The sequence below is a fragment of the Chenopodium album genome, chromosome 12 (assembly GCF_948465745.1).
Source record: "Chenopodium album chromosome 12, dcCheAlbu1.1, whole genome shotgun sequence".
In the NCBI taxonomy this organism is placed as follows: Eukaryota; Viridiplantae; Streptophyta; class Magnoliopsida; order Caryophyllales; family Amaranthaceae; genus Chenopodium; species Chenopodium album.
Window position 1 is genome coordinate 10,681,157 of NC_137845.1, and position 69,965 is coordinate 10,751,121.

Consider the following 69,965-nt stretch of genomic DNA (forward strand, 5'->3'; position numbering starts at 1 on the left):
AACTGAAGTGAACTGAACTCAGCTGAACTGAATTGAACTGAACTGAACTAAACTGAACTAAACTGAACTGAACTCAGCTGAACTGAACTGAACTGAAATGAATATTTTATAAGAGAAGGAAATTAGGAGCTGAACTGAACTGAACTGAACTGAACTGAACTGAACTGAACTGAGCTGAACTGAGCTGAACTGAACTGAACTGAACTGAACTGAACTGAATTGAGCTGAACTGAACTGAACTCAGCTGAACTGAACTGAATTTTAACGTAAGAGAACAGGCCCTACTTCTATAGCCTCTAAATATCTAATCTCTATGTTTCCAAATTTATTATGTTGCAAAATTTAGTACTCGTACTTTGTATTATTAATTACTAGCTTAGGCCCCGTGCCATGCACGATAAGTCTAATTTTTGTTTAAAAAAAAAAATTATATCTAACAAACAAAACTGATGATTTACAGAATTTTCTTTAATATTGATAACATAAATCAATTTTATTACGGAATATTACTCCGTACTTTTTTGGCAAAATGTAACATTACTATCAGATAATTAAAAAGGAGTTGGAATAATATTTTAAGTAAATGTGTATGGAAGAATTATGAACACCAAACAAAAAGAAAATATTTTTGTCATAATAATAATATAAAAGATTTGAAATGAAATTGTAATAGTTGTATCAAATATTCACAAAAAAAAAAAAAAGGAGTTTCGGAGGACAAAAACAGCACCAGAATATGACACATGTCACTCCCGGTTCTGTTTTAGTATTAAATTATTGAATTATTGATAATTAATTATTGATTCATCATGCATGTTTCATACTGTAAGGAGACGAGACTAGTAAGAATTTAAGTATAGGAAATTGTAAGAGATTTGAGATATTAAAAATTTAAGAAAATATAACTATCGTGTTATATTTTACATATATGTTTCATGGTATGATTTAATAAATAAATATTGAAATTGACTACAATATCTTTACTTTGTACTCCATAATATATAAATAGATGTTTTATTCAACTTTAAACAAGCTTTATATCGTGTCTTTAACCATAAATTTATCACTACTATATAATTCGATTTTGGTTATATTTAGAGGTTTTTACATCAATAAAAAGAATTAAGGGCCTGTTCACTTCAGCTTATTTTCAATTCAGTTCAGCTCTAATCAGTTCAGCTTCAATCAGTTCAGTTCACTTCAGCTCCAATCAGTTCAGTTAAGTCTAGCTCCTAATTTCCTTCTCTCATTAAATATTCATTTCAGCTCTATTTAGTTCGATTCAGTTCAACTCCAATCAATTCAGTTTGGCTCAACTTAGTTCAGTTCAATTCAGTAAATATGAATAGGCCTTAAGTCATGTTCTTGAACTATTAGGGAAGTTTATTTATTAATTTATTTTATTTTATATATATATATATATCTTGAATTAAGTCATACTCTTGAACTATTAGGGAAGTATCCTTATAATATTACATCTAGACAATAATTTTTTTTTTTTAATGATTGTCTTATTTTTAACTTCAATAAAGGTATATTATATATTTAATATATTTTTACTTATTTAAACTTACACAAAAGTTTATTAACATCGGGTTTACAATATCAATATTGTAAATCAGCTTCTTTGGACTCGCACGTGAGCACCTTCTTCCTATCTTTTTCATTTTCTGAATCCTCATCTTCTTTGAGTGCTTTCTTCTTTCACTTTCTCTCTCCACTCTTACTTCCTCTTCTCTTCTTTTTTGCTGCAGTTCATTTCCTTCCATGATTTATCTCTATTGATTTTGAGATTCAAAGGTTTTTGCCTTTTATATTTATTGATTTTTGTTATTTAATGGAATTTCGCAGTTAATAAGCTTGAAGTGCATAGTCGTCGTCATCGTCATCGTCGTCACTTTGCTCGGTGAGATGGTCGGAAATGGTGGAATCGGCGAGGGTCGCTATCGGCGTTGCTAGCGAAGAAAGAATTTGAAGGTTTGTTAATGGTGGAAATGTTTAGTTTTGAGGAGAGATAAAGATACGGGATGAAAGTAGAGCCATTGGGTTAACTTTTGCATTTTGTGTTTATTTTTTTAATTTTAATACTCGTTTTTTTGTGAAAAAAAAGGGTCACTTTTGTGAAAAAAGGGTCACTTTTGTGAAAAAAAAAGAGTTACTTTTGTAAAAAAAACAGTCACTTTTGTGAAAATATGGATCACTTCTGTAATAAAAAAGGTCACGTTTGTAAAGAAAAAGGGTCACTTTTATATAGAAAAAGGGTAACTTTTTGCAAAAATGTTCGATGTACAATAAAATTATTGTAAATCGGGGGCATGCAAAAGGAAAAAAGGTTACTTTTGTTGAAAAAAAGTCACTTTTGTGAATAAAAGGGGTCACTTTTGTGAATAAAAGGGGTTACTTTTGTGGAAAAAGAGTCACTTTTGTGAAAAAAGGGGTCACTTTTATGAATAAAAGGGGTCACTTTTGTGAATAAAAAAGGTCACTTTTGTGAAAAAAATGGTTACTTTTGTAGAAGAAAAAGGGTCACTTTTATACGAAAAAGGGTCACTTTTCGCAAAATGTTCGATGTACAATAAAATTATTGTAAACCGGGGGCATGCAAAAGGGATTGTTAAACTTATCTTATCTTATTTGAACTAATTAAAACCTAACCTGAAAAATATAGGGTGATAGTGTGTTCTATTAACCTAATTTTTATTTATCTGAACTTACCTAAACTTATCTGAATTTATCTGAACTTATTAAACCTTATTAAAACTCATTTTAGTTGTAATTTGAACTTGGCAACCTTTATTAAACTTATTTTTTCTGATCGGGCTTATATGAAATTATTCAAACTTAACTAATTTTCTACACATGAACTTCCACGTAAAAGGAAAAAAAAAAACCTAACCTTATACGGAATATTTTATCCGTTTCGTAATAATTACAACACTTTCCTTTTATATATATTCTATAATAATTGCAAAATCTCCATATTTAAAAAGAATTCAAAATTACTACATTCGTTTCATATTTTTTGCAACTTTGTAATATTATTTGTGAGATATAAAATATTCCAAAGTTGCAAAAAAATATAAAACGAAGTTAGTACTCCGTATTGTATTTCTATCTCTTCCCAAATACTAACCCCACTTCATAAATATTTCTCTTTCTTATTAATTTTACTTTTTTTTATTAATAAAAAATTTATCTTTTGATCCTCACCCTATAATTTTCCGAAAACTTTGTGTATATCCTAATGTTACAATCGTTACCAAAAAGGAGAAAGGGGCAAATATAGTTAAATAAATAAATCATTACTCTTGTCTCCTTTTCATTAGAGTCAAACAAACTAAACCAAGTTCTCTCAATCTCAATACCTCTCTTAGAGAGTCTAAATAAGTCGGAGGAGTGATGGGTGACAAAAGAGCAACTCCGACGGCAGTCAAACAACTGTCGCGATGGATTCGAAGCCGATCTGTGAGACAACTTGTAACAATGGCGTCAATTGCAGCATTCATATTCTTGATTTTACTCAAACTTTTCGTCAGAAATTATACTTATTTTTATATTGCTGCTCAACTCGCTCATTCTATTGGGATTTTAGTCTTGATTTACAAACTCACCATCACCAAAACTTGTTCTGGTAATTTGCCCTTTTTATTTAATCCCAATTTATTCAATTGTTGGTGTATAATTTTATATTGTTATTGTGTAATTTGATTTGATTGATTATCAAGTTTGACTCTGTTTTATTAATGTTTTCCTGTAATTTGCATACCCCTTTTATTCAATTTAATTTATTTTCCCCTATTCGATTGTAATTTTGTTATTTGAACAATGATTGTTCTTTTATTTAATTTAATTTTTTCCCTTTCTTCAAAAAAAAAAAAAATAAATAAAAAAAAAAAAAAAATCCCCTTTTATTGTTTTGATTTTCTCGTTTGGCAATGTACGCCTTTGAATTAATAGTTTTCAATCTTATTAAAGAATTCTTAAAAATAGATTTTACTTGTATGGAAACTATAGAGTTTTATCTGGTGCTCCTTTGGTTGACAAAGGAATTTATTTCCTATAGGCATTTGTATTTCATAGGAATTAAAATCCCACATCTAATTTCCTAGGAGTTTACAAAACTTGTTTGGTTGTAATATGGGTATTTACAAATCATGGAAATTTCGAATTACCAAGGGATCTTGGTAATTAAATTCCCATGATTTTGTACTTCCCACACTTTCACTTTTTGTGGTCTACCAAATAAGTCTCCTATTTCCAAATTCATGGAAATTTTTAATTCCGCCGTTTTATGTGCAACCAAACAACACCTTGGAACAGAACACGCTGACACACAACAGAACCTCCTCACGTGCTTGTGAGCATGTTCGTATGAGAATTTTTAAATGAAAAAATAAATACCTCTAACTTTATAATGTTTTATATCTCACAAATAATATCTTAAAGTTTCAAGCAAAAGTTAACGGATGTAGTAAATAAAGTCCACTTTTTTTATTTGATACTCGTAGAAAGATTGAATATTCTTTAGGAGTATATTAAATTGATTTTTTTTTGTTTTTGTTTTTTGAGGGCATATTAAATTGAATATTAACACTAACTTTTATCTAAATTTTGTATTTTTATGGCTTTTTGCTTGAAATAAGAAAGTACATGTCTGACAAAATAGAACTTATATTTGCTTAATTATTATTTTTGGGTTTAAGTTTGTTGAAAAAATGGAAGAAAATAGGTTGTTCTTAATGCTCTCCATGTTTCTTTTTGTTAATCTTGTTTGGATAATTCCAATGCAACGGATTTGAATACACAGTCAATATCTAGAAGAAATTATAGCCGTGGTCTCGTGTGGGATCTAGTTTGATTCGTGTAAATTCACAATAATTATGCTTACGTGTACATTGAAATTGTGCAAAAAGTAAAACAGGATTAAGAGAATAGATTAAAAAAAAACATACGGAGTACTCGTATTGTGACTATATCCATTGACAGTGCAAAAGATTTGATTGAGAAAACTATTTACATAAATCATGGAGAATAGCATAATTGATGCTAATATGATATAATATCCTATCTACCTAACAATCAACCAGCAGATTACATGATTTTTGTTCATCTATTGTGATACTGAAAATTTTTTCTAACAAAAAGTCGATCCTTGGTTCATTTTTAGTCTATTGATCATACAATATGCTTGTAATTATGAATTTTAGTAATTAGTATATCCTTGTTGATCTTCACAGGCTTATCATTAAAGACTCAGGAGCTTACTGCGATATTCTTAACCATAAGGCTCGTGAGTCATTTTACGTTCACACGCGATATTTACATTGTACTTGATTGTATAACCCTGGTATCTACTCTCTGGGTTATATATATGATACGATTTAAGTTGAAGAACACCTACTTGAAAGAGCTTGACAACATGCCTTTATATTATGTGGTAAGAACCCAATTTTAGATTGTAAGTAACACATGTCCACAATATATTTAAGTCTATGAAAATCGGTGTAGATTGAGGCATCTATTTGGATTGTTATATTTTACAGAGTATGCAAAGTATAGTGACACGTTACTTTTGCTGTTTGCAGCTGGTGCCTTGTTTTATTATTGCTGTTATAGGCAATCCTGGATCTGGAATCATAGGGCTGCTATATATGTTTAGTAAGACGATTGAAGCCGTTTCAGTGCTTCCTCAGCTGCGCTTAATACAAAATGCTAAGGTGCTGTAACACTAGCTTTAATGTGATACTTAGCAAAAGTGTTAATATCTCTTTTTTATAAAGAAGCTCATTTCATGCTTGGGTAGTTTGGTTAAGTCATCTCATGCTTCATTGAGAACAGAGTCTTAGCTCGATTTAGGGGCCATCTATTGCAGTCAGTTTCCGGTAAAGCTGATGTTTGGCTTGGGAGCTGGTGAACTGGTTGGATTCAAATAAAACGATACTCCATATTAAACAAAGTGTAATAACTTACTTTCACAATGACACATACACTGATACACATGCTTAAACTTGTACCAGGAGCTACTTCATACTTGTTGATAACTTCCATTTTATTCTTCCCAGATTGTTTTTCCTCTATCTTCTTGGGAAGAATTATGTAATCACTAATCTTGGTCGAGCTGGATTTCTAAAGTCTTTTCCCTTTGTGATGCAGGTGGTTGAACCCTTTACTGCGCATTATGTCTTTGCCCTGGGTGTTGCAAGATTCTTCTCATGTGCAAACTGGATATACATGGTTAGTATACATCATACGTACTGTCTCAACTCTCAATTGTCGTCGTAATCTTTTATTTGTTTTCACAAGATTGTTTATGTACATCATGACTTTAAATTTGTATGAAAGTTTAATTAGCTGAATCCGGAGTTTCTTAACAAAGAGTGGAAGCATAGATGAAGGATTGATTGAATACACAAATGACTTTAAATCTTGTGATAGCGCCAATTTTATCATACATGATGCTCCCATGGCAGATGGCAAGTATGCTAGTATGCTAATTCTTCCTATTCTCACTTACTATTATCTTTGATCTAATCAGGATGAATCCTCACATCTGGATTTTGAGAGGAACATTAATTCAAATTTCTAAAATTTAGAGTTAGGTTGCAAACTAGTGTGCGTTACAAACGCACATCTAGATGCAGAACAGTCACTATTCTTCCTCCCACGTCCCACCTATGGCGTTCTATCATCAAGATAAATGTAGTGTTTTAGAATGAATGAAAAGATAGTTGTGTATTTGTGTATTTTTGTATTGTAATCCATGTTACAGATTTGCCTGAGATAGCTTGACTTACTGATAAATTTGCAACTACATACAGATTATTGACACCAAAGGAGCAATATTGACTGGAATAGGGAGAGGACAACTTTATCTGATTGTAATTCTTCTTGCTGAGGTGGTTCAAACTTTCATCTTGACAGATTTCTGCTATTACTACATTAAGAGGTACATCTATTTCTGAATACACTTACGTCGCTTAGCTGCTCTAATGCAATGTTACATCCAACCGCATATGTTTGTGACATTAGTAGTTCAAATTACACTAACTCCGAACATAGTGCTTTTTTTTAAGAAATTAATCTATAATCTGTTGCAGAAAAATTTTGAACCACATTGTCTTTTTACTCATTTAGACATACTTTCCTAGCTACTACAGTATGAGGTTTATAAAAATTCCTAGCAATTTTGGTTATCCTTACTTTGCATTAGCTACAAAATACAGATTCTAATATGGAAAACGTTTTACAGTGTAGTGGAGGGACAAAGCATGATGCGTCTACCTTCAATGGTCTGAGCCCAGGATAAGTTTTTGGGAGCCGCAGCCATAATTTACTTCATGAAGATGCTTAAGTTAGTGAAATGTGTAATGGACTGATATTACTCGGTGTAATAACAGTACAACGAAAGGGAAAACTCAGAAATTTGATTTAACAAATTAATGGTTTTACAACGATAGTAGTAGGTTTAGCCTACAAAGCTCCAATAGTGACTTTAGGTCACAACTCTCCTAAGAAACTACTCCAAAATTCTGCCTGCCTATTTCCTTCCCTTACCTCTCTATTTATACTAAGGACTATTAACCCTAATGAACTAATATAACTAAAATACCTATACTACCCCTACAAGTTAGTTTATTACAAAATGCTTGCCTTCTACCCATCTTTACATACCGACAAATGGGCCCTTGTATTTTATGAAGAGTGAGCATCCAATTTGTGTAAAGTACTCTACATTAGTACATGTGAAGAATTAGGGTAATTGAGGTTCAATCTCGGCTGGAAGCAGCCCTGCATATTAGAAATAAAAGTGCACTTCTGATTTATCGTTTGGTATACAGTCTACTCTGATTACTCCCCCTTGCTCTCTATAAGAATAAAGTCTATCAGATGCATTTATCCTTACATTAATCTTGATTTAAACAGGACTTGCAGGAGTATGATTGTGTATTCCTAAACTAACGAGTAACGGGTCTGCAGCGTGCAGCCCCTTAGTTCTGGTTCTTTTGTATTTGGTAAGATCGGATCAGTTTTTGACACCCATACTCGTGTTTGTTATACCCATATTTGACATAATGCCGAACACGCGTAATATGTGTTTGCTATGTGAGTTCTTTTTAGCATGACTTATAAGTAAAATCCGAGCTATTGATCCCAAAATAGCTGGTACCTGAAATTCATAAATAGTTGATTAACAAAATGTACCTAGCATTCATAAACTTTAAATTTCCACACTATGGAAATGGATAAGTTGGCGGTGTAGCAGCTTCATAACATTATTTGCAGGTAGCAGTGGTTCAAGTTCCATTAGTCAATCAACCATACCATAATTGCATCACTTACGAGTATTAAACTATCCCCCTCGTCAACATCTCATACAGTACTACATAATACTCCTGACGTTAAATTTAATGTTTGTGAATAAAAATTTTTACTTCATTTGCTTATAAATAATTAAATACTTGTTCTTGTCAAAAAAAAATAAAATAAAATTAATTAAAATTAAATACTTGCAATAATACACATCAATGTTTAAATTTAACAATAATAAATGCAATTGTATATCAATAAAAATTTCACTCATACTCATATTACAATAAGCCCCTATTATAAAATAGACTCAATAAAGTAACTCCTATAACACTAATCGAGTAATCTCTATAATACTGATCAAATAACCTCTAATATATTGACGAAGTAATCCTTATAAAATTAACGAAGTAACCAACTAATTTTTTTGAATATCTGTAAAAATTATTTCAGGTCAACAAAAATTATTTTATTTCATTAAATACAAGGTCAATTAAATAAGTCGTATAAGATGATTAGATGAATTAGGGCCTTTTTGTTTCAAAAAAAAAATTAGGGTCTTTTTGTTTCACCTAATTTCAAATAAATTCCAAAATTCAAATGATTAAATAATATTTTTTTTATGGTAATTAATTAAATGGGATTTTCTCATTTTTCATTTGGTAGCATTGTAGTTTTGGTTTTTTCATTTGATACCCAATTTTTATTACTATTCCACTCGGTACCATTGTGATTTTAACTTATTCTTTACAATAGCATCCCATTAAATAAAGTACTACCTCCGATTTTTATTAGTTGCAACTTTGGGGTATTATTTGTGAGATATAAAATATTCTAAAGTTGCAACTAAAAAAAATCGGAGGTAGTATTAGTTTTGTATGATTGTGGTCCCTATTTTTCTAATTCCGACTGCAAATTTTGATCCTGTAAGATCATAATGACCCTAACACTTGATTCGGAATTTTTTTTTGTGCTAAACAAATCGAAATATACAAAATGAGACTTTTTTTTTTACCACATAAATTGTGACATTTTTCAGCGTTTTTCTTTGCTAATTTCGACCTTAAACTTGAACCTTAGGCCGCTAAGGGCTCAAACATCCTATTAAACCTTAACTGATCAATTTTTTTTGACACCCAATTTGGAACAAAAATAAAAATTAAATACCAAATGGAAAAGTCTAAACTATAATGATATCAAATGAAAAATCCCTTAATTAATTAAATTAAATTTAGATAAAATAATTTGGTACAAAATGAGATAAACAAAACTGGTAAAATATTGAATGGAAAGGTTCGCCAACTCAGCGACCTTACTAATTTTGTAGTTAAAAGTGAAGCTCCATTAGACCATTACATTACTACAAATTTTTATCTCTCTTTCTCTTTCCTCAAAGTTCCATTTCAAGAGAGTTGAAAAAATGGGGGACAAAAGAGCGACTCCGACGGCAGTGAAGCAGCTATCGCGATGGATTCGAAGCCGATCAGTGAGACAGCTAGTAACAATGGCGTCGATTGCAGCATTCATATTCCTTGTTTTACTCAAACTTTTCGTCAAAAATTATCCTTATTATTTCTATGTTGCTGCTCAACTTGCTCACTCTATTGGTATTTTGGTCTTAATTTACAAACTCACCATCACCAAAACTTGTTCTGGTAATTCCTCTTTTCCTTTGATCATTACTATTAACTCATTTTTAGCTACAATTATTTGAGGGTTTCCTTGATTTTCAAACAAATCAATCATGAATTTGTGATTAGCTGATTATATATCTTCGAAAATGTCTTCGGAATTATGTGGACGGAAAATTTATTCAATCATTTCGATTGTATATTGTTATTTTCAATTTAAATACGAAATTGCTACTTGATAATTATATACTTTGTATGAAATTATCACTTGATAAATCTTTCTATGGTTACCAAAAGATTTACTTGGAATATCTAGATTTTCCTCAACAACTAAAAATGTTAATCTTCTTTCAAAAAAAAAAAAAAATATTACTTAACTTATCTGAACTTATTAGGCCTTATTAAAACTTATTTTAGTTGTAATTTGTACTTGGGTAACCCAGAACTTATTAAACCTGATCTGAACTTAACTGAACTAGTGAAAATAAGGTGAACAGAATATACCCTTAATCTCAAATATTTTTATTATACTATTCCTGGTTAGACGGTGATTAAATTTTAATAAGACTATAAGAGTTTGTATAAATTATTATTTCGTATTTAATACTAAATATTGGTAATTGAGTAATTGGGATAAGATATGTCATAATGGACAATGTGAAGTTATGGTTGACATGTCAATATCATACTATAAGTTGTAACACTTGTAAGTTGTATCATAAAAAATCAACAACTGGTGGCCAAGATTGCTGCCTTAGTGTCAACCGAGTACCTCGTGAAACACCTTGTCATTTTAATTATATGAGTATGAATTTCGCTGTTATACAAGTACGGAGTATTATTTTACAACCGTAAGGTGTACTGGGCATTAGGCGACAATTCTAAACGTATCCAATTTTATTTGAAATTGTTTTTTTCTTGATTAGAATGAATTCAACTTATTTGATGTTATAATTAGTTTGATAGAATGCGCCTTGGTCTAACCATGCTTATGCACAAATGTGGAACGATTAAGAGGAATAGCCTAGGAGATTTGGTGTTTTAAGTTACAGAGTATAAATTTTGATAATTTATTTTCTTCAATCATGAAAATTGACATGAAGTATGTGGAGGAAATAATCTATTTCTACTTCGTATTCAGGAAGCATTGACATATGATGTTCTATGTTTATCTAATCTAATGATTTTGTGACAAAAGGTGGTGTCCTTTGGTTTAGTCTACTAATCATACAATTATATATGCTTTCTCCTAGTAATATGTGTGTGTGTATTCTTGATGATCTGTACAGGTTTGTCATTGAAGACTCAGGAGCTAACGGCAGTATTCTTAACCATGAGAATCGCGTGCCATTTTATGCTCATACGTGATATTTATGTTGTACTTGATTGTCTAACACTTGTATCTACTCTCTGGGTGATCTATATGATACGATATAAGTTGAAGCAAACCTACATGGAAGAGCTTGACAATATGCCTTTGTATTACGTGGTAAGTGATTTTGTTACTTGTTTCACTTTTCTCAATTCTTTCTCTATGTAATCATCATCAACAATTCAACATGTACTATACATTACCACTATACTTTTAAGTACTCTGAGTTACGATGTTATTAAAAACTGATGAAAATTGATGCAGATTTCATAACTCAATAGAATGTGTAAATAAGTGAGCATCATTCAAAGGCAACTTATGCAATACTTCAACAAAAATATTCATTAGTATTATAATACTTGAACCATAACTACTCATTATGTAACAGCTTACCATATTTTCGTTGATCCAAAACTATTTTTGTTATATACAGCTGGTGCCTTCTGCTGTCGTTGCATTGATAGGCCATCCTGGATTTGGAGTGAACTTTAGCTTCAGATTCTTCTATATGTATTCTAAGACAATTGAAGCCGTTTCAGTGCTCCCTCAGTTGCGCTTAATACAAAATGCTAAGGTACTGTTAGATTAACTTCGATACATTACAAAATGTGTCATCTTTATTACATTAAGATCCATGTCTCGTATAGGATTTAGGCCATCTAGTCTAGTCTATTTCTGGTTTTGCTTGTAAACTGGTTGCACTCATGACTCTGAAAGTACCTATTCATCACACCTAGGTGCACATGCTCCGATGTGGTTATGTTATTAGCTAGAAGAGGGGTCAACCTATTTATGTCTATCTTTGAACAATCGCCACAGAGCACATTCTCCCACTGCCCCACACGTACCTAATACTTCGCAGAACCTTCAGAGCTCAATTTCAGTAAACCAGTGATACCCCTCCAAACTTCATGCATCCTTGTTCAAATTCTATCAAAAGATAGAACCTATCTATACTCTGTCTAATGTTGTCTTTGCCATATAATTTATCTACTTGCACTTGCTAATTTATTTATTGATTCCACTAATGCAATATTAACTTTTCATCGATTTCCCTTTGTGTTGCAGATGGTTGAACCATTCACTGCCCACTATGTCTTTGCCCTAGGTGTTGCTAGATTCTTTGCATGTGCAAATTGGTTGATCATGGTAAGGATATAGCATACATTACACTGTCTTAAACTCTTAATCAAGTGTCATTCTCTCATAAAAAATTTACAATCACATGTTAAAACTTGTCTAAGATCTCTCGACTAACCACCCACCTTTTCTACTACATACAGCTTGTTGACAGCAGAGGAGCAATACTGATGCAAATCGGACGAGGACATTTGTATTTACTAGTAGCTCTTCTCGCTGAAATTGTTCAAACTTTCATCTTGGCAGATTTCTGTTACTACTACGTCAAGAGGTACATCAATTTTTGAAAGTTCATATTTGTCCCTTGTTACCAAAATAACAGTATATCCAACTGTATACAATTTATCTAGTTAGTAGTTAAAATCATACTAATTATAGCGACAAGCTGATCTTTCTATATACTGTACTAAATCTATGAAAAATCCTCTTTTAACTGTGTAAACTACTTGAGACATACTTTCCTAGCTATTTGCAAATATGTCCTCCCCCCCCCCCCCCCCCCTCCCTCCTCTGTTTTCCCTTTCTTTGGTAAAAAATGCGAAATCTAACAAGAAAATGGCTTTGACAGTGTAATGGAGGGACAGAGCATTATGAGACTACCCTCAATGGTTTGAGCTGCAGCAACTTGTGCTATCGGAAGGCTGCAACGATAAACTCTCTTCATGAAGATGATCGAGTTTCTGCCCAAAGGGGAGAGTAAGACTTTACTCCCATGTTCGCCTTTCATGTGATAGCAATGTATCAATAGAAAAATAAAGACTTGTATGCTCTCAGTCTCAGATTATATTTTATTTTATTTTATTTTTCCTGCGAAAAATAAGGATTTGCTCTGTCAGCTATCAGAAATAAGGAAGTGAGCATCCAATTTGTGTAATTCATACCACATTAGCTTATGTAAACTGTGAAGTAGAATAGTTAGTGAAGTTGGGTTGGTCATTGGAACTTAAGAAGGTTCAACCTCAACTGAAAGTAGCTGTTGTATTGTTGTATACTTCGTGCTAGAAATGAAAAGGTGCCATTACTGTTTTACTGACTTTCTCCAAGGATTACACTTTACATGGTATTCATATTCATGTTACTCTCCCTTTCATTTGTATCCATGAGAAAGGGTGCCAATTTTCTTTTAGAGAGAAACTCTTCACCAAGCTTGGTGATTGAATCGTATATTTCAATAATTTTCTTCCAAAACTACCCTTCTTGAGTCCTCCGCCCACAAAAAAAGTGTTCAACTCTAAATGACACGTAGGCCTGGGCTGTGTTTCCCAAATTGGGCTCACACACCTGTCACATGGGCTTAAAAGTGGTCAGCCGGCACGAATAAAAAAGACCCCAACGCTCTGGCTGCCCCAGAGAACCAAGCCCACCAACATGACCCAATACCAAAACTTGGGTTAACATGGCTTATTAAGTCAACCTCAACTCATTATAATCTATATTTATGTAGTGGTTAACATGGCTTATGGTTGCTCTCTATTATTAAGTCAACCAATAAATCCCATTTATCTCTCCCTCTATTTTTCTCTCATTCTGATCAAATTATTACTACCAAAGAATCATAGAAGTGAGATTAATGAGTCACAAGAGGGGAGCAACTCCGACGGTGGGGAGGCAAGTGGCAAGATGGGTTCGTGGTCGAACGATGAGACAGCAAGTAAGCATGGGCACAATTGCAGCATTGGCGTTGTTGGTGTTGTTGAAAATGTTTATGAAAGGAGAAACACATTTGTTTGTTGCTTCTCGAACATCTCACGCTGTTGGCATTTTACTTTTACTTTACAAGCTCACTATCACCAAAACTTGTTCCGGTAATGTACTTCCTTTTTCTTTTCTTTTTCCTCTACTAGAAAAGGTTATAATCTTTATATTTATATGATTTCCTCTTTTAATTTGCTGGTAAGTTGTGTTATTTATTGGTTGTTATGTTAGTTGCTTGTTTGAATGCATTGCAAGAATTGATTGTAATTTGGTATGTAATTATTTGATAAATCAAGCTAAAGGTGTTGCTATCGTGATCTTTTTATGAATGAACTAATTTTATTAAACTAAGAAAATGTTGATTGTTCAAGGATTGATTCTTGTTGATTGTTTAAGAAATAATTACTACAACACTGTTAAAACATGCAAAGTAACTCTTTGATCTTTCCCTTGTCTTTCGCCATCACTCCTTATGTCATTATTTTTTTAACATATTGATTATAGACCGAGGCCACCGAGCTATATGAGCCATCTAAATACAAAGTAATAAGTATGTGTGCAATAATCGTTGATGATGATGTCATGATGATTTTCACAGGTCTATCAATGAAGACTCAAGAGCTTACAGTGATATTCTTAATCATGAAAATTATTTGCTACTTTACACTCTTGTCCAAAATTCACGTTTTACTTGATTCTATAAGTCTTGCATCTACTTTGTGGGTGATCTATATGATGCGATACAAGTTACAGAACACCTACATGCAAGAGCTTGACACCATGCCTTTGTACTATGTGGTATGAAATTTTGTTTCATGCATCTTGCAATTGTAGATCATAGCATAAATAATAATATGTATATTTGGTGTTTACAGTTGGTGCCTTGTGCCGTTGTTGCATTAATAGGCCATCCTGGATGGCAATCCGACATTGTCACCAGATTCTTGTACATGTATTTTACAACAATTGAAGCTGTTTCAGTGCTCCCTCAGCTTCTCTTAATACAAAAGGCCAAGGTATCATATATTCATTAGTTGGAGCTTTATTACCTTGCAAGTTGCAACAAGTTTGTATACCCTTTATCAGCCCTGAAAGTCAATCTCAGCACAAGCTCATTTCAGTAGCGGCATGAACATTTGGATAGTCCTCTTTGTTACACTGATGTAGTAAGAGTTACATAAGTCATGAGTTGAGTTTACTCGAATGTTAGTTGTTCAGAATCAAGTCTTTACTAAATTATAGCCAACTACTTGATGAATTAAGTGATAGAGTATAAAACATATTCTTGGGCCTCAACTATTAGCTTAAGCTTTTGGTTGAGTTGGTCCTCTAACATGGTATCAGAGCCAGCGTGACATAAAGGCACGGGTTCGAATCTCATCCACCCCCCACTTTCAAGTAGAATATTAAGCGATGGGTATGAGGAGGGCCCATGCTGCATCCACACTTCTAGTCCAAACGGGCTCTCGTGTGAGGGGGCGTGATAGAGTATAAAACATATTCATTGGTTGAGTTGGTGAAGCCCATTTCAGTAGATAAACAGTTCAGCCTGAATTCGAATTTTTATAAACTTCTTACGCAGTAGTGCAGTACAGGCATACTGATGCAGGCACAAATGTGTATCAGTAGTAGTTGCTGTTTCTTACTTTCTTGTATTTCAATTTTTTGTATCGCTTTCAGACCTTCAGTTAGTTCTTCCTAGCTGAGTGATTCTAACATGCATCCAGTAAAGAATTGTACATGATTGTGAATCCTGATTTCTCATTTGTAATTTCTTTTGTAATGCAGCTGGTTGAACCATTTACTGCTCACTATGTCTTTGCCTTGGGTGTTGCCAGATTCTTCTCATGCGCGAATTGGATATTTTCGGTTAGGATACAGCGTGCCTGCATTTTCTCTTAAACCTTTCAATTCTTTGATTGATAACCCTGTTTATTTTGTAACTGCAAACAGCTTATTAATACCAAAGGAGGATTATTAACGCAAATAGGGCAGGGACATCTTTATTTATTAGTGATTCTTCTCTCAGAAGTGGTTCAAACTTTTATCTTGGCGGACTTTTGTTACTACTATGTCAAAAGGTATACCAACTGAACTCCTAAACACTCTTATATTCATCACTTCACACGAAGTAATACCCCGTACTAAATATCTCCAACTGTATTAATTTGTCGTATTACTGGTTCAAATTAAGTGTCTGTGACGACTGTTATTTCTTGATAAAGTTGGTCTATTAATCTGATATAATGCATTTGTGTTATTCAATTCTTCGGTCAAATACATAAATTAAAAAAGAAATTTGGTTTTACAGTGTGATGGAAGGACAGCGAACGATGAGGTTACCCTCAACGGTCTGATGCTGGGATATATTTGGAACTGCTAATGTAACGTGGCTCGAGTTCTCTATGCTCTTCTCTTTGTTCCATTCATTCTGTGTATTTGACAGCAAGACATGTATGTTTTTGGCCTCAGATCTGCCAGTATAGAAGAATAGGCATCTAATCTATGTAACTTTATATACGAGCAATGCTTCTGTTATACACTTGAGTGTACCTTATGTACTTTGAAGTAAGTAAACCCGAGTTTATAAAAAAGTAACAACTATTTTCGATGAATATATAAATCCTCAATGATAAATGAAAGTCACATCTAAAAAAGTCACTATCAAATTCATTAATAAATAACAATGGAAAACAAAAAAATGTCATCCTCAACTTTGAAGCTAGGCAGACCCACACCAACAATTCACATTCAATATGTAATTGTAGTGACCCTTAACTCTCCCTTATTAATTTTTAATTATACTTTTTCTTCAATTCTTCATTTCAACTTTGGCAAATTCTAGTTGCTAACTCTTAAGTTTAGCAAGTGAAGCAACAATGGGTGACAAAAACGCAACACCGGTGGCTGTGAAGAAGATAGGAAGATGGGTTCGAAGTCGATCGGTGCGAGAGCAAGTGACCATGGGCGTCGTTGCTGCATTTGTGTTGCTTGTTTTGATCAAAGTTTTTGTTAAAAGCCAAACTTATTTGTTCGTTGCAACTCAAGTTGCTCATTCTGCTGGAATCTTACTCTTAATTTACAAGCTTACTATCACAAAGACTTGTTCTGGTACGTAATCTTTTCTTTAATTTACCTCTTTTTATGTTGATAAGCCTCATTTGGTTTGCAAGTTTCCTTTAGGCATCATAGATTCATAGCTAATGTCATAGGCTATGCCACCCGAAAGTCGGGACGGTACGGCTACTCTACAGTAACCGTACCATCCATGGGTCACTAACTCACTACAAGGGTTGCTTATATGTACAGGTAGATAATATCATGAAAACCGAACATATAAAATATAAAATAGAACATATAAAATATAACATTGTGATAAGAACGTGTAATATGATTATTCGTCATTACTTATTGCAATTAATTATAACTTATTATCATATTTTATGCTTTGTTGTAGCTTTTTTAATACTATACATAAGCACTTGTATACTTTTTATGCACTTCTTAAAGAAAGAGTAATCAGGGAAGAAGATGAAAATTACAGTACTTTAATTTATTTCTTTTCTTACTCTTCCTTATGTTTATTAATTGGATTATTCACTTTTCTGACCAAACTAATTTTAACCTTATGTTTTTTTTTTTTTTTTTTTTTTTTTTTACTAATATATCATTAATTTAGTACCTCGTATGTTGGTAAATTCGTTAAATATATTTATATAATTATGAATATGAAATTATTAATGGTTTAAGCTGAATAGTAGAGACCATGGAAAAAATGATGCAACTTTCTTTTTTTTTTTTTTGGGTGTGTGTTTTGGCTTTTAATTAATTGGTAGAGTTCTGAAGAAGATAAGGATCCAGATAAGACAAGTGAAGTTGATATCGTTTATTTAATCAAATAATAATGGTAAAGATAATCAAGATTGGCCCCATCTCATTTGTCACGATTGATAGCAAACTAAACACTCGTGAAACACATGTTTGGAGGATAATATTGTGGGTCACATACATGATTATAGTTTTTTTTTTTTTTTTTTTAAGTAGTTACATGATTATAGTATAATTTACGGACTACACAATATTTGGTAGAATTGAATCTATTCAATAAATGAAATAAATAAACTTATCGCACTACATGTTGATGAAAGGGTAAGGTAATGAGACTAATTTGTGCATGACTATAAAAAGTCAAAAAGTACATGACTATAACTTTTTTAGGCACAGAAGGAGTAAATAATATGGTCTTAGATCGAGGTGGTATATAATTATTTGTAATATGTGAATTTGTGACGGAATTTGTTTATGAGAGCAACAGTGGCAGGAATGTAGATTTTGTGTTCTTGTGCTTCTAAGTGGACCTGAGAGATGATGAATATGTATTAATCTCCTTTCCTATTTCATGATCAAAGACACAATGTACAAACAAATAAATAAACAATCAGATGATTTTGTTCATCCAACAGCTAGACTTCCTCTAATAAAGATCTCTAACAAAACATAATAGCTCTGTTAGAGCTCTTTGACATGGATATATCCTTAATTTTATAGTAGACTATATCAATGTATCCTTTCTCAATCTTCACAGGTCTATCATTGAAGACTCAGGAGCTTACAGCAATGTTCTTACTCATGAGAATCCTATGTTTTTTCGGGCTCTTCCGCGATATACATGTTGTTCTTGACTCCCTTACCCTTGTATGTACTCTATGGGTGATCTATATGATGCGTTATAAATTAAAGAACACCTACATGCAAGAACTAGACAGCATGCCTTTATATTATGTGGTAAGCAATTTTGTTGGTGTTCTGTATTTAATCTTTTATATTTCGCTTTTTTCATTTAGTTTGTTGCTTTACTTTATTATTATTGCCTTGAACACACTTATCTTACTCATAGGATGATTATATATATAGTGATTTGATATGCTATATTTTTGGTGGACAGTTAGTACCTTGTGCCATTGTTGCAATAATCGGGCATCCTGGATTGCGAGCTGGCATTATCTTGGGTTTTTTTTTCATGTACTATATTACTATTGAAGCTGTTTCAGTGCTCCCTCAACTTCAGTTACTACAAAAGGCTAAGGTACTGTAATTCCTGTTTTACTCCGCGAATACTTTACTAATCTCTCTAAGCTGTTGTGCTCCCTCAACTTCAATTAATGAATATTCCATTCCATAGTACTTATTCTTGTTTGTATTTTGATTGTATGAGGTTTTAATCTTCTATGTTTTACAGAGTCATGTTTACTTTTTACAAGTTCTTTCGCTTATTTGTTTATTGGTGGCCCTATATGATCTAACACGTTCTTCTTTTACCCTTCATCTTTTGTTTCGCAGATGATTGAGCCATTTACTGCTCACTATGTATTTGCATTGGGTGTTGCAAGGTTCTTCTCATGTGCAAATTGGATAAATATGGTGAGGATATAAGTCTTATAGGATACATTCTGTTACAAATGCTCTAGAATTTTATTTTATTTGTTCATGCATATTATGACCCTCAATGCATTCCTTAGAAGCTTAACATAGTTGAGCTGGTATTCCTAAGGAGCGAAAACTTTGAAATGTATGCTTCATGTCCAATTGAAATTTGTCTAAGATTATTCAACGAAGCTTATATAGCCTTATATCGTGCAATTGCATACAGCTTATTGACAGTAGGGGAGAACTCCTGACGAAATTAGGGCAAGCACAACTTTATATACTGGTGGCTCTTATCGCAGAGGTGGTTCAAACATTCATTTTGGCTGACTTTTGTTACTATTACGTCAAGAGGTACATTAGCTTCATTCTAAATTTTACATATGCTTTTTACGTTATTGACAGAGTATAAAATATACTACGTATGACAATGGTGCAGTAAATGATCCCATCATTGGGATTAAGACTTCGATGTTGAAGTTTGTTATCAATTTTTTTTAAAAAATGAGTTTATGATCAATTTTAGCATCTGCCCATGCATGTAGACATCATATAGCTATGCAAATTTATAGGTTTGTTCGACAAAAGTAGCTGTTATCTGTCGTAGTAGTTGCTCTTGTAGCTTGTCAGCATGATGTTTATAAGGGAATGGTTTTTGCAGTGTGATGGCGGGAGAGCGCATGATGAGGCTACCTTCACTGGTCTGAGTCTAGGATCCGTTATCGGGGATGATAATGCTGGGAGCTGCAACCATAAACTTTGTTCTTGTAAATGCTGAAGTTTGTTTGCTGCCTCAATGTACACCCCTGAATAAACAATAAGGAATAAGACTTGTATGTATGATTTGAGTCTCAGTTCCTTCAGCAATCAAAAACTCAAAAGTGAGCAAATCTATGTAAAATACAGTACTTACCTTGCAAACATTCAAGTGTGTTGGTTGAAGTAATACTGAGAGGAAAAGGGTGATATTGCTTGAAAAAAACAGGTTTGGGCTAATACATACAAGGTTCATTTGGGCTTTGGTGCCTAAACGCCCAAATATACCTAAAATTTTGGGCCAGGACTGGCCCAATTACTGCTAAAAATTCAGGTCTGAAACCAATTAGAGTCAAGGGTGATCAGCCCTAGATTGTTATTACCGTCTCCCACCATTTATAATACATTAATACCCACTTTTATACTACTTCCTCCATTTCGTAATAATTGATTTTTTTTTTAAAATCCGTGTACACCTCAATAGATTACTACTCTCTCCATCCCATAATATAGTTCATATTTGTGTTTTTTATGGTATTTAAGAAATACTATCTCCGTTTTTAAATACTTGCTCTATTTCTCCATGCGCAGAGTTTTAGGAGAAATTGGAGAAAATATAAATATATGGAGGTAGTGGGGTAGGTGAAAGAATAAAAAATTATAAAAAGCAAAGTAGTGGAGAGGATTGGAGGAGAGAGAATATGTGGTGGGTCTACTAGGTGAGATAAATTAGTTAAATATTGTAAAAGCTTTCCAAATAAGAAAATAGAGCAAGTATTTAAAAACGGCTGAAAAAGAAAAGTGGAGCAAGTATTTAAAAAGGGAGGGAGTAGGAGGAGAAAGTGAATGAAGTGTATTAATAAAAGTGAAAGTACAATCATAAACAAAAGTTAGAGAGAGAAAGTGGAAAAAGGTATAAAGCATGTGTAAAATTAAAGGGTAAATTAGGAAGTACAATAAATAAAGTTAAAAAAAAAAAAAAAAAAAAAAAAAAAAAAAAAAAAAAAAAAAAGTGAGGATATGATAATCTTTACATACTCCCTCCATTTTTTTTTTATTTGCATCACTTTTTTTTGTGGTGTTTTTTTAAATGCATCATTTCTATATTTGTTAACTTTATACTATATTTTATCATTTCTCTCTCTTACTTTAAATCTCACTTAACTTGTTTTATCATTTCTCTCTCTTCTATGGTCCCCCACTAAAATAATAAAAATATTTATTCACTCTCACATACTTTCTTTTTCATGGTCTCCATTTTAGTTTTACTATAATAATTTATTTATCAACTTACAATATTATATTACTCTCCTAAAACTTTGTGCAGTCCAAAGTGATGGAAATAAAAAAAAAAAAAAAAAAAAAAAAGACGAAGAGAGTACTATCTAAAAATAGAAATAAAAACAACATTTAAAATCTCTAATAGGAAAATAGAAAATATATTATGAGACAAAAGGAATAACAAATAGAAGGGATAAACAACAAAAGGAGAGGGAAGGAATATTTTGTACGTCCATAGGTCCCATCAAAAATCAAAACCTATCAACTTGGGTATAACAAACATGTGTCATCTTATGACTTACTCAGTATGTCACGTATATTAAACGTGGTCCACTTCCAACATCATACTCATTACTTAGTAGTCAGTTGTACTCACCACAAGAAAGAAAAATCACACTAGCTTAATCAAGCTCGAGTGTTTCACTTAGTCACCCAAATCAACTAATTTTCCAAATAGTACACCAACTTTGATCACTCTTTCTCTCCTAAACCACCATTGTTGATCGGAATATTAGTATGGGGGATAAAAGAGCGGCGACACTAACACCGACGGCGGTGAAGCGAGTAGGAAGATGGGTTCGAAGCCGGTCGGTAAGGGAGCAAGTGACCATGGGAGTGGTGGCAGCAATTATGTTGCTGGTTTTGTTGAAAGTTTTTGTCAAAGCCCAAAACAACTTGTTTATTATTACTCAAATTGCTCATTCAGCTGGTCTCTTAGTTTTGATTTACAAGTTATCTATCACCAAAACTTGTTCAGGTACTTCCTTTTTCCTTTTTTTTTTTTTTTTTTTAATTTCACCAACTTTTGCCTAATTTTTCTTTTTTAATTAATTGTTCCTCGTGTTTGGAATCTTTATTGATTAACTCTATCGATAAGTGTATAAGAACGAAATAATATATATGCTCGTGTCAGATTTTGTTTGATTCGTGTTAATGTCTATTTTTAGTATACTTCATCTATAACTAATTTGAACTTGCTTTCATTAAACATAAATTATACATGAGGGCTTTTGGATCCAAAATAAATAAATACTCCGTATCAAACAAATAGAAAATATATGGTAATAATTTATTATAATTAAGGGTTGTGATACTAGAATTTTAACTTCAAAGATGGTTATGTTGACTTTTAAGACATATGTAAGTCTTGTGAGTTGTGAGTTGTGAGTTGTGAGTTGTGAGTCATTGTTTAGGCTTATCAACTTTATCTAGTAGCTGTTGAAAAGTAGAAAGCTTACATCTTTATTTATAATTATAATGTTAATTACAGTATTGTTTTATAATTACCCCAGTTCAACTCTAAAAGTAAGTTATAAACAGTAAAATTGGTAAATTGGTAGGTTTAAAAAAAAGAGTAAAGATTAGGCAAAGAGAATATAGTTAGGTTGGTTTTATACACAGCGATTTTTTATGTTTTGACCATTAAAGTCAAATGTGACCTGTAATTTAGAGACTACGCCAGATAGAGGCATAGACGGAGTCTTGACCAAACATTTAGTAAATTAGTAGAAATTCTCAGGATTTTACTAATACTATTTGCAATCTGCATAAACCCTGAAGGAGTAAGCAATGAATTACATGGACAATAAAAGAATGGAACCTCAAAATTAACAAGGAAAGACACATAAATATGGTAATCACATGATCTTTATTCATCTACACTTTAAATAAATTTCTAACAAAATGTGTCTCTTTATCTTGTACAATTAGTGTATTAATCATACAGCTTTATATATATAAACACAATCTTCTAATAATCTATATTTATGAATCATATCCATAATGATCATCTTACAGGTCTATCATTGAAGACTCAGGAACTAACCGCTATATTCTTAATCATGAGAATCATAGCTTATTTTGGTGTCTTACGCGATTTTCATGTTGTACTTGACTCACTAACCCTTGGATGTACACTATGGGTGATCTACATGATACAGTATAAGTTGAAGAGCACCTACTTGCAAGAGCTTGATAACATGCCCTTGTATTATGTGGTAAGCCAATTATCGATCTCTTGTTTAGGCCACTATTGTACACCTTCTTGTTCTCTTCTCTACTAAACTTAAGTATAGAACATATATAGCATGAAGGATAGTGACAGATTTTGGTTACTGCTCGCAGTTGGTGCCTTGTGCCATTGTTGCATTAATCGGCCATCCTGGATGGCAAGTTCACATCATCTCAAGATTCATGTTTGTATATCTTATGACAATTGAAGCTGTCTCGGTGCTGCCTCAGCTTCATTTAATACAAAACGCTAAGGTTAGTAATATTTTCTTAGATATTATACTCTGTAAATATGTTTCTTAATGTCTCTGTCTCTTAAACAAGCTCATTTCATATGTTGGATGAAAACCTTAAAATTTCTTTTTTTGTTTCAGTAAGAGTGTGAATTGGGACTTGGAATGTTAATGATAGTGAGTTGAGTTGAATCATGTACTAATCATAATCGAACTGTACATTTCTAGCAAAGCATGTTTGAGTATGTAGGTAAACAAATTGGTCTCAAGTTGAATAGTATTGAACTCAAATTATCGAAAGTATGATGAGCTACTTGCTGTCACTCATGCAAAAACTGGTCTCAAGTTTGTGTCAATATTCGATTCTTGGCGCGTAGCTATGATTGTTAATATGAGTTTGATAGTAGGATTTTCAATGTTATTATTTTATTAAAAGTAGTTGTATTTGGTTTACAATCTGATCATATGAGAGTATGTTTTTGTCACATCATTTTGCTTTTGCGCATTATTAGTAGCATTCTCTAATTTCCATATTAACATCTTCAAAATGTTGTGTTGCAGATGGTTGAACCATTTACTGCTCATTACGTCTTTGCTTTGGGTGTTGCAAGATTTTTCTCATGCGCGAATTGGATATTTATGGTAAGCATAAACCATACAATCATACATTTTACTGTTAAGTGTTCTATTTCATTGCCTACCTTTTCATGAGATTACTATGGCATTTATATTGTTGTTCATGTACTTGGCTATTCATACCTAAATAAGGAGTGCAGACATTGAAATCTATGATTGGCAGAATACTTAACTAATGTGATGCTCTCGAATATTAAATCCTGTTTTTTGTTTCCCCTGGCGCGTATGTTACTTGCCTATTTAATTCAAACACTATCATGGATCCTGTCAAATCTACCATAGAATCTTTTGTGAATTAGCACACAGGCTCCCCTGCCCCAAGCCCCAGCTCCGTAATGGGCAGGTATCTTGTTAGTGCATTAAACTAATGTTGATGATGTATATATGCTAACCTCTGATCATTTGGAATGTTTCGCATATTTCTCACCGCAATGAAATGCACACACAAGTAACTGACCTAAGACAGAAAATTGTCAGTATCTGCTCTTCTGATCTGCTGAATCACTGTATTATTCTTTTTTTTTTTTTAGGAAATCACGGTATCATATTGGTAACTAATTGATGAATGATTTGTAGTTTGCAGGATTAGTATGCTCTATAATATGTCTTAGTGAAACTTGTCTACGGTTTTTTGACTGACCATATATGATGCAACTACATACAGCTTATTGACAGCAAGGGAGAAATCCTAACACATATAGGAGATGGACACCTTTACATACTAGTTGCTCTTCTCTCAGAGGTTGTTCAAACTTTCATCTTGGCAGACTTTTGTTACTACTACGTCAAGAGGTATACAAACTCCTCAATAATGCTTATATCTGTCGATCTGTTGTTGCAGTACACACTGCCTCTAACTCCATCATTTGTCACGCTATTAGTTCAAATATCACTTGTCATAGCTGATCAATGGATTTGCACTGATTTTTTCCCCTTAAGTGTCATTTGTCATGCTGTTAGTTCAAATTCACTTGCATTGTCATAACTGATCAATGGATTTGCACTGATTTTTTCCCCTTATTCACGGAATTTACAGTGTAATGGAGGGACAGCGTATGATGAGGCTACCTTCTCTAGTGTAAGATCAGGATATGCTGAGAGCTGCAGCAGTAAATTTATGGAGCTACATAAGTTTGTAAAACTCTTGCTTTCTGCCCCTTCCCCCAACCAACAAAATAAAGAGGTAAAGAAAACATAAGACTGGGTTTCCCATATTCTCTGTATATATGTGACACCAAGATATGTATGTCTGCCCTCAGTCTCAGCTCTGTCTGGTAGACTTAAAGATTTCAAACTTTCGAAAAATCGTCAACAAAGAAGTCATCATCTGATTTCTGTTAACCTACGCTGATGATCTTTAGCATTGCATGAGTAGCCCCTAATCCTTATAAAGTGGACACAATTATCTTCTATCTTTAATGTGGGATACACACCCCAATACAAACTCTCACTTATACATGTGAGACAACACGCTACTCACAACATGTGGGTTTTCTCATGGTTTAACACTTCCATTCACATGTGAGTTGTTCATAATATTGGCCCAGATTACAACACAACCCAACCTAACTCTGACACCATGATAAACGGGCCTAGGTTATACTTGTCACAACTATCCACTTTATACGACTAAGAAGGTTCCACCTCAAAATCATATGGAAATAAAAGGAGTAGCCCTTAGCCTTATAAAGTGGACACAACTTTCTTATTTCTTAAATGTGGGATACACTTTCCAACACTTTCTACACTCTTCAATGTGGGACAACACACCACTCACATGTGGGTTTTCTCATAGGCTCAACATGAATGATGTAAAATTAGTTTTCTTTATTGTTTGTTACGATTCTCCCTACCTTGGAATGGAAATCAATTATTAACCTCTAGATTACGTGATTTGATACAATTACCCACCTTTAGTAGAGTAGATGGGTTCGACTCTACTTACCATGTAAGCATGTAACTAATTAATTATGTAAGAAAAGGAAAGAACTACTCTTTTTATGAGATTATCTTGATAATAAGATGAGGGATAGTTTCAACTCTTTATTAAACTAATGATAATTACTTTAATTAAAGCCATAAAAGGATGACAATAACTTATCAAAATTCTATTGTTTATTACATGATAGACACATATATGAGTAATATGGCATGATAAAATTATATGGCCATTGACAATGTTTTTTTTAATTTATTTATGAGCATTATGATATTTTTGTCACTTGAAAGTCTTGAGCTACCAAAAACAAAAATATTGGTGCTACTTGAAAAAAGTCAGACATAACACATATTATTTTCATAGCCCAGTTAATACATTGACGTGTATCCTGCTCAAAGCTGTGATTTTCTTACATGACATACTTCAAGTTACATGACATACTTTCTAATAGTTGCTCAAGTACTCTCTAACATATCTCTTAAGCATAACGATTTAGGAAATAAATGGTGGGATATGTGAAAATGTAAGATATAATTAGCATTTTATATCGTTCTTCGTTGAGGTGGGAAAAAATGGTGGGTCTTTGTTGAGTTAAGGTGAACGGAAAGTGCATAACAAGGGAAAGAAAGTATATACATATGACATTATTAGATATGCCTAATTAACCTTGAATAAAAAGTTTGTTTAGGAAAATTTAACATGGAGTTTAATACTCAAGTGATGTACTAGTCTAAAGCTTGGTATGTAACTTAACATTTCACTTTGTCCAATTACCCCATTTGAGATTTAATTCTGATCAAAAATGATAATCTAAAGTCCGGTAAACAAATGAATATACTCCAAATTGATTACATCACACAGACACACACTAATACACTATTTAACAATTGTATCAAATAAACAATCACTCTAGTCTCTTTCTAAAACTTGGTCCACGTCCAACTCACCCGGTCAGCCTAACCACACTATGTGTAATCAACTTCTCTTCATTACTCTATTAATCTAACCTCTCTTCCTTTGCCTTTTATCTTGTAATAGTCAACTAACTTAACTAACTTTAGACCTCCTTTCATATTTTCCGTTTACAACGAACTAATATTATGGGGGACAAGAAGGCAACTCCGACGCCGGTGAAGCGGCTAGGGAGATGGATTCGGAGTCGATCCGTAAGAGAGAAAGTAACCATGGGCGTGGTTGCAGCAATTATGTTGCTAATTTTGTTGAAAGCTTTTGTCAAAAAACGCACCCATTTCTTTGTTGCTACACAACTTGCTCATTCTGCTGGGATCTTAGTCTTAATTTACAATCTCACTATCAACAAAACTTGTTCCGGTACCTCTTCATTCCTTTTCGAGTTTTCATCATCATATACGTACTTTCTCTGTTTTCTTAAACTCACGATAAAATTAGTATGGTTCTATTCTTGAACATTCTTTATATATGTGGCATAAATGCATGACTCGTTGATCAATTATACTTACAAAGTTATTGACCACAGCCTTGTTTGGTAAATGGCTTTTACTTGGTGTTTTGGTTAACTTTTAACTTTTAGCTTTTCATCTTGGTCAAATAGCCAAAAAAAATGGTGTTTGGCAAATGGCTTTTTTATTGGCTAAAAAGCTAGTTTTTCCGCCAAAAATAAAAAGCTAGTCTTAAATTTTTTGATATTGACTCTTGGCTTTTACCATTAAAATTACTTTCCTATTTTTATTTAATTAATAATTAATAAACGAATTAATGGATTGAATTGAAATACATATGCATTAATGAATCCTTGTTGGTTTTAACAGGTCTATCATTGAAGACTCAAGAGCTTACAGTAATATTCTTAATCATAAGAATTATAAGCCATTTTACACTAGTACGCAACATAAATATTGTACTTGATACTATAACTCTTGGATCTACTATGTGGGTGATATATATGATGCGTTATAAATTAAAGTACACCTACATGCAAAGCCTTGACAACTTGAGTTTGTATTATGTGGTAAGTAGATACAACTTATATAAGTATTTAATTTGTTCTTATTAATTCATAAGCGCAATTCTTTTGATTACTAAAATTTATAATCCTTCCGTCTCAAAAACATTCCACTAAAAATTGACAAATTGTAACGATTTAATGAGGCGAAAAGAGGAGTTACAGAGTATAATGTACCTTTCTCGCTAATTATACTATACGGAGCATGATATTAGCTAAATAAAGTTCACTTTTGATACGTTATCGTGTAATTAAAAAAATTACTCGTCCTCGTTTTTGTGTTATCATATTATATTAATTACTTATAAAAAAAATAACAGAGGCTCGTGTAAATAATCAAGTATCTTAATGAGCATAAAGTCAAAAAGTTATACGGAGTAGAAGATACAGATTAAATAAAGTTTTTTTAAGTACGAAAGAATAGAAAAGGCTTTAGATGGAAGAAATAAAATGGCCGGCATTGAGTGGAAACCTTATAGTACATCTATTTGGTTACATTTGATAACTTACATGCTATATGTCTGGTGATGGCAGTTGGTGCCTTGTGCTGTTGTTGCGGTAATAGGCCATCCTGGATGGCAAATCAACTTTTTCAGGGAGCAATTTCAATTTGTGAGGAGATTATTCTATGTGTATGGCTTGGTAATTGAAGCCGTTTCTGTGCTGCCTCAGCTTCATTTGATACAAAATGCCAAGGTTTGTACAATTATATAATTAATGTTATGCTAATTTTGATACGCATCACTTCATGATAGCTAACTCATACAATTATAGGATCGGAAAGGAATTGTTTAGCTAGCAAAAAAACACGATAAGTTACATTTTTCAAGAACGAAGCCCTACTTGTAAACCAAAAATGTAACTACGAGCATGAAAAATAAAAAAATTCATTTGTTTAATGGTCACGTAAACAAGCTCAATTAGGTTTTGCTAGTTTCCTGATTGGTAATTGGCTATATAGATCATTAATATAGATGATCAAATAGACGTGCATTTCCCCCTTATGTCTTTTTAAATTTGTGTTTCAGATGGTTGAAACATTTACTGGTCATTATGTCTTTGCTTTGGGTGTGGCAAGATTCTTCTCTTTCGCTAATTGGATGATTATGGTCAGTTTGCTATCTATCAATCCATCATTATCTTATTAATTATAACTATTTGTACTTTGCTCCATTAACAACTACGTTATGTTATTTCTTCATTCTCTAACCCAAATTTTCATGAGATTAATTAATATTTACATGTGTATGTCATATCCTACTGAATATGTCCAACCTATTAGTCATTTGTTGATGAATTGAATGGTTTAATTTGTTCTTTTGTGTACAAGAATAAAATGATTTTCTATAATCTGTAATGTTTTACTTAACTAAATAAGCTACTCCCTCATCCGATGATAGTATCACGTGTATTATATACACTAGGATGCATGTCTGGAACCATATTGTACATTTGTACGTGTTACATTTCTTGTAAAAGATTGAGATCTTGATTCAAATTAACTCTAAATAAAGCCATGTTGAAATAACAAAAATCTGTATGTTGAGAGGTTAGGAATCTTAGGATACAATAATAACAATTAATTTCAAACAAAAGGAGATTATTATGACTTTATGAGTATACGTATGATGTATTGAAATTTGCGTGTCTATGTTTACTTCATTTTCGTTGTATTAACCTGTATATGTTGCGGTTACCTACAGCTTACTGAAACCAAGGGATCGCTCCTTACACAAATAGGGAGGGGACGTCTATATTTGCTAGTGGCTCCTCTTGCTGAGCTAGTTCAAACTTTCATTTTGGCAGACTTTTGTTATTACTACGTCAAGAGGTATATATGTATAATACACATAGCTAAAATCGTTCATTCTTTTTACTTTGAACAAAATATAAAATCTAAAATAAACTTAATAATGATCATTTTGCGCTTCACAGTGTGATGGAGGGACGACGCTTGATGAGGCTACCTTCACTTGTCTCAGTTGTGTGATATTTGGATATGATGATGAGAAATGTATGTATAAAGCATCATTGCATCAATATCATCAATTTATGTAAAGTACACCTAACATAAGCTGCTTAAATTGTGCTTTCCTAGCTATATGCATCCAATGGTGAACACTTTGAACACCATGCTAAGGTTGTTCGTCGCATGCACGCCTGCACATTATAATTTGTGTGCTAAAAAAAAGTATTTTCATAAGCTTCTCTATATCATGGTCTCAATTTTTTTTTTTTTTTTTTTTTTTTTTTTTTACAAGAAGAACTACAAAACAAAATAAGAAGTTAGAAAGAAGAATATATTACACGTCTTACTGTTGTGGCCAACCAAAGAGTCGGGTTAACCCAAGAGCGAGGATCTTTCTAATTCTACACACAAAAGGCCGCAAAATAACAGACTGGATATGATGGTCTCAATATTGTTTCGTATACTCGTATATTTTTATGAAGTACAAGGTGAACGTGTTAAGGTAGAAACTGGTGTTTTTTTTTTAGTATATACATATTGAGATATGAAATTTTGAAAAACTAAAATGTAGTACAATATATTAGAAATGGTAACACAAATTTCCCGGGATTTCCTTAAACAAATTTTGAGTAGCATTTATAATACATCTTATTAAATTCATTTCAATATGTACATAATAAAAAATTAATATATAATATTTTTATATAATATTATTAAAGATATTCATTATTAAAGTAAACGTGAAAAGAAAAAAAAAAAGTGTTACTCTGCATCTAATTTAGAATGAAGGAAGTAATAAACAATATTCGGCATCTATGCAACTTTCAAGTGCAAGTGTGCAACAAGCTGAATCAATTATAGATTTATACAATTAATGTTAATTAAGATGGGTGGGTTCATAAGTTCATTCATCAACTTGGCATACTATCAACTTGTGCATTGACTCAATTGGTCATGTCACTATTACAGAGTACTCCGTAGTACTTTAGAATGAGTAGACCATAAGGAGAAAAATATCTTCTACTTCTTTTTTTGTACAATATGTGCACTTTTTAGCACCCGTTATGCTAAGTAGAAAGCCTCACTTTGTCACTTGATATTAAGTGATAAAATCGTAAATAAATTAACAAATCAACATAATATTTTCATAAATATGGGTTCATAATTAATAAAAAGTTATTAATTTAATAATAAAATATAAATATTACAAATTCAAATCAACTATGAGAATAAACATAAAATTCCGTGATGATGAAAATGTTGCAATTAAAAAAATGTAGAGTGTATTGTTTTTTTTTTTTTTTTTATTTAATGGTAAGGAGAAAGGTCCTAGTGAGCCATAATCACTCACAGATCCAACCCGACTCAGATTAGTGGGCAAGACAATTTGAGGATGGGGGAGAAGGGTAAGGAAATTTCCACCCCAATTTTCCTCTAATGAGGTTTGATCTCACAACAAGGTGAAACCATTCCAGTATTGTTACCATATACGGAGTAACACTAAAAAACACGTACGATTAGAATGAGTTATTAAATACTCCCTCCAACCTTTTATTAGAATCCACTATTCCTTTTTTGGCAAATCAAAATTAAAGTTCCATTATTAGAAATCATTCCCTTTTTAGTAAGTACTTCCTCCGTCCCATAATATAGTTCCTGTGTTTCATATTTTTGTTTTCCAAAATATTGTTCTTGTTTCTATTTTTAGATAGTATGTAAAGACCATTATACCCTCACTTTTTTATTTTATTCATTGTACTTTCTAAATTACCCTTGAATTTTGCACATGTCTTGTACTTTTTTCCACTTTCTCTATAACTTTTGTCTATAATTGTACTTTTCACTTTTATTGATGTACTTCATCCATTTTTTTGTCCAATTTCTTAAATACCATGAAAAAACACAAACAAGAACTATATTATGGGACGGAGAGAATAGTTTTTTACAATTTAAACCTCATTCTCCTAATTTAATCCCCAAACTATACTCAATTTTTACTGATTTTTTGTGCCAAATATTATTAGCATTTATTAATCCACCAACATATGTTCTCTCTCCTCATTCTTTTTCTTCTTTTTGGCATTTATTAACCTTTTTTTTTTCTTTTCTCTCACTTGTTATTTAATGCAATTAATGTAGTTTGATACTTTCAATCACATGCTTTAAGAAATCTACAAAAACCTTATTTTTCGTGAAAAATGAGAAATAGAATTCTAGTAAAAGAACGGAGGGAGTAAAAATTAAAAACCAAGTATAGCTTTGTCTAGTTTGCATCTGATCAAACCCCACTAGAGACACTTTGGGTTTGGGGATGCCTGTACTCTTCCCCGCTCACTTTCAAAATGTCTAGTCCGCTACCCGAGTTGAGAGGAACTGTGAGAAGTTTCAGTCCGATAGAGCCTTTCTCCTTTACCAATCAAAATAAATACTCCCTCAATTTTTAAATACTTGCTCCATTTATCCATGCACGTAGTTTTAGGAGAAATTAAAAAAATTAATAAAATATGGAGGTAGTAGGGTGGGTGGAAGAATAAAAAATTGTAAAAAGCAAAAGTATTGGAGATAATTGGAGGAGAGAGAGCATGAAATTAATAAAATATGATTAATGATGGGGTCTATTAAGTAAGATAAATTAATTAAATATTGTAAAAATTTCCAAATAAGAAAATGGAACAAGTATTTAAAAACGGATAGAAAAAGGAAAATGGAGCAAGTATTTAAAAACGGAGGAAGTAAATAAAAATAAATAGGGTATGAGAGTATTTATTCCGTATAACATACGGAGCAAGTAGTATGTTGACTTTTCACAGCTCATCAGTCTTCAGTAGCTGGGACCCTCTTACCGTAGCACGCTCATCTGTTGCCCCGTACAGTTCATTGAACGTAAAATACGTACACTACACGTGTCAAACATGCATCACCCCTTCACAGCTTTATCATTCCCCTACTAAAATCCCCAATTTACCCCTCCAAAACACACCAATATCCTACGTGTACCCGCCAAAAAGTTAGAATTTCATTAAATATTCACCCAAACACATCTCGCCACGTGTCGCCTGTTCCGTCGACGGGTCATACATCATCGTCAAACTCCCTTGCACTCTTCTCTGCTACTTTGAGCTGTCATTCGTCATCCACGTGTCATGTCAGGTGGATTCCGATTGGCACTATGGTACCCACTGAAATGGACACGTGTCGACGTGGAGTACTATGCAGCGGGAAAATTTTATTCACGTGGTTACTTTAATTAAGAAAAAATTTACCAGATGTGTTGGACCCACAGTTGGTTGACACGTGGAAGATGCTGATTGATGTATGCCAGACGCTCTTTACTTCTGTCTATTGGTGCTTTGATTAAGTTAAGGAATAAGGAGTGAGCATGGAAGAAAGAAGTTCATCTCATTTATGGAAATAAATTTGTTGGTTTTATACTTTTTTCTAATGTGAATGAGATGTTGATTAGTGTTCTACAAGCTAAGTAATCTACGTTTTCAAGATCCCTACAAGATAAGTATACTATATTTTCTTTCGTGATTCAACAAAATAAATGTTCTATTATAAGAGTAGGTTATTCATCATCAATTAAGCTAAGATTATCGTATAATAGAGTTGCTTTTTTTTCAAAGGTTTCACAATTCTAAACATTTGCATCACATCTTTAATGTGAATTGAAACTGCATTAATCCAAAACTAAAATATGATTAGGTCATGATCTTACACGATTAGTTGTCATTTATCATTTATACTTCAACTACATACGTATTACGTACATAATATTAGAGTAATTTTTAAGGTTTTATAATTCAAATTATTTATACAACTATTTTTTAAATTACGTGAAAATGTATTAATTCATCAAAACTAAAATGTGATTAGTTCATAGCTCTTAACGGATTATGTTGTCGTTCATCATCAACATACATTAAGGGCCTGTTCTCTTCCGTTGAAATTCAGTTCAGTTCAGTTCAGCTCTTATGTCTAATGATATTGCTAATGATATAAAGCCAAATTTCATTCTTTTAAGCTCTTATTACAACGACGCAACAAATAATAATAATAATTATTATTATTATTATTATCAATAAATAATAATAATAATCATGAATAAATAATAATAACAATAATAATAATAACAATAATACTAATAATAATAATCAATAATTAATTATAATAATAATAATAATAACAATAATTAATAATAATAATAATAATAATAATAATAATAATATCGATACAATTCATTGTTCAAATGGTTCTATTTTTTTGATACACATTTCTATTGTTAATCTTATTGAGAAAATTAGAGTACTACACAACTTAAACTAATTTTCATAGTCAGTTAGTTCTTCGTCTTCTTCTTGTCCACCAAGCTCCTCCATTACCTCGGCATTCCTCTGAACTGACTCCCATATCTGATCAGTTATTCTTGTCGGACAATATCCATAGCTGCTTTTCTGCTACATGTAAGTGTTTTGTGTTCTTTTGTCATAATACTATTTTATTTTAAAATTAAATAGTATATGTGTTTAAAATATTTAGAGGTTTCAAGTTTTTAATATATTTTCCATAAATTTATAATTATATTATAAATTTTATAATTATGTCATATGAAATAGTACATTTGTATATACACATAGGTATAGTAATATATAATCAAAGACCACTAATCCGTAGTTAAAAATCACTAATTAATAAGTTCAGTTCAGTTCAGTTCAGTTCAGTTCAGCTCAGTTCAGTTCAGTTCAGTTCAGTTCAGTTGATTTCAGTCAATCAGAACAGGCCCTAACTAAGGATTATCATATTATATAGTATATTATGAGTTTTATGATTTTAAAGATCTATATCAAATGTTAATGTGAACCGTGTCAATTCAAAGTGAATTTGTGATTAGACAAGTCATGTATGTAGCTTAGGGTGATTAGGGATTCGTAAACTGCCATAAATTAAAAACTATATATATATTTATCTCGACTCCAATCATAGATGGTTTTTGGTCTCAAATGGAAAATATATAATCTAACTTTCATAATCAATAATACTACAACAATAAAACATTATATATATGAAGTACAAGTATTTAAATATCAGTGCAAAGTTTGTGATATAAACAATAACCTGATCACAAAATAGTGTATGGCTTTGTTTAATTGGTTTGCATTTTTGTTAGAAACTTTTGAATATTGATTTTTACATGGTCATGCAATGTAAAATTTGATAATACTACAACTCAAATAAATAACTCGAGTAAATTAAATCAACAGATATCTAATAAGCAACAACTAATTTCCAATCAATTGTTATATATAACTATAATTTCCAAGTGAGGAGATCACTTGCTAGGTTACTAGTTAGCTAATTTCTAAAATATAACAAATAATCAGACATTTAATATATTAATTATTAATTTGGGTATATTTTATTTGTATGCAAAACTTTAAATGATGGTATTTGATGTGTGATATGGAATATTTCTTTTGTCAAGTATTACAGATATATCGGCTTGTTAGTTGTTAACTATTTTGTGACGTATTGAAATTAATATTTCTTACCTACTTTGGCACATGTAAATTTCCATATAATACAATGTGTAGTGGGTTTCACTTTTTTCTCTCAATAATCACTGTTTCAGTAGGTTTTGTGTGTGGCTAGCTAACACACAAGTAACCCCTTCAACCCAGTAACCCCTGACCAACCTAGTAACCCCTTCGACTTAATAACCCCTGAGTGGCCAAGTAACCCCTGACCGAGTAACCCCTGACCACCTTTGCAGCCACCACCTTCGCACCTGACCACCTTAGTTGTAGCAGCTACCACCTTCGCACTTGACCACCCACTCCTCCACTGCACTTGACCACCTCACCTTCTCACAACCCACATCAATCTCAAGCCACTTGATCACCGTTCCTCCACCGCACCTGACCACCTCACCTTCCTCACAACCCGCGCAAACTCAAGCAAAATTTGGAGCTTTGAAATTTGGGGGAAATGTTAGGGTTTGGAGTTTCGAAATTTGGTTGCTATTCCTCATAATCTATCCTTCAAATATGCAATTCACCACAAAGTAGATGAAGACGACAGCGAGGTGGAGATCGATTTAGCTGATTTCGCCGGCAAAGATGAAGACGAAGATGACGACGACGGCGGAGGTCTGGGTTGGTTTGGAGCTTTCGCCGGCAAAGATGAAGATGAAGACGACGACGACGACGGAGGTCTGGGTTGGTTTGGAGCTTCAAGGAGCTTCGACGACGACGAATCGAAGACGGCAACGGTGAACTAAGTTGGAGCTTGGAGGAGAGGAGAGAGAGAGGAAAGAGAAAATAAAAAAAAATTGTGGCTGGCTGCACGGTGCGGCCTGCCGCATGTAAAACTATTGTATTATTTATTTCAACAAGAAAGGAAATTTTTTTATGAATTAAATTATATGATATTTATATCTAAATTAACAAGGACAAATTTAAACTTCAAAACATATTTTTCTAAAAATTTAAATTAGTTATTAAGAATATCTATGTATTCGTCACAGTACAATATTTAAGTTATCTAGAAAGAACTCTAATTCTTTGGTGTAATCATATTTTTTCATTTGCATGGGAAACCTTATAGTAAACGCTATCCATCTCATATTTCACATAATATGATTTTCACTATAAATTAATGGATTACGAATAAATAAACTCACCACACCCGCAAAATGTAGATTTTTGAAATTAAGAGCAAAGCTAAGGCAATAATAAAATAAATATATAAGCCAAAATATAAAATTAGCTATTTATAACCTAATAAATCGGAAAATCTGCTTTAGGCAAGAAAGAATTAGATAAAACTGGTGAGTGTTAGTCAATCTTATTTCTTTTTGTCAAAGGCTTTCATTTTTTCTATTAACTCATCTTTATTTTGTACATTTCTTATAATTTTTCATATATATTTCGTATGTTGTATTGATTAACATAGTTATTAACATTTTAAAGTTTTTTTTACCCCTCACCACAACACTTTTTATTTCACGCTTACATCAATTCATATATTACGCTTGCCATTATATTATTTCAAATACTAATTATTCTTTTATTATAAATAAGTAAAATTGTAAAACTTTGAAATTGCGAATTTAAATTAAAGACTCAATGTAATGATACATAATTATAAAAAATCGAAGAAAATAGTTCAAATTATTTCATGCACCTATCTAGAACTACCAAGAAACGGAGTTCAACTCAATGTCACGTGAGGACAATTCTGGTGGACTTCTTATGTTGTACTTGATTTTCAACGCATGCACGACATGCACCCCTCTACTCAATCCGAAATATCTCTCCGAATCTCCGAATATATATGCTATGTAAAACCCTCACCCAAAAATACATCATAACTAAAACAAATTTACTCCCTCTAATCAATTTCCAACAATCTCCATCAAATTAATTAAAAAAAAAAAACAATAAATATAGAAGAAGTAGAAAGACAATTAACCACCATTGAAGTTTAGAAGCTATAACAACAACAAGAATACACGATTAACACATTCTCTCTCTCTCTCTCTGCAAACCCGCCTCCCAAACACTTCTTACGTGTTAGCAGCCATCTCTCCCCTCCTCTCTCGTCCCACCACGTGTCCTCACCCTAATTTTTTTTTTTTTTTTTCAAAAAAAGTCACATTATTTTTAAACCCCTTTAAAACAACCCAAAAACAAAAACGCTTTTCTCCTTCCTTCGTTCCTTTCCCTCCATTGTTATATATTCTCCCATGCTTTTTAGGGAGAGAAACTCTTCATCTTTTTGTAGAGAGAGAAACCTTCCTTAACCTTCATCAATGGCGGACGAAAACCCTCCAACCGACGAACCCCCCACCACCACCACCACAAACACAAAAACAACCGCCATTGATGAAGATGACTTAGAGCTTAGCCTCTCTCTTCGCCCTCTCAATTACTCCTCTTCTTCTCCACCTTCATCTCTTCTTCCTAAGAATATTCCCGAACCTTCCTTTGTTTCCGCTCCCAACGGTCAGATCCTCTCCAAGCGTGACGCGCAAGCTCTCCGCCGCCATGAAGCGAAGCTAAAGCGTGATTTGAAACGTAAGTCCTCCGCGAAAAACGACGTCGTTGTTGGAAATCATCAACAGGAGGATTTTCTGGAGGAACGTCGTCCGAAACTTCTGAATTTAGGGTTTCAAGGAGCGACGCCGCCGTGGTTTGGGTGGAATGCTGGTGTTTATCAAGGGCAAAACGGTAATTTCGCTTCTCAGACTGACGGTTCCGGCGCCGGCGGTTCTATATCTAGCGGTAGCTCTTCTGGAATTTCTGATAATTACCAGTGTATTTCTGGCACAGGTAATTTCTTCTTAATTAATTAATTTGTTTATTTAACCAGGTTTTCTATTTAATGATTTAATATAGAATTGATTTTAAATTAATTGCAAGTTGAATGGATTTTATTCTACAAAGTTATTTTCAAGGAAGATCTGTCTTTTTAATTTGATTTTAATGTTGTTACAAGTTGCTAATTTTATAAATTTAATAATAATACTAGAATAAAAAAGCCACATGAGGTTAGTAATCAAATGTTGTTTTATCAAATAAAAAATGATCCAATTGGTGGAGAAAGATAATATTTTTAATAATCATAGGATTAAGAAAGGGTAATCCCGATATTATAATTAATTATATATGTTAAAGAATGTGTAATTGGGGTTGTTTTTAAATAAATTAAAAGGGTATGAATGACATTGTTGCTTTAGGTTGATATGATATGACATTGAGTCACTGATTGCAATTTGCAAGTTGTATTGATTTCTTAATTTGGGGGTGCAAAGTCATTAATCAAGTTGTAATTCTTAAATTGTGCCAAAGAACACCTAGTTGTACACATTGCTTTAATTTATAATTGTGGACGGTGACGGTGTTGGTGTTCTTAATCAATGACTATTAGGTAATGAATAATGATATTAATCGATCATCCGATTTTGATGGATTAATAAAAGAAACTTAGGAGTACGACGAGTGATATTATAGTTGAAGGGTGTTCATACGGAGTCACAAAAGGGTAATGGTATAGATTAGTTTTCGGTTTTAGATTGTTTTGGTAGACGATAGCCTAAGATTGAATATGTGTGATTATGATTAATGCGCAGATTATAAATATTAATGTATGCAATTAAGGGGAATGCATTGCTGAATTGGGGTTAGATTTCCATGTGTTAATAAAAGGAACATTGGAATACTACGAGTAATGATGCAGATTAGTCTTCGGTTTTAATTGTTTTCCTCTAATAGAGTTGGCTCTGTAGATTGATTTGGAAGATGATAACTTAAGATTTGATTTGTGATTATGATCGATTATTAGATTGTATGAAGTAAATATTAATACATGCAATAATGCAACATAATGGGAATGCAGTGCAAATTTGGGTTGAAGTTTACTCTTTTATTGTGACATCACGAGTGACGGTTTCTAGTAATCTAGTATTACCTGATTGTTGAAGTCAGTATTCAAGTTGTTCTACCATGGAGATAAGATTAAATATTGTACATAATTACATATTCTTTGGAAGATTTAATATTGTTAATCAACATTGGGTTGGTTTGTGATAACAATAACCTGCAAAGTGCAATCATGCTGACAAAGGATGTTTATTTTCTGTTTAACCTGGATAATATTGTAATCAACTTATTTGGAGTCTATTTAATCACATAAGTTGGCGAAGGTACACATTAATCTCTCAGAAAATGGGTAGAGAGTAGAGTTTGCAGTGTTTATATTCTTTAGACTTGAATATAAGGTGGTCAATTGTTAGCCTTAATCCTCAGACGGTTTCATATTGGAAGAATTGACACAATCGGAGTCTGAGAGGAGGATACAGTGACGACATGGTTGATTACTTTAGGAGTTTCAACCTGTAGAAATTTTTTCTAATAAATCCTTATACTAAATATGGAGTACTGTAAACACAGAATTTTTTGTGTTCTTCTCATCTCCATATTCTGGTTATCAGTCTTTTAGCTCTCTAGTTTTTGGCAAAAATGATTGTGATGTTTATCCAATGTTTGTGATGAACTCTGTTTCCATATGTGGTATCTATTTGAGCTGACCTTTTGTTAATGTAGGTGGAAATAGCAGTGACGCTGGCAGTCATTCAAGCCATCCTCACTCGCCATTGGCCCCAACAAATGCTCCGGCAACTAGTACTACTGCGCAACTTCAACCTTGTTCATCACAACCAGAACTTCAAATTAACTGTTCTAATCCAAACCTCTCAAAACCCCCATTGTGCAGCTCATACTCTAACAAGATTGAACTCGTTACGAGCTCAAGACAACTCTCTAAGTCACAAGAAAAACTGAATATGACTTGCCAACAAAATGAAGCGCAACCTAACATTGATGATGCATTGTCAGATGATAATAACAAAACTCCTCGAACCACAATCCCCAAAGAAGCCAAAGGTGAAATTGGGAAGCCTCCAAAGCCCGTTGGGTTAATAGACCAGCAGAAACTGATGTTTTCTCAAATGCCTTGTGTTTCAACCACCGGAAATGGACCCAATGGAAAGACATTAACTGGGTTTTTGTATAAATATTCAAAGGCTGAGGTGAGCATTATATGTGTTTGCCATGGAGCATCATTCTCCCCAGCTGGTTTCGTGGAGCATGCTGGAGGTGTAGATGTAGAATACCCTCTCAAGCATATTAGAGTGGTTCCTTTTGCCCTTGGTTGACACCCTGAGCTAACCTAATGAGCTGTTGAGTGTTGCTAAATTGGAGTAAGATCGAGATCGTAAGACTCCTTCTGTTAGTTTTTTTAAGTAGTACAGGCAACCTTTCTTTTTGTAGCATTACAGGGTATAGATAGGAAATTCTTTGTTCTGAAGGTTGAACTTTTTTATCTAACTGAGTTTGTACATTGGATGTTAATTGTAATATTATACTTTTCTGTAATGTTTATTATGAATTCAATTAAGCTTGCCTAATTATCCTATTTAAAGCTTAAGATTCTTAAATCATCCTTGCACACTTTGTTAAAATGGATTTAATACTGCAAAAAACATATCGAACGTTACATGTTGCAACTGTGTATTAGAGAATTTATAGGTGATCAAGGTGAAAGCGAGCACAAGTTCTATTTTATGAAGGCACACGATGAACATGGATCTATTCTTTGTATTACATGGAGAATATGAGCTCAAGCAAGGAGTTGACTCACATGGTAAACGTCCTATCTTAAGGGTACTTGTTGGAGGTGGGATTCTCTTACCTCACCCCTGCTTACAAGTATATAGCATTATAGCCCGAAATATCGGACCAATAAACCCGTGGGAGTTTGAAGTTTGGTCAATATCCTTCTAAATTAAAATACATGCATGCACATTTTTGCCACCGTCCATAGATTTATTTGTACAAACTACAAAGTTAACTTCCCTATAAAGCTTTGCCGTGTACAAGTTCAAGCAATGCACGCAAAAGAAAGAAGGAAAAAAGGCATCAGCTTCAGGAACACTGAAACATCTAAAAAGCATATAAACTGCTATATTTAGAAGAACATTATGATGTCTTTTTAATTGCCACATGGTGTTTTTTATTTGGTAGTTCCGTCCTCATTAATAAATTAAATTTGGTAAATGTGGAGTACATCTATCTAAAATTAAATTTTTTTTTTTTTTTCCTTAGGTTATGTGAGACATTTATTTTTAGGCCGAGGAGCGGAGGAAGTAGTAATTGTCTTCGATGAAAATAAAAGATCTTTTGATTATTTACACTCACCCGAAAATCATTTTTAGTTCCTTTTATAGGTCATGTTATAGGCGGCCGATGAAGAACATGTATGGTATTTGGCATTAATGTGGAATTGAAAGAATGTTTGGTTTACTAAAAAAGAGAATGAGAGGAAAGAATGGATTGTTCTCAAATCTATCTCAATTAATTTGGTTGGATTTTGTTTCCGTGAACAAGTTTATTTTTGCTTCTTTCTATATAAATTTAATCATTAATATTTCGCAGCGTTTGACAATAAGGATATGGATAGGGATTAGTAGGTGGACTAAGGATTAATATTATATTATTCATTAGTAAAATTACTTAACTATCCTTACTAACCTTTCTCCTCCCTCCTCCTCCTTCTCTTTTATTAAAGGTATATAAACTCTGTTTCTTTTTATTTTTATCTCTTTAATATGAAATAGAATAATTCCCATTAAAAAAATAAGAGATTATTAATCCCTATCCCTCCATTTATCCCTACAAACAAACAACCTGTAACTTAGATTTTCCCTTTAAGTAATCGCTTCTTTTTTTTTGTTTTCATTCCTTTAGTCATGTGTGTTTTCATTCCTATAATCAATTAATCATTTGTGGTTCATAATATGGATTGATAGCATGAACAAGTTTCCCAATTTAGTAATTCACCATCTTTTACAGGGTTGGTTTTAGTAGTCAATGCTTGAATATACTACCAAGATAACTAGGCACTAAATATAATTGTTTTTTTTTTTCTTTTTTTTTTTCTGGATGAACCACAAGAGCAATACAAATTACAAATGGAGGTGGGAGAATTGAAATGTGACCTTAAATTTCACAGGCTCTCAAGTCTTAATATTCTTAACCAATAGGTCATGGGCCTAACCTTAAATTACAATAATTACTACGGAGTATGTATTTCAAATTGACATACTTTATTACTACTTCGATACGAGTATATGCATTACTATGATTAAAACAGTAGAACATTTGTTGGGACTTGGGACATAAGTTTAACTATTAATCTCTTTAATTACCAATTAGTAAAATTATATGAAAAATTAATTAAGAAAATAGATATTGTAAGCGATACAAAGTACATTACATAATACATATATTCATTATAATAAAAAGCTTAAGTTAAAAAGAGTGGTGCAAATATCAACTTGTCGAGGTTTGGGCAGATTTTTGGGCCCATATTTTGGGCTAAGGCTGGCCCAATTTTTATTTTTTTGGGTTTGGCCATCCTAATTTTGTCTAGGCCAGAAAAATGGCCTGAAGTAGTTGATTTTGGGTACATTTTTTTGGCCTAACTTAAGCCCAGTGAAAAGCTTTGACCTGAAATTGGCCAGTTTTCCTTCCTCTTGAACAAACTCAACGATGTTGAATTTGATTTGATATGCAACTTAATAATACTCACTAGTCACTAGAATCTCAATGGTTGGGTATTAGAATAATGGGGGTGGGGTTGAACAAAAACATACAAACCAAAGAAGTAATGGTCGAGAACAAAGAAACAAGAGAGAAAAGTGGAGTGAATTAGTGAAATACACCATATTATTTTCACATAAATTTGAAAAAGTGAGCAACATCATATTTCCTTGAGATAATGAGTTCCTTCCCCTTTTGTGTCAAATAAAAACAGAAAAGAGTTCCTTCCCTTTGTCTTCAACTAATTTGATGTTATTCTACACCCAAATGAGCACGACCATTATTGACAAAGAGTCAAAAATACATGAACGTTATTGAAGATGAGATTAGGCGGTGTGAGGGTGGGCTTTTAATAGAGATTTATTTATACACCAGGTGCACATAGAGGTAGCATATAGTGGAGTAGTTTTTTAGCTCATTCAAATTTCTTAAAATGAGCGCAACATATCAAATGAACAAAAAAAATTATCACATTGAAATTTTAAATTTAAATATTGTATTTTTTTTAAAAAAAAAAACTTACAATTTGGTTGATAGAGATCGTGAAATTTAAAGCGTAAAGAATATTCCATAAAAATTAAAAAGGAATAAAGGGAGTAGTCGTACGGAGTACTAATTCTCTATTAAAAAAAATATTGGTTCAATGTAAATTAACTAAGGAGTATAGAAGTAACAAAAATACAAAAATATTTTTCCTTTGGTTTAATGTAAATTAACTAAGCAGTGTGAACAGACTAAACACAGATGTTTTGTTCCCTAAAATAGATATGGTGTCATATTTGTAAAACTTCCGTAAAATACAAGTGGTGTAATGATTAAAAAACGAAAAAGTACTAAATTAAACCGCGCTTTTTTTTTATTGGACAAGTCACACAATACGGTAAGCTGACATACACCAAAACACTGATTGGATAAACTCTAATCAAATAATTTCGTCACACTCACACCGCATGGCAAGCCACATACGAAATTCATTTTACTACCTCCAGTTCAAGTTAATTGCAACATTGGGAGGGTTTGCGGAGGCCGAGACAAAATTTCCTAAGCATGTTTATCGAAAGATAGGGTATACACTTAAGTATTAATCCAAGTAATAAAAAAAAAAAAAAAATTCAACCAAATTTTAAAAAAGAAACCCAACACCACCGGCACCACCTAGCTGTACAGAAACCACCCACCAGGCCACCACCACCACCACCACCACCTACCACCGAACCCGGTAAACCCAACACCGACAACCCCCGATCTCAGCCACGACCACCAAACCCTCCGATCTCAGCCACGACCACCGACCTCAGCTAACCCACCGACCTAACCTCAGCAAACCACCGAACCACCGATCTAACCTCAACAACCCACCAAACCCACTGATCTAACCTCAGCAACCCACGAACCATCGACCTTAGCTAACCCACTAACCACCAACCTCAGCAACCCACCAAACCAACGAACCCAGCACTACAACGCCGCTAATCTGCAACCACAAACCCAGCACCCCACGAAACCAGCACCGCCGACCCACCAACCCACCAAACCAATGAAACCAACCCACCACGATGTTGTCGATCTGCAACCCCCGCCGCTCTTTGTAACACCCCCGATTTACTAATTTATAATAAACAAGAATTAAAGGAAAATAAACGACCTTTAAATAAAATTGCGGAAGCATACACCTAAATCAGAGGTATTACCGCCACACTTGACAACCTGTCAAGTCTTAAGGCTTACAAAATCCCAATAATACAACCCAATAAATCTAAGTGAGCTATTTATACAACTTTACAAACTCATTATAGCCTACTAATCGAAACACTTGAGCTCCTTTAGCTACGATCACCTGCTTAACATGCTTAGAAAATCTTGACTGCTCACCATTAAGGACAAATTCCAAAATAGATCGTCGCAGGGCCACCATAAGAAAAAGACATGGCCGCAGACACAAGTAGCACAACAAAATAACACACACACGTCAGCAAAAAGCTAAGTAATCACCACATATCAAATATATAATGAAATGATATAATATTTAATAATATAATTAGCTCACTGAAAATGTAGTTTGAAACTACATTCACCAAAATATCAAACTAAATACGACACTTCACATAACTAACCTTGATAAAATCCAACCTCAAAATAATATGATACTCTGCTCAATTAACTCCTCTAACCAATAAGTGTGTCACGCTCTTTGTTTTATACCTAGCCTTGGACATGGGTAATTCGAATAACAAACCAACAAGTATAAAAACTCGAATACTCTCAATAACCAGAAAACACCTTAAACCAGACCACATACGGGCCAATTCCCACTGTAGGGGACCATAGAAAAATAAATTATAAAGATTGTATCTCATTCTTAACCCATGATTATCATCCTTTTACCAACATGCCAAGGACTAAGGTATATAACGCCGAGCCTCAAACCAAGAACAAAATAATCATTCTCAACCTTTTGATCTCATATATCGATCAAATAATCATTCACAAACTAATAGATTACATCTCAATAATGGCACATATTCCCAAATAACATAACAATTCGATTCAAAAATATCTCAACTCTTTGGGAAAATAATACTAATAACCCAAATATAATCAAATCTCAACCCTAATATAATAAATTTCATGAGTAACCTTAAAACCTCAAGAAAACAATACTCCCAAGATTAACAACATTACAAACCCTAGAAAAAATAACACGATCAATCAATACAACAATTAAATTTTATAATACAATACATTAATCACATAGATCATACAAATAAGAAATTATAAAATTTACACACAACAATACGAAGTATAATCAATACGAATAATATATCATCATACAATTCCAAGAATTATGATGTGATTGCATATAATATTACGAGAAGGCAAACAACTCCAAAACGACTAAGTGTGATTACCTCCGAAAAATAATACTCCAAGATTTATCAATAATGAAACTAAGGTCACGCATGATTGCATGAACAATATTGTCTGCATACACATACTGCTTTTCAAGTTTTGCTAATGCACTTGCTTATAAAACGAAATAAAGAAGTCAAAAGTCATCAAAAGAACTTTAATCCCCATGATTTGAGGTGTTGTGCGTGAAACAAAGAGGTTTGTGAAAGCAATTGCAAAGATAAAGTTTTAATAAGAGTCACGGCTGCACAAATATTAATAGGGTTAAAATAGTTTATATATGCTTAAAAATAAAGAGTCATATTTAATTTAATATAGGGTTTAAACCTTTCCGAACTTTAAAATAAAAATATGGGATTAGGAAAGTTTTTTTATAAATAAAAATAAACTATATATAAAATCATAAAATATTCGGGTATTACACTCTTAACACCAAGAAGCCACCATGAAAATGGGGTTGGAGGAGGAGAGAGAAAATTAAAGGGGATGAGGGTTTAATTAATTAATTAAGTTTGGGGTTTAATCTAATGAAATCAGATTTGTAATTTAATAAGGTTGTTTTAAAAAAAAAAGAAGTAAGGGTACATTGGTCAATTACCACCGAAAAAATACTAAAAAAGAAAAAAAGAAGAAAAGTTGTGAGTAATGTAAACCAATCCAAAATGGCAAAAGTTGTGAATAATTCGAGTCGGAGGTAGTAATTATAATACAGCTATAACCTTATTTGAAAAATTTCCCAAAATAGCAAAATTAGGAGAGAGAATGACAACCCAATACCCAGTCACACCCCTCGTGACAGTGGATCAGCAGTACCCACACTCACACTCACTCTCCTCTCCCACTCGTCAGTCCCTCTCATTCTCATAACAAACCAACACAATTATTCCCCTCTCTTTTTCTTTTCATTATTTATTATTATTTTCACCCTATTTTTAATTCCCCCATATCTCTCTCTCTCTCTCCGCCGCCGCAACTTCCTCCTTCCTCCACCACCGCTAAACCCTAACCACCACCTTCTTCCCGGCGAGGAGAGAGAATATCCCCCTCGAAAACCCTAATTTATATTCCTCTCTCTCTCCTCGCTTCCCCAATTTCCTTGGATCAATCCACCCTAATTTACAATCCTCAGGTAAAGGTTTACTTCTTCTCTCGAAATCGCGCCTTTTTTCTGATCTTCATTAACCTAATTTATTTACTTATTTTTTTCGATTTTTTTTTTTTATTTTTGAATTTTTCTACATTCTAGGGTTTGCGAAAGTATGGCAGCACCTACAGTTCAATCTCAACCTCAAGCTCCTACTTCCTACATTCCACCTGATGAGGTTGTAACTCCATTAATTTTCTTCTTTATTATTTGTATTTTCAGATTTTTTTTTTTTTTTTTTTTTTTTTTTTGGGAAAATATAGTTATTTTTTTTTTTTTTTGGTTGTGATTTAGGTGGGAAATGCGTTCGCAAGGCAGTATTATACAATACTTCAGCAATCTCCTTCACTTGTTTACCGATTTTATCAGGATACCAGTAAGCTTGGTCGTCCTGGAGATGATGGTGTTATGGGGTTTACTTCTACCATGGATGTAAGATTCTGTTTTTTCTCAGATTTTTTTTATTGTTTTTGATTTTGTTTTTGTGGGTCATTTAATGTTTCTTGTTATAATAATATACGTAGCAGATTTTAATAATGTGTACTTGAAAAGCTATTTTTAGGTTTATTTATATACTCCGTATTACAGTATGTTGTAATTAGTTTCCATGTAATTGTAGTCTGGATCTATGTGGGATAAATGATGTTTGTTTATATTGTTGAATTATTAATGCAAATTTGTGGGTAGTAGAATTGTTAGCTTTATTTTTCTTTGTTTGTAATTAAATTGTTGGTTGCGTGTGCCCTGCTGATGAATAATTTCTGTGACTGAAGGATTGGATTTCGTTGTTTTTCTTCGGGTTAACTGTATTTTGATTTTACAGTTTTACTGTATTTGGTCTTCTATAGTCTTTTGATTGGATATGGTCCATACGGGTATTCTGCGACTGGGTGTTGTGATCATCATAAGTATCATTGAAGTCTTGTATTTTACTGATTTTAATATGCAATTGTCAAATCTTCTTTTCAATAAATAGTTCTAGTAATTATTTAGAAAGTGGTTATTGTTTGATATTTGCTCATATGAGATATCTATTGTTTGCAACTATTTAGGCTATCAATGCGAAGATAATGTCATACGGAAGTTTAAAGGCAGATATCAAGTTTGTTGATGCGCAAGAATCCTATAATGGGGGAGTGATTGTTCTCGTCACTGGAACTTTGATTTATGCTGATGAATCAAAGCGGGATTTCATTCAGACCTTTTTTCTGGCACCTCAGGATAAAGGGTTTTTTGTTTTGAATGACATTTTAAGATTTGTTGAAGATGTTCCTCATCAAAATGGGAGGCAAAATGGTAGTATAGCACCAACTGCTCCGATTCATGGTAATGAATTGTTTCTGTTTCTATTTGCCATCAGCTTTATATAGGAGTTATGCTTTCTGTTCTGAAATTTCTTGCCTTGACTTTATTTTTTGTTAAAGAGGCGCCACCAGTCCAAGAGAATCACATTATTGAAGAGTCCAATGGTGAAGTGTTTAATCCTCATGAGAATGGTGTACTTCAAGTTGAGGAAGAGGAAGAAGAACCTGTGGCCGAGGTGGTTGATGAAGTTCCAACTGACCCACAGGTTGCACTTGAATCCAAAGTTAAAGTTGAGGTTGAATCAAATGTCAAAGTTCCTGATGAACTTCCAAATGAATCACAGGCCCCTAAGAAGTCGTATGCTTCTATTGTAAGTAGTAACTGATAATCTCTCTAAATATTACACCGTGATACAGTTTACATTCTTACTCCTACATGTGCTGAAAAATTGTTTTGTCTGGATGTGGAGGGTAACAGAAGAAACCAGTATAAAGTTAATAGATACTTATTTGTCAATTTTGCAACAAGTTAAGAAGGCTGCATTAATATAGCTTGTAATACTTTATATTCGAGTTTCAAGCCCAAATTTTGCTCTTAATAAATCATAATGTATCATCCTATTGGAATTAGTGTATGCTATTGTTTTTGTGATTATTATGACTACTTTAGCTATTTGCTTGTGAAGTATATTTAGTACAGAACATTTTGGCTACCCCCCCGGCGCCCCTGCTCAGTATTTCATTTATTTCTTGATAACTTGGTTTTGTGGTGTTAAAGGTTATGAAAGACACTCCTGTTACTGCACCAACTCCGAACCTTCCAAAATCTGCGCCTAAGGCTCAAGAGCAACAAATACCTGTGAAAGCAGCTCCTGTGGCAGCAAACTTACCTTCCAGTGGTGATGTGGTTGATGATGGCAATAATCACGAGCCAGAAGGTAGCTTACTTATCCATTATTCCGATGTTATGAACTTTTCTCTGAAGACAGTCGGTAACTGTTCATTTACTCCTACTTCCTTCACACTACTTTTTGGCAGGTGAGGTTCACTCAATCTACATGAGGAATCTGCCTTTTAATGTACCGTATCTCGTGGTTGAGGAAGTGTTCAAAGCTTTTGGCCCAATTAAGAGTGGTGGCATCCAAATTCGAAAAAATAATGTAGGTTGAAGTTCTTGGTTTTGGTTTAGTTGAATGTATTTTTTGCCCTTTATTAATTACTAAACTATGAGCTTATGTGGATTAGACTTTCAGTTTTGGGTTTGTGGAATTTGAAGTGGCTGGTGCTGCACGAAGTGCCATTGAGGTATGCCTTTTCACCATCTTGAAGTTGCTGTTATGCCTTTTCTTAATGTATTCTATAACTCCTAGCATGGGTTGAAGTTGTCTGAATTAAGTTTTTATTTTGTGATTTTTCTTTAAGATTAATTTTTAGTCCGCAGAACTGCACACTTTTGTTTTCTGTATTGGAACTTTGACAGCAAAACATCTTTAGCTTTCTGTTATAATGTTTTGCTCTGATTTCGAAAATAGATATTCAAAAATTGTTTTAAATTTTAGTTAGTACGAGGTTACTTTTTAAATAATTATTATTAAAATGTCATTGCTTTGTGCTGAAGAAATTTTGGAGCTGAATGGTTGTCAGAAGAGCATAATATTCTGAAATTTCTGATAATATTGATATTAATTTCTGATAATAGTGAATAATGGAATGAGCAGAAATTCTGCTAGTCTGAATTATAGCGTTGAGCTTCCCTTGTTAGCTTGATTATTTTTTTTATTTTTATTCCCCTTGAGTTTTATCTGCTTTGTTATTTTACTGTTGCAGGCTTCACCCATTACAATTGCTGGACGTGAAGTTTTGGTAGAGGAAAAGAAGTCCACTGGTTCCCGAGGTAAGTTTGGTTTCATTGTAATATTTTTATTTGGTCATATATGTCTGTTGGCTCGATCCACTGTGTATCATTCCCTGCAACTCTCTCTCCCACCCTGAAAGAAAAAAAAAAAAAAAAACAGATGAAATGAAGAAATATTAGGGAAAAGGAGGGTTGAAAAATGGTGGAGGGGATCTATGGAGTGATGGATGGTGCACCTTCATTAGTGGATCATGCTGATCCCAGCTCAAAATGTTCTGCATTATATCTGTTGTTCTGAAGGCTTGCTAATTTGCTCAAGTGATTTTATCTGCAGGACCCATCCGAGGACGGTTCCCCTCAGGAAGAGGTGGTGGTGGATTCAAAGGTGAGGGAGGTAGAGGGCATGGAGGTTATGGGGGAGGAAGAGGATATGGCCGGGGGGAGGGTAACAGGAATGATTTTGGAAACAGGGGAGGTGGCCGAGGATACCATAACCGTAGTGAAGGGTTTCAAAGGAATGATCAAAGTGGCAATGGAGCTGGGCGGATGAGTCGCGGTGGAGGTTCGGGTGTCAAAAGTTCGAGAGCACAATTTACACCTGGAGTTTAAGTGAGTTATCTATTAGATTGGATAGTTTATTCAGGGGAGCAGTTTCTGCTTGATTTTTTTGTCACTTCTTTTGACAGGAATATTTTACTAATTTATTCCTCCGATTCTAAATTTTGGCCGCTCTGCCTTCTGGAGATACACTAGATAGTATAAGAATGTTTTTGAGTAGAGTACCCTTTTAATGTGCATTGTAGGGGTGATGTAAGATCTAATTTCAGTTGGTTTATCTAGCAAGTATTTAAGAGTCTTGCTACTATCTTGGTTGAAATTGTGGTATAGTAGGATATTACTGGTATTTAAAATGAATTGACTTTGAATTGATTTTTTTGCATCTTCTTTTGTTTACATGTTTTTTCCTCTTTCAGTTATGACTTGTTTAAAAATGGTGGCTCTTATACTTTACTCTTTTGAGGAGCATTTAGCATTTTACTATCGATTCTTGTTTGGCGTTGAGTGGTAGGAAGTCATGAAAAAAAGCGTAGTATGTATTTCATCAAAGTACCATATTTTATGAAGGCAGGGAGTGCTTGTGATTAAAGTGCAGTATGTATTTCATTAAAATACCACTAGATGAACAATGGCGTCATGCCATTTGGTTTAACTAATAGGTGCAATGGCTGATGATTAGTCACTAGTTAGCCATGGTTACGTTAAGTCAGTCCTACAGATATTCACCAACTGCTACAGATTTGGCTGCCGTTGCTGTAGAATGTTATCGCAATCATCTTTAAAGTCAAGGATTGTACAATATGAATTTGAGGCTCTGAGTATGGTTCACAAGTTAGCATGAGTTATAAATTAGAAATAAAATTAAGGCAACATGAGTTTAAAACTTGAATCTTAATACTGTGTTTGCCCTGTTTGGTACTACACACCCTTGAGTTTCTATACCTTGTACCTTCGGCTTTGGAATATGCAGAACTTGCAAATTTCTCTATCATACACAAGTTGAGGGTTCTAGGTGAACTCACACCCATGTTTCCTCTCCAAACAAAATGTGAAGTCTTTATCAATGGGATCATAAATCGATGGAAGCATTGCACTTTAGATGTCTGTTTTGAGTAATAAAGCTACGCAGGAGTGGACTTAGGAAGTGTGGCTCTATCGACCATAGACAAATAATTAGTCTTAATGTCTTATATCCCGAAAGGCCTAAATCAAATCTAGGTTATGATACAAAGTACAAAAATAAAAACAAATACTCCGCAATAAATGGACCTGTACTCAAATTTACGAGTAGCAAGTAATTTTTATACCTGTTTCTTTAATACGCAGTACGAATAATAGAACATTAGTATTTGTGTGATTGATGACACAGTTTTACAAAGTGAACACTGGAGCATGTAATCCACCAAAGAATCAGATCATCTGCTCTGAGCCATTAGACTCTTAAGGAAAATAATTTCTACGAAAGGCAAAATGTGTAACGCATCAAACTCTATTTTGCCAAAAATAACAACATGAATTAGAGCCAGTAATTTATAAGAGCAACAATATATTTATGAGCAAAATATACATTTAGTTGTGTAACATGAATTCTGAACTATAGTCCTGTCAAATTTTACATGAACAAATTATCAAAGTTGCCTCGATTGGAAATCACAACTAATAAAAACCCGAGCTTGAATGCTAAATCATATGGCATGAAAGAAATCTACAATTGACCAAAAATTTCCTACATTGCAGATGGAAAGTAACTAGATTTTAGTGAGTGGAAAGTGATGAAGTGAACCTTATGAACTTGACTGCTGTTATCTAGCAAATATTCAGTGAATTTTTCCAATGAAAAGCAACTAAAGAGAGAAATTGCAACCCTGGACATACTCATTCTCAGTGTCAACATACTTTGTCCAAAGTGGTTTGAATTGGCCCATGGCAATATCAAGCCACGGCTTCATATTTCCATTGAAGTGCACAACTGCAGCATTGCGGATCTCATCCCAGCTAATGGCTGGATTATAACCAAGTCCAAGAACATGCCATGATTTGTCAAGTGGCTTGGTTGTCGAATAGAATGTGATCAGGCCTGGGGGCAGGGTCCCAAGTTTCCACAATGTTCGATTTTCATTCTGCATCAATATGAAATTATTGTTGTCAATAAATTGCACAATAATACTCTTTAACCAAATTTCAGCAAGCAAGCAAACAAACAGAAAGACTGCACTTTTCGAAAACACCCTTATCAGCTAATGAATGGATCCTCATTAAAAAAAGCCCACAGTTTTAGAGCACTGTCAAGAGGATACAGAACATGGTTCCTCAAGCCACTCACTCAACTTTGGCAGAATCTAACCTAAGACGAAGACTGAAAATGCTATCTAACTAATTTAAGATACCCGAAGGACTAGTAACATATTCAGACATACTATTCATCTGACTTCAAATTGCCAAAATATTTTCTTCTACACCCAAGTATCAAATTATGAACACACAACCGCATACACATACACTCGCGCACTCAAAATCATGAGACAGCTGTATGCCTGTATGACAGGAATGGTAGAGTGTAGACTTGTATTCCTAACACATTACTAAACTATTTAGTTATTGTAACTGGGGTTGGAATCACCTCCTAGAGTGCTTCACCATAATTGCAACTATTTATACATGTGTTACCATCAACCAAGAGAACTTAAGCTGAAAGACATATACAACTCAAGTTTAGATAAAGGCATTCATAACATAATGTCCGCAATCAACAAAGGAATCTTACCATGTTTTGCCAGTAGTGGTATTGCTCAGTTGAACCTTCCTTTCTCCAAGCATCCAGATCAAAGAAATTCATACCATATGCCCATGCACATGCTTTCGGATTAAACTTCTCCTTGATCAGGGGATGTGAGAAGTTCATGTATTGAGCATATCTGTGAAATGAACCGAAGCACGTTTCAACAGCTCCATTTACTTTCCCATCCATATCTATCTCCCATAACCCAGTCAAATCTTTCTGCACAACAATATCATCATCCAAAAACAGAATTCTATGTAATTTAGGATACATCTCAGGCAGATAAAACCTTAAATGGTTCAACATGGACAAGTACTTGGGGTTCCTAAACTTCATATTGGTAGTATCCTTTGTGGCATTCTCAATTTTGTTCTCAAAGTAAAATTTCTGCAAATTTGCAGACTCAAGTTGCTTAAGAACTGGCACATATGATGAGTTTAAGAAAGTGTAATCCTCGTATGCCTTCACCTCAATGTGAGCTCCACTATAATCCTTCATTTTCATCATAACCTGCATTGCCCCTAGATTCATTCTGTCTGTCACAACATGGAACACATGTTTAGTGGGGTCTTTTGCATTCTTCACCGCCGAATTTACCACCACGGAAGCTGCAATAACATTATCCGAAAATATTGCATAATGATATAAGTTAGGATCCTCCAATGCAGGCATAGGAGCTTTGCCCTCATCAGAATACTTCTCTGGCTGTGCAATTCGCTCTTCCATCAACCTCATGGACAAGCAGTGCAAGCTTTTAGGTATAGACTTTGCAGCAATCAAGCTTGAAAATGCTCCTTGCTTCTTTGCCTTGGTTAACTGCTCATTCAACCCGAAAATTGTGTCCTTTAGCTTCTGAATCTTAAGTTGATGATCAAAAGACTCTTTGGCTTCAGCAATCAATTGCCTAGTGACCTTGATCCGCTCCTTAACCTCCTTCTCAAATTGGCGCAACTGATACTCATCGATAGAGAGAGCATCGGACTCAAATAGAGCACGATAAACAGGCTTACTTAAAAGATCCGTGTAGTTTCGTGAAAGATCAGCAAAGATCCTCAACATCTTAGAGTTCTCAAGTTTAAGCTTCCTGGCATATGATGCATATGCCAAGACGAGATTCCGGTGATCATCAGCTTGCTTTTTAATTTGATCAACACGAGGCTTTAACGGATCAGATTTAAGTGCCAGCACCAATCTCCGAGTCGATCCACCACTAATCCACTGAGCATTATAACCCTAATTTCACACCAGATAATCAATCTATCAACAAAAACATACTTATTTTCCCAAATTAACAAAGAAATTATAGCCTGCAGCAATCAACTTCACATCAAAACAAATCAATCGCACTCCACAATATCCATGCCAAACCTTTCGAATTAAATTCACAGCAAAACAATTCAGCAAAATGTGCGATAAAAAACGACAAGCGCTGTAATTGTAATTGTAATTATAATTATAATTACTCATTAAATATCAACCTAGAACATTAAATTATAATAACAATTAAAAAAGCAAATCAACAAACCAGTGCAAATTAACACGAAAATAAATGAAGCAAATGCAGCATTAAAATCAACAACAGTACAATTCAGATCGATTTAACACTAAAATTAGCAACAAACAATGATCGATCTACAAAATTTGATCAAACTTAATTATAAAAAATGCAGAAAACAGATCTAAATCAAACTTACAGAAGTGGCAACATCGGAGAAATCGGAATTATGAGTGAAGACGAAGGAAGAGAGAGAAAAGAAAAGAGTAAGAGCAACGGCAATCGACGAAGCGAGGAGTTTATAGGTAATCACCGACACTCCATGCTTCGCCATTGTTGAAGCTTCTTCGTAATTTCCACCTTGTTGTTGAACCCAGATTGAAGAGAGAGAAAGTGAATGTTTTACAGGAAAAAGGTGTTTACATTTAGATGAGAAGCAGAGGAGAGAGAAAGGAAGGGTTTTTGCGGAGGAGAGAGAAAATGAAAAATGGAAAGAAAAAGGGATTGATAGTTTTTCGTCGGTGGTGTGGTGGGAAGAGAATGAGCGCGGGGGAACAAAGAAAGGAAGAAAAGGGTGGCTTTCTTTGCCTACAGCTAAGTGAGTGAGGGTAGAGTGAAGTGAAGTGAAGTGAAGTTTTTTTTTTTTTAAGGGGTTGGATTTGATTGATAGGTTGTTAGATGGCATTTAAGGGAAAATTTGTTAGAAATAACCTTTTAAAGTGTTCACTTTAGTTAAAACAATCTTTTAAATACTTTTTTACAAATTCAGACCACATTATAAATTTTTTTTATCAAAGACAACCTAATGCTAGTTTTTGGCGTTGACTCTATTTTTCCGATGTTGACAACGAGTGTATGAGGTATGTGACCTCATATATTGCTAATTACACCCCTTTCCCTCCAATTCACTCGTACTAAATCCCCTCCTCTCTCAAAGTAATTTGTCACTTTGAAGGGTTTTAATAGGAATTAATTGGAGGGGAAAGGGGTATAATTAGCAATATATCAAGTCACGTGCCTCACACACTCGTGGTCAACATCGGAAAAATAGCGTCAACGCCAAAAACTAGCATTAGGTTGTCTTTGGTAAAAAAAAATTATAATGTGGTCTGAAGTTGCAAAAAAAAATTTAAAAGGTTGTTTTTAATAAAATAGACAATTTAAAAGGTTGTTTTTGACAAATTTTTCCGGCATTTAATAATGGTTTTATTATACAGAGTAATAATGATGGCTTACATGTCCTGATCTCAAAAACGCGTATAGTTCAACTCTAATAAACATATGAGTACATATAAAGATATGATCGATCTTTATTCATAGAAGTATGTATAGTGATTTAGTGCTTACTTTGTTTATTCCGTAATAGTTATTGAATTATTTACCAAGTATTTTTTTACTAATCTATCACAAGAAAATATTATCAGGAAAAAAAATGTGACTTTATTTGCATATTTTCACTATATTAAATTTTTACTCATATGTAATCATAGATCTTATATATAAAGTGAAAGGGGGTTTTGGGTGATAAATTTCACTTTCCCAAAATACTCCTCTCAATTTTATTTTATTTTATTTTTTTTTTGAAAAAAAAGCTACAATTCTTTAAATAAAAAAAACCTACCATTTAAACAAAAAAGACTACCACCTAAAAAAAACTATCATTTGAAAAGGAAAAAAAAAAAAAAAACTTCTATCTGAAAAGAAAAAACAGAGAATCGAGCCTGATATATCCACACGCATGAATTTTCGTGTGTTGCTTAGTTGTATGAATAATATGAAATAGTGGTATGATTTAAGTTGTGGGTCGATAAATATAATTGTCAAATTGTTGAAGTCTTGTATGGATATGAAGAAGTATTTTTTTTAGAGGGAATAATGGGCATCATGTTGTTGGCCTAACTAGAGTATAATCTACAATTGAGGTAAGAAGATGACACGAGAGAATCAGAGAACGGGTAAGAAATGTAACTTGTTAGGCTTCAATTTTCTATTAAGAGCAGTGGGTAGTTAAATTAAATAAAGTTGATGTTGATTACTGACAGATATGGAGTCATGGATCATGTCTCATGTCTCATGTGTCATGTCATGTGCATTACATTCATTATCTGATTGATTTCATTATAAGTATTTCTCTTTTTCCAAGTGTTTCACCCTTGTTTTATTAACTTTGACTCTAACAAATGAAGTCAAAATTAGGGATTTTACGTATTGTACTTTATTACTCGTATAAATTGGTTTATTGATGGGAACTAAAAGAATTCAATTCTTAATTCTTTGTCTACAAGGACTACAACCAACTAAAATAAATTACTACCTCAAAACTATAATTTTTTTTTTTTTAAACGTGAAAATCCGATTACATTTTCATGCTCTAATAACAAAGTAGGAAAGACAAAAATACATCAAGGGAAGGACAAAGGTTGGATTCAATAATGACATCTATTTATCGAATTCATACATGTCAATTTTCATTATTGAAATGACTATAGGTCTATTACCGAATCATGTTTTATACAAAGTACATAGCAAATAATTCACGTTTCACAGACATAATAGGAAAAACTCCACAATCCTCGACTATATTTTTGGCCAATGCAAGACCAAAAAGACTACTTTACAAGCCAACATGGTAATACTAAATTGATCAGATGGTTGTTCAATATGAAAAGAAAATCTAGAAGTAATCTATTACTGCATTGATGTTAAATAAAAATCCAAACAGAGGCTTCTCAGCAAATTGCCCAATATAAGCAGCAAATGGTATCTTCCACATTAAACTGTTATGGATTCTACATCTCTCACAATTCAGAATATAAGTTAATAAGTTATGATATTCAAAAGATAAACTAAAGGCCTGTTCTGATTTATTGAACTGAGCTGAATTGAACTGAATATTTTATACGAGAAAGAAATTAAGAAATGAATTGAACTGAATTGATTGGAGCTGAATTGAACTGAACTGAAAATAAGCTGAAGAGAACAAGCCCTAACAATTTTATGATTGTACGTACATTATGAAATTGGACATAATTTAATCAAACAAAAACACCAAACTAATATTCTTGCAAATCTTTGATGAGTTTGTGATAGGCAACTGATAATACCTATCCACAGACAACTTATGGCACACGCCCCAAAAAAAAAAAAAAAAAAAAAAAAAAAAGAAAAAGAAGAAGAAAAAAAAAAAAAAGAACTCACTTCAAGCAATCACCAACCTTCTAGTTCTTCGTTTTTTTTTTTTTTTTTGACAACCGGTAAACAAATAGGACAAGAGTCTCTTAAGATCCCCTTCTAGCTCTAACAGCTAGATAGATCATGGGCTTTCGAGACTCCACTGCGCGAAACATGAAAACAACAAAAATAATCAAATTTGTCAATCAACAAACAAATTTCCTCCACTATTGTCCTTAGATCCTTCGGGCTTGTCTTCGGGTTCCTGATCGCCTTAGCAGCTAACTTACTATCAGTCCTGACTTCAATCTGCTTAAATCTTGAACCAGCTTCAATAATCCCTTCTCTCATTGCTAGCAGTTCACTGTGTAGTGCAGAAGAACCTAACACTTGTTTGCTCCCTTTACTTAAAATCCATCCATCTTTCTCTAGCACCCACCCTATTGCTGCTTCATCTCGCTTACCATCCATTCTCTTCCATGCTCCATCCACTATCACTATCACAACCTTCTAGTTCTTCGTTACTTTCTTGTGTTAATGGTTGTGCCGAACTAAATAAAAATTTCACTGAAAGAATTCCTAATCATGTTAGTATTCCATTTTGGCCCTTATTACCGATCTAAGACACAAGAAATACTGATTTATTAGCTCAAGAAAAGCCAAAGGAGGTGATTTCAGTAAAGCCATCTTAAGAAACCAAATATTAGGTACAAGCTATGATGATGGTCAAACTCCAAAGAATTTATTATGGCTGAGGAAGTTTGAACATAGTTACATCTAATATTAAAAGGAAGTTGAACGAATATATCATTGACAATGGACAAGATGACATCCAAAAGACTATGGTTATTTGTTTAGTTACAAAGCACATGTTAATCAACTACACCTTTTTATAATCAAATTTTTCTAAAGCGTTGAAACAGAGGAGTTTAGGAATAATTAGACGGCAATTGAATATCAAATATGTAAACTCCATGTTTATATGGAGTATTGGAATGATCAACCACCATAAATGAAAATAGATCACGTCATTCGTTCTATGTTCTCATAAATACAGTCTGAAACTTCTTAATTTATCTAAGAGGGCATATACGAACAAAAATATGATGGTTCATCTAATATCTCAAAAACAAGATATCATGCATAGGCATCATTGACCGGTAATGATTTCAACTAGTGACGAATTTAGAAAATTTTATAAGTAGGTTCTAAATATTAAAAATTAACTTTTAATTCAATTAAATTTTTTTATTGAAATAAATCATTAAAAAATCATATAAATACATTTATCTAATGACTCACAAAACAAATATAATTCAATAAGAAACAAAAATGTGTTTCGTTACTAATTATAATTTTTTTTTGTAAATCATTATTAAAAGTATATATTTCTTATGTTCTTTTTATTAATACAGTAACTAATATTTTTATATAATTTATATACTAAATTTAAGTCATGCATATGTTTTATAGTTGAAATAAAATTTGTTAATAATTAATTAATCAAAAATTAAATAAAACAAATAATATTAAAATTATTTATGTACTTACAAATTACGTGTAAGTACATAATTAAATATTATATTGCACTTAGTTAACACATATAATTATGTGTATTGAATTCAAAATTTGCATATTATCATTCGTATATTAAATAGTTCAATGTTAAACAACTTATTATTTTTATATTATCAATATTTTTAATAATAATAATTTTTTATTAAAAATAAGTGGAGTTAATTGATCCTGTTACTTTAAATTTAGATTTGCACCGAGCTTTAACTTAGTGTGTAATTGCAAAAGCAACCATTCTAACGTGCCTCCATTTTGGCTCTAGACATGGCTCATCGAAAATTTTGATGTAATCTTCCCCATCTTAGCCCAGGTTTACTTCTGTTTTTTCAAAATCTTTTGGATGAATTAAAACATCAAGATCTTCAAAAATGATAGAACCATTAATCCTACGGTGATTCTCAAGTATCTCTTCAAAATATTTGGAAATCCGTGTATTTAGCAGTCTTACAAAGATAACTAACAATCCATTTGATGGTTATCCAAAATCTCTATACTCTCATAAAGCCTACTAGATGAGCCGAGTCCTACTAACTCTCCATTTATACACATAATCCGAAAGTGCAAGGCCCTCTTGGATCGACAAGGGTGGGAAGTCACGATCGGACATTTCTACATGGAGGCGAATAGGGTGGCCGATTGGTTGGCTAACTATGGCGTCCGAATGCAGCAGAACTTGATTATCTTTGAGGCGGTCCCGAAGGATCTTCGTGCCGTTTTATTGGAGGATCTTAGAGGTGTGGCCTTTCCGAGGAGGGTGCCATCGGCTAATAAGGAGTAGCTTTCTATTAGTGTTTAGTTTTTGTTTGTATTTTTTGTTTCTGCTCATTTTGCCTTTCTAGTTTGTTGAGTTTTTCCTTTGTTTAGGGGCTTGCCCCTCGTTTCCACCGAAAAAAATAAAAAAATAAAATAAAGCCTACTAGATCTCTATTCTCCCATACTCAAACCCACTAGATCTCTATTGGCCAATGAATCCTAATCCTTATTAATGTCCATTAAAAACTAGTGGTGTACTTAATTTGAAAGGATTTGCATATTGTACAAAAAGAAACCACAAAAATTTGAGCTTGTAAAAGACCGGGCCTTTCTTAGTAAGCCCGTATGCATGCATATACCTTCTGGGATTTTCATGTCTCTTAGTTCGTTAAGAACATAAGTAGTAGATTGATTTTTATGTTTCTTAGTTCATCAAGCACATAAGTTGTAGATTGAGAATATGGAGTTGACTTTAAAATGTACGATGAAAAAAATCAAAGACCATCTTAAAAGGTTTAAGTATGAACTCTTCCTCTTCCTACTTTCATGACAGGGTAATCCACAGTATTCCATTTTCAATAATGGACGTGAGTTTTTGAGAATCGAAACTGAAATCAGGGCTTATTGATATATAACCCTCATAAACTCTCTTAGTGTATTCCTCCCCAAACTCTAATGGGCGTCTTTCACTTTTGACATCACGAAAGCTTATATCGCTACCTTCAACCTTACTTTCTTCATAGCCTCGTACCAAACCCCAAATATAAGAGCATCATTCGATGCTTCTTCCTAAATAAATCCATCTTTGCCCCATAAAATCAGTGGATTAGACCCAATGAACCCCTTTCCCGTTCACTAATTCATTTACAAGAGGAAGAGTTACAGTGGTATTATCAATTCATCAGACTTTATTTGACCTGTATTATTTAATAAGAAAAGGTATATGATGTGATAACAACTATATAAACTCTATGCATAGTATATATGACATAAAACACCAACAAGAGTTGGCTCAAGTTGTAAGCAATGTCGTTCGAGTTCGAGCCTCACCAAATGCAAGCCAGGTGTGTGATCCGAATTGGATTTGGATGTGTACAACGTATGAGCTTATTTTTTTTGGAATTCTTTAGTTATAATTAGATGAAGCTCATGTGATGCACGATTTGTTTGTATTTTTTCAAATAAAATACTCTATCCGTTTCCAAAACTTTGACCCTTTTGGTCTAATTTTTGTCCAAAAATTATCGATCCATTTGAATTAAAATACCCACCAATTTAACAATATTTGTGCAAAATTAGCTTCCCCATATAAAATTTTGTTTCTTAATTTATTTTTAATACTTTATCTCTCTACTTTTTTTACAAACCCTATGTAAATTTATCTTTCCAATATGTTTTTATTTCTTTTTATTTAAATTTCTTAATAATCGCGAAATCAACTCAAAAGGGTTGAAGTTTTGGGGACGGAGGGAGTAATATTTTATTTCACAAAATTTTATATGACTGGTCACACCATGTGGCCGGGATTACTTGGTTGGTCAAGGGTTACTTAATCGATCAGGGGTTACTCGGGTGATCAAGGGTTACTCGGTTAGTGTTTTGGTATATCTCAGCCGGTCACACAATATGACCGACTACACAGAAAACGCGTTGATTTTATTTTTATAATTAATATAAAATTTTACATCTAAAATAAATTGCAATTCTTTTTTTTCATTGGCTAAAATATGACATTGTCCTATGTGACGCTATGATAAATTTTTCATTTATTATTATATTCTTACGTAGCGCTTTAAAAAAACTAATCTTACGTGGATAATCCTATTGTATTGTTTTTAAAATATTAGTCCTACGTGACGTTTCTTTTTATTATAATCCTACATAGCGCTTAAAAAAAACTAATCTTACGTGTCATAATTCGATTGTAGCATTTTAAAAATATTCATTCTAGGTGGCGCTCTGATAACTTTTTAAAAATTAAAATTTTACGTGGCGCTCTAAAAATTCTGGAAAAAACTCCACTTCATATACATAATAATAATTAGTGCGTATCCCCGAGCGATTCCCTGGGTTTCCTCCATAATATATATTTTATGTTTTAAAAATCCTTACATTAATTGGCTTCTTATAAAATAATTATAAGGAATAATTAGATGAGTAATTTAATTTTACGGTTCCATTGGCATTTAATAATTTGAGTATCCTAGACTTTATTTGAAACCCTCAGTTGGAAAAGTAAAAATATATTACTACCGATCTTAAAGTTATGGGTTATAATTTTTAAAGTATAGTATATCATAAATGGATTTTTTTTGAAAAAAATACTGTTTAACACGAATATTATGATATAAAAATAATAAATTATTAAGATAATAATTATTAAAACTTATAATTTTTATTAACAGGAATATAATTTTATTTGTATGTATAAAATAATGGTATTTTATGGAAAATAAAACTCTAAACTAGTAATTTAGGCTTAAGTCTTGTGTACAACGGGTGTACATTAATTTTATTGTAAAGCGGTTAGTTTGAGTGTAACTTTAATTTTTTTTATGGTAACTTTAACCCTTTTTTGACACGAAACCCTTAAAGGGTAACTTATAATCTAATACATTATAAGTTTTTTTGTAAGATAAAATTTATTAATAGAAAAATAATAACTTTTGCGGTATAAAGGGTAACTTTAAATACTTTTAACATAACTTTAACCCGTTTTACAATAAATTAACGTACACCTGCCTTTTAGGAGAATTTGTGGTAATTTTTTCATAAAATCTATCCAAATTTGATTGAAAATAAAACTCTAAACTAACTTTTTTATCTTACAAAATATGTCTAAATCTATCCAACATTTCAATCATACATGTCATACTAATAATTAATTATTGCCAACGTGGAGTGACACTTGGCGAAAAGTTAAAATGTCAAGTGTCGTTGTCTCGTGTCCTGGCTAAAAGTTAAGCTTTATATATTAGTTTTCTGCCCGGACGATGCCTCGAGTATCACTCATATAAGATTGAGATTTGTACATGAATTAGAATTTTATTATGTTTAGGACTTTAAACTTACATGTTTAGCACCTATGTTTGGGATTTAAAATCATGACAAATTTAGGTATGTTAGTAGAAAGTAGTTTTAAAAAATTAGTCTCAAATGTTAGAAAAATCATTTTCTTTTAATTTTTTTCTATATCCGTTAAATTGAAATAATGTACTCAATAAATATATATGAAGCATCACAAATGGATCTTGTTTTAAACCATTTTTTAAAACGAATTTTATGATGCAAAAATTACAAGTCTATAAGTTGTGTATTGAAAAATATAAATTATTTTATTTTTGTGAAAGATTAAAAATTTATCAAAACCAAAACTCTAAAACAATTTTTTTATCCTAAACAAATCTATTCGATATCACTTACAAGACATATAACGTGGCATATATATTTATAATTGTTACTTATATGATGTGACACTTGCTAAAAAATTAGAATGTCAAATGTCATTGTCTCCTGTCTGGCTGCGAGACTAACTTTATATATTAGTGATATATTAGATTTTTGTAGTATTAAGCGCAATCTACTAATCTATATTTCTAAACATGAGTATCATTGGATAGTTATTTTGTGAGCCGTATTCACTTTCCCTCGCGTACAATTAACCTATTGACAATCTAAAAGCAGTTTGTTTCCTTTTCTTGCTTTGTGCAAACTAATTACTGTTGCAGCTTAGGTTGACATTCATGGGATAGAATCATATCATAGAAGGCATAGAACACAATTAGACTATTAAGACATACTACTAAAACAACAATGTTCAACACGTGCTCGTTTAAGGTATCTTGACATTGAACATATAGAATGAAAATGAAGTAATTAGTAATTTTGGTATCCATCTTCACTTTTTTTTTTTTTTTTTTTTTTCATTTTTCCCTTCCATCTTTCATACAAGACTAATAAACCGAAAATCTGTATCAAAACAATAACCAATCAAACCAATTAGTACCAAGAAAGGCACAAATAAGAAAAAGCTGAACCACCCGTCAAAAAAAAAAAAAAAGAAAAAGAAAAAGCTGAACCAAGGTCACCAAATCAATAACAAAGAAAGAATTTGAAGAGGGTATTTCCAATGATAACTTAGCCGATCATCCACTAAACTCTTAAGTAAGTACTCCTTATACAAACATAATAATTACTAATTAGCTCCCTCATCGTATATCTTATTAAATTTTAGCAAAATACTTCTAAGATAATACTGTATTAATTTCAATAATAGAGTTAGGATTGCATTGAGAATCGATCACAGAATCCTTTAAATCGGGAAAGAAGCTCTAACCATTTGAACCATCCCTCACTCTCAGAAGCCAAGAAGTTCAACATGGACTTTATCATGGACTAGAACCGTAGTTTGTAGAAGTGTACTAATTTTATGGATAATGGTTAATAAGAGTATTGTAATATCTTATCTAATTGATAATACAAAATTCAATCCAATAAAATTTGTTAGGACAAGATAAAGCTAATAAGGTGAACGAACAGGAAGTTCTATCTATATGATAATATATTATAGATAACTGAATTATTAAAATATTTTTAAGGAAAAATATATAAAAAGCATAATTGTGATTAGTGGAACACAATATACTATTACCCCAAAAACAATATACGAAGTACATTCCTAATTAAAATAAACCAGTTCCACATAAAAAAATTTTAATCACTACAATTAAACCATACGTATTAAAAAATCTATTAAATATAATAATAACTTTCTTAAATTAAATTAAAAATTTATTAGATATAATAATTACTTTCTTAAATTGATTAAAGAGGCTTTTATTGGATTAATTATCAATTAATTATGGTACAAGAAATTGAAAACATTTATATTGTAGAAGATATAATCAAAATAAATTTATGGATATATTTACATCAACCAAATCCTAAATCAAAACGGATTAGCATTGAATATTACTTAATTTCTTATTATTAATACCCTTCCATATATTCATCAATCCTCACCCTAATTTTCAATTCCTTCTTTTAGCCTAAAAACTCCAAATTTCAAGACTAATTCATCAATTATAGCTAAACAATGGCAAAAACACCTTCAATCGTGTCGTTTGGAGAGATGTTGATCGATTTTGTACCGGATGAAGCCGGTGTTTCGTTGGCTGAATCTCGTGGATTCATCAAGGCTCCTGGTGGTGCACCCGCTAACGTTGCATGCGCCATCCCTAAGCTTGGTGGCACCTCCGCCTTCGTAGGAAAGGTAATATAATTCCATCATCCTTTTTATCTTCGATCACAATATAATACTCGTAAATTTTTTGCAACCTTATTAGCGAAATATTAGTTGATTCTGCTTTTAACACAATAAACAAGTTATTTATCAACCATTAATTTAATCGAAGTATTATTCTAGATTTGTAAATATTTTTGAAACCTAGTTTGGAGAACGATTTTTTTTATTTTTTATTTTTTATTTATATTTTAAAATTTTTTATTAATTTTATTTATTTATTTTTTTATCAAGAATGTTGATAGATTATTGTATAGTTACCCAATTTTTTTATTTTATTTTTTTGTTTTGATTTGATGTTTTAAATTAAGGTTCAATTTAAAGATTATTAATATTTTGATTAATTGATTATATGTTATTAAAATATTGTGTTGATTTTCTTTAAAAAAAAAAAAAAAAAACAATATTGTGTTGATTTGCTTGATCAATGAAAAACCCTAATTGTACGTGTACTTGTATTCTCCTAACTGTTAAATTAACTAAATTCGTGAAAATTTCTAATAAATTGATTTCATGTTTTAATTTATGCAATTGTGTTATAGGTTGGGGATGACGAGTTTGGTAAGATGCTCGTGGACATACTTGATAAAAATGGTGTAAACACCGAAGGAGTGTGTTTCGACAAGGTTGCTAGGACTGCCCTAGCATTTGTTACATTGAAGAAAAACGGTGAAAGGGAATTCATGTTTTACAGGAACCCTAGTGCAGATATGCTCTTAGAATCATCGGAGTTACCTCTTGACCTAATCAAGCAAGCTAAAGTGTTTCACTATGGCTCGATAAGCTTGATCACTGAGCCTTGTAGGTCAGCTCATATCGCGGCTATGAAAACTGCTAAAGAGGCCGGGGTTCTCCTTTCGTATGACCCTAATTTGAGACTACTTCTTTGGTCTTCCCCTGAGGCTGCTAAGGAGGGTATTATGAGTATTTGGAATGAGGCTGATATCATTAAGGTTCGTTTGTAGTCTTTTATGATAATCTTAATTTTAATTGATGTCTTAACAAATGTTTTGATCGTTATAATTAAAATCTAGTAAATTGTTTTGATTTGTTTGAATTAGGTGAGTGATGAAGAGGTTGAATTCTTAACCGGTGGAGATGCTAGTGATGACGAAGTGGTGAACAAATTGTGGTTCGACGGCCTCAAGCTCCTCCTTGTCACATACGGAGAGAAGGGTTGTAGATACTACACCAAGGTTTGTTATACTTGTTTATATGTTGTTATACTCTTGCATAAATAAAAGTATAAAACTTTTGGAATAGAAAATTGAAATTTGAATAATTTGCAGGATTATAAAGGATCATTGAAGGGTTATTCAGTAAACACCGTTGATACAACAGGAGCAGGAGATGCATTTGTTGGTTCTTTTCTCTATTCGCTTGCTAAGGATTCTTCAATTTTGAAGGTAAAACTAACCATTTTCAATCCTCAATTCGTCCTATTACATACATTGCTCTTTGTAATATGATGAATTTAAAGTTCTTTAAATAACATACTTTAGCCTTTTTGTTTAGATCTTTTGGTTCTATTTTTATGTTGTCAATTAATTAATCTTTATAACAATATTGAACAGGATGAAGATAAGCTAAAGGAGGCATTAACCCTGGCAAACGCTTGTGGCGCTCTTTGCACAACCCAGAAGGGTGCCATCCCCGGCCTTCCAAGTTTACCTGCTGCACTTGAGTTGATCAACCAAGGAAATTGATCGAAATTCTATTTTAAATAATAATTTGCTCATGAATAAGACTAGTTTTAGTGTTTTTGTTTAAGTACGAACAATAGTACTTTATATTTTGAAAGGCTAAACAATGAGATCCTTTCTATGCCTATATATCTCTCGCATTTGTCTTTTACACACTTTCTCATAATTTTCGTCGATAATTTAAGAGTTTAGTACACAATTTAACTTGTGTAAAAGAAAATCACGAAGACCTATACTTTGTACTCCAAACTACATACATCGTACTAGGCTAGATCAAGTTACCTTGGCTGAACAATTCTTGGTACCACAACTTATACAGTATGTTGCACAAGCTTGCAACAACAAAATCGATTATCAATGTGTATGTTTCCTGATCAAAGTTTTAAAGTAGGCTTTTTTCAGATAAAACTAAGGGGACATCATAATTTTTCTGATGTATGATTATCTTTGTCATATCAAAGGGGAAAACACGATCCATAATTTACCTTATTACAAGTATTTTACTCCGTATTTGGGTAAGGAGAGTTTTCTTACAAATCAGATCGATGGAGATCTTACCTGTTTGGGGTGAGAATTGAATTCCTCGGGACGGAAGGAAGGCCAATGCCATGTGAACTTTTATTGATAGCAAAGCAATAATCTGATTAACGAAAAAAAAAAATAAATCTGACTCTAAAACATCCTCAAGAGTAACAAACTAACAACCAGCCCAAAATCTAGTGGATGATTTTTGGTGTACAATTCTTAAAAGGATGATTATACAAACCTTAACACAATCTAAAACCTTATTTACAAGAACAAAACATATTACTCACTTTTTTAGTGGATGATTTTATTAATTTCTCAAATTAAAACATTTATTTACTGATTCAATTCGTATACATTACCAAATTAACCAATAATCATACAAAGAAATATAAAAACATTAAAACAAAAAATTCCAAAAATAAAAATAAAAATTACTTGTACCCTTTTTTCCCTTGCTTTCTAACATGATTTTGCAAAAATCCAATCCCCTTAAAAGCCTTAGAAAATTTCATCCCCATACTTAGATTCATCTTCCCAGCAGACAACTTCAAAGCTTGTAAACAACAAAATTTACCATTATCTTCATAATAATCATCTTCATCTTCATTAATCATCATTAAATCCTCCATTTTTTCTTCCTTCTTCTTTCCTTTTTTAGTAACCTCTTCAACCTTCTTTGGCTTATTAATCTTGTTTAACAATTCTGTTTCATAAGTTTCCCATAACAAATCCATACCTTCTTCACCTCCTCCGCCATTAATAGCTGCTTGATTATTGCTCCCATTATGCCTTTCTTCAAAAATCTTACAAGCCAAAGTTCTTCTCCATTCTTTTTCTTTCCTCATTGACCCAAAACTCCCCATATAAGGTTGCCCGCCAAGTGTTTGGGAAAATGTCTCAGTGAATTTTTTCTCATCATCAACCTTAAATGACCTGCTTTTTGGTGTTTTAATTGCCTCGGATCCTATTTTTGACTCAACTTTTTTCAATTCTTCTTCTTTTTTAACCTTTTTGGGGTTTGTGCCAACTTTTTCTCTCTCCATAGTCAAACTTTCACACAAATCCCCTGTTTCTTTTCCCACAGTTGAAGCATTTTCCTCGAAATATTCAACTGGGTATTCTTGAATCTTCTCAATTTTTTCTGGGATTTGTTGAATTTGTTCAATCTCAACTGGGTTTCCTTCAATTGTGGGAATATCGAAGACAACCTTGTAAACTTCAAACTCTTCAATGTGGGTTGAATTCTCATCTGCATCCTCTGAATTTGGCCGTAAGTTCTCTGAAATTGAATTGTAAGCTGTAAGAAGTAAACCCTCTTTGGAATTGATGATGGATTTGAGTGGAATGATAG

At 32.8% G+C, this 69,965-nt stretch overlaps 10 protein-coding genes across 10 annotated transcripts; 9 read left to right on the top strand and 1 right to left on the bottom strand.

Moving 5' to 3' along the window:
* The first annotated feature begins 3,311 nt into the window (after nucleotides 1-3,311).
* On the top strand, nucleotides 3,312-7,915 carry LOC145571948 (uncharacterized). Its single transcript, XM_081630963.1, has 6 exons — nucleotides 3,312-3,631; nucleotides 5,238-5,437; nucleotides 5,586-5,717; nucleotides 6,154-6,234; nucleotides 6,819-6,946; nucleotides 7,250-7,915. The coding sequence occupies exons 1-6, from the start codon at nucleotides 3,400-3,402 to the stop codon at nucleotides 7,293-7,295; spliced, it is 819 nt and encodes a 272-aa protein (XP_081487089.1). The 5' UTR covers nucleotides 3,312-3,399; the 3' UTR covers nucleotides 7,296-7,915.
* Nucleotides 7,916-9,656: 1,741 nt separating this feature from the next.
* On the top strand, nucleotides 9,657-13,479 carry LOC145571949 (uncharacterized). Its single transcript, XM_081630964.1, has 6 exons — nucleotides 9,657-9,962; nucleotides 11,228-11,427; nucleotides 11,744-11,884; nucleotides 12,379-12,459; nucleotides 12,594-12,721; nucleotides 13,019-13,479. The coding sequence occupies exons 1-6, from the start codon at nucleotides 9,728-9,730 to the stop codon at nucleotides 13,062-13,064; spliced, it is 831 nt and encodes a 276-aa protein (XP_081487090.1). The 5' UTR covers nucleotides 9,657-9,727; the 3' UTR covers nucleotides 13,065-13,479.
* Nucleotides 13,480-13,942: 463 nt separating this feature from the next.
* On the top strand, nucleotides 13,943-16,526 carry LOC145571951 (uncharacterized). The gene is made up of 6 exons (XM_081630965.1): nucleotides 13,943-14,255; nucleotides 14,744-14,943; nucleotides 15,021-15,161; nucleotides 15,934-16,014; nucleotides 16,099-16,226; nucleotides 16,457-16,526. Exons 1-6 carry the CDS (start codon nucleotides 14,021-14,023, stop codon nucleotides 16,500-16,502), a joined length of 831 nt encoding a protein of 276 aa, XP_081487091.1. The 5' UTR covers nucleotides 13,943-14,020; the 3' UTR covers nucleotides 16,503-16,526.
* A 366-nt stretch (nucleotides 16,527-16,892) lies between these two features.
* LOC145571952 (uncharacterized) lies at nucleotides 16,893-20,553 on the top strand. The gene is made up of 6 exons (XM_081630966.1): nucleotides 16,893-17,256; nucleotides 18,731-18,930; nucleotides 19,091-19,231; nucleotides 19,486-19,566; nucleotides 19,796-19,923; nucleotides 20,231-20,553. Exons 1-6 carry the CDS (start codon nucleotides 17,025-17,027, stop codon nucleotides 20,274-20,276), a joined length of 828 nt encoding a protein of 275 aa, XP_081487092.1. The 5' UTR covers nucleotides 16,893-17,024; the 3' UTR covers nucleotides 20,277-20,553.
* Nucleotides 20,554-21,995: 1,442 nt separating this feature from the next.
* LOC145571953 (uncharacterized) lies at nucleotides 21,996-25,708 on the top strand. The gene is made up of 6 exons (XM_081630967.1): nucleotides 21,996-22,363; nucleotides 23,404-23,603; nucleotides 23,731-23,871; nucleotides 24,411-24,491; nucleotides 25,150-25,277; nucleotides 25,522-25,708. Exons 1-6 carry the CDS (start codon nucleotides 22,123-22,125, stop codon nucleotides 25,565-25,567), a joined length of 837 nt encoding a protein of 278 aa, XP_081487093.1. The 5' UTR covers nucleotides 21,996-22,122; the 3' UTR covers nucleotides 25,568-25,708.
* A 1,816-nt stretch (nucleotides 25,709-27,524) lies between these two features.
* On the top strand, nucleotides 27,525-36,654 carry LOC145570832 (ER lumen protein-retaining receptor-like). Its single transcript, XM_081629960.1, has 8 exons — nucleotides 27,525-27,756; nucleotides 28,215-28,414; nucleotides 28,943-29,104; nucleotides 29,437-29,517; nucleotides 30,112-30,239; nucleotides 30,344-30,392; nucleotides 30,507-30,548; nucleotides 36,370-36,654. The coding sequence occupies exons 1-8, from the start codon at nucleotides 27,525-27,527 to the stop codon at nucleotides 36,652-36,654; spliced, it is 1,179 nt and encodes a 392-aa protein (XP_081486086.1).
* A 1,533-nt stretch (nucleotides 36,655-38,187) lies between these two features.
* On the top strand, nucleotides 38,188-41,220 carry LOC145570833 (uncharacterized). Its single transcript, XM_081629961.1, has 2 exons — nucleotides 38,188-38,707; nucleotides 40,481-41,220. Exons 1-2 carry the CDS (start codon nucleotides 38,188-38,190, stop codon nucleotides 41,089-41,091), a joined length of 1,131 nt encoding a protein of 376 aa, XP_081486087.1. The 3' UTR covers nucleotides 41,092-41,220.
* Nucleotides 41,221-47,278: 6,058 nt separating this feature from the next.
* LOC145571954 (nuclear transport factor 2-like) lies at nucleotides 47,279-51,690 on the top strand. The gene is made up of 10 exons (XM_081630969.1): nucleotides 47,279-47,576; nucleotides 47,694-47,769; nucleotides 47,886-48,023; nucleotides 48,644-48,917; nucleotides 49,016-49,266; nucleotides 49,674-49,833; nucleotides 49,934-50,055; nucleotides 50,141-50,200; nucleotides 50,723-50,789; nucleotides 51,085-51,690. Exons 2-10 carry the CDS (start codon nucleotides 47,707-47,709, stop codon nucleotides 51,357-51,359), a joined length of 1,410 nt encoding a protein of 469 aa, XP_081487095.1. The 5' UTR covers nucleotides 47,279-47,576; nucleotides 47,694-47,706; the 3' UTR covers nucleotides 51,360-51,690.
* A 1,134-nt stretch (nucleotides 51,691-52,824) lies between these two features.
* LOC145570314 (galacturonosyltransferase 8-like) lies at nucleotides 52,825-56,148 on the bottom strand. The gene is made up of 3 exons (XM_081629352.1): nucleotides 55,782-56,148; nucleotides 54,073-55,320; nucleotides 52,825-53,428 (listed from the first exon to the last, which is right to left on the bottom strand). Exons 1-3 carry the CDS (start codon nucleotides 55,914-55,916, stop codon nucleotides 53,153-53,155), a joined length of 1,659 nt encoding a protein of 552 aa, XP_081485478.1. The 5' UTR covers nucleotides 55,917-56,148; the 3' UTR covers nucleotides 52,825-53,152.
* Nucleotides 56,149-66,176: 10,028 nt separating this feature from the next.
* LOC145571955 (putative fructokinase-5) lies at nucleotides 66,177-68,198 on the top strand. The gene is made up of 5 exons (XM_081630970.1): nucleotides 66,177-66,353; nucleotides 66,926-67,336; nucleotides 67,445-67,579; nucleotides 67,673-67,789; nucleotides 67,958-68,198. Exons 1-5 carry the CDS (start codon nucleotides 66,177-66,179, stop codon nucleotides 68,087-68,089), a joined length of 972 nt encoding a protein of 323 aa, XP_081487096.1. The 3' UTR covers nucleotides 68,090-68,198.
* The last annotated feature ends 1,767 nt before the right edge of the window (nucleotides 68,199-69,965 follow it).

Coding starts and splice junctions, on each gene's coding strand:
- LOC145571948 (XM_081630963.1), top strand. CDS start 3,400: ATGGGTGACAAAAGAGCAACTCCGACGGCAGTCAAACAACTGTCGCGA. Junction 5,718..6,153: donor GCTTAATACAAAATGCTAAG/GTGCTGTAACAC, acceptor TTTGTGATGCAG/GTGGTTGAACCCTTTACTGC. Junction 6,235..6,818: donor GTGCAAACTGGATATACATG/GTTAGTATACAT, acceptor AACTACATACAG/ATTATTGACACCAAAGGAGC.
- LOC145571949 (XM_081630964.1), top strand. CDS start 9,728: ATGGGGGACAAAAGAGCGACTCCGACGGCAGTGAAGCAGCTATCGCGA. Junction 11,428..11,743: donor ATATGCCTTTGTATTACGTG/GTAAGTGATTTT, acceptor TGTTATATACAG/CTGGTGCCTTCTGCTGTCGT. Junction 12,460..12,593: donor GTGCAAATTGGTTGATCATG/GTAAGGATATAG, acceptor TACTACATACAG/CTTGTTGACAGCAGAGGAGC.
- LOC145571951 (XM_081630965.1), top strand. CDS start 14,021: ATGAGTCACAAGAGGGGAGCAACTCCGACGGTGGGGAGGCAAGTGGCA. Junction 16,015..16,098: donor GCGCGAATTGGATATTTTCG/GTTAGGATACAG, acceptor AACTGCAAACAG/CTTATTAATACCAAAGGAGG. Junction 16,227..16,456: donor TGTTACTACTATGTCAAAAG/GTATACCAACTG, acceptor TTGGTTTTACAG/TGTGATGGAAGGACAGCGAA.
- LOC145571952 (XM_081630966.1), top strand. CDS start 17,025: ATGGGTGACAAAAACGCAACACCGGTGGCTGTGAAGAAGATAGGAAGA. Junction 18,931..19,090: donor GCATGCCTTTATATTATGTG/GTAAGCAATTTT, acceptor TTTGGTGGACAG/TTAGTACCTTGTGCCATTGT. Junction 19,232..19,485: donor AGTTACTACAAAAGGCTAAG/GTACTGTAATTC, acceptor TTTGTTTCGCAG/ATGATTGAGCCATTTACTGC.
- LOC145571953 (XM_081630967.1), top strand. CDS start 22,123: ATGGGGGATAAAAGAGCGGCGACACTAACACCGACGGCGGTGAAGCGA. Junction 23,604..23,730: donor ACATGCCCTTGTATTATGTG/GTAAGCCAATTA, acceptor TACTGCTCGCAG/TTGGTGCCTTGTGCCATTGT. Junction 24,492..25,149: donor GCGCGAATTGGATATTTATG/GTAAGCATAAAC, acceptor AACTACATACAG/CTTATTGACAGCAAGGGAGA.
- LOC145570832 (XM_081629960.1), top strand. CDS start 27,525: ATGGGGGACAAGAAGGCAACTCCGACGCCGGTGAAGCGGCTAGGGAGA. Junction 29,518..30,111: donor TCGCTAATTGGATGATTATG/GTCAGTTTGCTA, acceptor GGTTACCTACAG/CTTACTGAAACCAAGGGATC. Junction 30,393..30,506: donor TACCTTCACTTGTCTCAGTT/GTGTGATATTTG, acceptor GTGCTTTCCTAG/CTATATGCATCCAATGGTGA.
- LOC145570833 (XM_081629961.1), top strand. CDS start 38,188: ATGGCGGACGAAAACCCTCCAACCGACGAACCCCCCACCACCACCACC. Junction 38,708..40,480: donor CCAGTGTATTTCTGGCACAG/GTAATTTCTTCT, acceptor TTGTTAATGTAG/GTGGAAATAGCAGTGACGCT.
- LOC145571954 (XM_081630969.1), top strand. CDS start 47,707: ATGGCAGCACCTACAGTTCAATCTCAACCTCAAGCTCCTACTTCCTAC. Junction 48,024..48,643: donor GGTTTACTTCTACCATGGAT/GTAAGATTCTGT, acceptor GCAACTATTTAG/GCTATCAATGCGAAGATAAT. Junction 49,267..49,673: donor AGAAGTCGTATGCTTCTATT/GTAAGTAGTAAC, acceptor GTGGTGTTAAAG/GTTATGAAAGACACTCCTGT.
- LOC145570314 (XM_081629352.1), bottom strand. CDS start 55,916: ATGGCGAAGCATGGAGTGTCGGTGATTACCTATAAACTCCTCGCTTCG. Junction 55,321..55,781: donor TCTCCGATGTTGCCACTTCT/GTAAGTTTGATT, acceptor GTGTGAAATTAG/GGTTATAATGCTCAGTGGAT. Junction 53,429..54,072: donor ACCACTACTGGCAAAACATG/GTAAGATTCCTT, acceptor ATATTGATGCAG/AATGAAAATCGAACATTGTG.
- LOC145571955 (XM_081630970.1), top strand. CDS start 66,177: ATGGCAAAAACACCTTCAATCGTGTCGTTTGGAGAGATGTTGATCGAT. Junction 66,354..66,925: donor CCTCCGCCTTCGTAGGAAAG/GTAATATAATTC, acceptor ATTGTGTTATAG/GTTGGGGATGACGAGTTTGG. Junction 67,790..67,957: donor AGGATTCTTCAATTTTGAAG/GTAAAACTAACC, acceptor AATATTGAACAG/GATGAAGATAAGCTAAAGGA.